At 44.8% G+C, this 64,263-nt stretch overlaps 1 protein-coding gene across 1 annotated transcript; it reads left to right on the top strand.

Annotated features, from left to right (window-relative positions):
• The first annotated feature begins 4,012 nt into the window (after positions 1–4,012).
• On the top strand, positions 4,013–42,566 carry LOC143338137 (zinc finger SWIM domain-containing protein 6-like). Its single transcript, XM_076758319.1, has 14 exons — positions 4,013–4,537; positions 25,546–25,902; positions 27,720–27,868; positions 27,954–28,104; positions 29,380–29,559; positions 30,480–30,656; positions 30,765–30,911; positions 31,828–31,974; positions 33,556–33,816; positions 35,762–35,897; positions 37,509–37,666; positions 38,392–38,555; positions 38,648–38,729; positions 40,010–42,566. Exons 1-14 carry the CDS (start codon positions 4,111–4,113, stop codon positions 40,870–40,872), a joined length of 3,399 nt encoding a protein of 1,132 aa, XP_076614434.1. The 5' UTR covers positions 4,013–4,110; the 3' UTR covers positions 40,873–42,566.
• Positions 42,567–64,263: the final 21,697 nt, after the last annotated feature.

Here is a 64,263-nt window from a genome sequence, read left to right as displayed (position 1 = left end):
TTATCACCAGCGCTAGCCATCTTAGCCGAGCAGAGCGAGTCCATCCATAGAAATCATGTTAATGGGACTCTCTTAGAGCATTCTTTATGTCTGAATACCTGAATAGTCTTTAACGTACGATGCTGTGTGTTGAAGAAATGCTGCATGGGCCTTATTCAACAATGCAATCAATCCAGGTACACATGCACGTCAAGTTCAAGTCATGTCAAGTCTACTGTTCATGTTATGTCTCCTTATTTATGTAAACATTCAGTCATATCGGTTACATGGGTGCAAATATCTTGTGCAACCAGGACGTAGTTCATTTCTTGTCGTTCGGTTTTGTTTCAGGCGTCTTGTTATGTGTTGCTGAAACTGATTTAATACATCAGTGGGCATCCAAGCAGGCAAAACCAACGGCGCTGGGAAAGGGTGGCCAGCAGGTGGCCACGGCCTCTCTGGTACGGTCATGCATGTCGTGTTAATTAGCAGTCAGAAAGCAAAGAACCACTGCTTTGTGTCACGCTCAGAATACTGCACTCTGAACTTCAGTACACAGTCTATCCAGCATAGTTGGCCTTATGATGGCGCTCGATGGAAAGTCAGGTAAGTTATTACGGTTCATCCTGAGGCGAACATGAACGCCTGAACCAGATTTCGAGACAATCCATCGGGCAGATTTTGAGAGTCAAAACCCAAATAGCGTCAGCCTCAAGGTGACACTGGAGGAGAGCTCAGGGAGCACCAGAGTCAGTGGGATTCATCCTCTGGGGAACATGAACAAAAGAGCATTTCATGGCAATTCATCCACACTGCTAACGTGGCTAAAACAATGAGGAGACAGAGCAGCGTGGTAGAAATAAACGAGGTGTCCTGATGAAACGTTTGTGCTCTCAGTGAAGAAAAGATAAGAACTGTCTTTACATATCGAGCATCTGAAATCTACATGTAATACTCTGAGCGTCATGTGTCTATACTGCCATCCTCCTCACTCAGCCCACCTACTGCTAACACCATGCTGAGTGAAGAGGCTCAGTCATTACTGCGCCTCAGCCACGCTGTCTGCAGAGCACAATGAGACAATGGTAAAGATTTTCAACCAGGGGGCCTAAATCATTTCCACAGCATGAAGCAAGTGTGCTGAAATGAGGCTGCTGATAACTCTGTCGTGCAGGAGCGGCAGGTGGTACTGTAACTGGAAAAAGAAGAAGGGAGGAAAAAGACCGATAAACTCATTACGGTGACGAACAGCGTGTTTATGCATGAATAAAACTGTTTAAAATCATGGCTGAAACGTTCCCCCGGCGCTGATCAAAAGGAGGTATCGAACATCTTTGGCTGAGGCTGCTGGGACTCCGAGTTGTTTTATCGCCGAGTGACAAAATACCACAAGTGATACCATTTGAAGTAAACAAAGTATTACTGTGTGGATGCGATGTGAGAGGAAATGAAGGAAATACCATCAAACTATTCAGGTCCTTTGCTGCAGTAAAAGTACTAACACCCCACTGCATTGGCAGTTTTTCTCATAAGAATATTGGCAATAGTATTTTTATTGCTAGTATTACTTTTCACGGAAATTAGTATTTTTATGATCTGTGCATAATGTTCATATACATGGTTAATTTTTTTATTCTGTATCCTTTATACTATTTATCTTTTCTGTGCCACTGATTTTGCTGTTTTTTGCTTTTTTAATACTAACCAGCTGTAACGACTTAATTTCCCTGGAGTCGGATCAATAAAGTCTTATCTTATCTTATCTTATCTTATCTTATCTGTAGAAACACTACATTACAAGTAAAAGTCCTGCACTGAAAATGTTACTTAAGAAAAGTAAGTATAATCAGGAAAACGTACTTCAAGATTCAAGTAATGGGAGACATTTTAGGCGACGTTTAGGCATTTTATTCTTGTTGTTTGATAGAACGGATCAATATTCTGGGAAATACATGTTTGTACGGCAAATATGAAGCTGCAGCGAGCAGCTGGTTAGCTTAGCTTAGCATAAACACTGGAAACAGAGGGAAACCGATAGCCTGGCTCTGTTTTCAGTCTTCGTCCTTCAGTATTTATTGATCCTCTCTTCAGAAAATCTGCAAAGAACTACTTCTTTGTGTCACATGCAACAGTTCAACCAGAAAAACGGTGCAAAATGTTTCCATACTGGACCCATTGTTTCAGCTGGAGGAATCACTTCCGGGACCAGTTTACACCTGGGACTCCAGGTGAATGCAGTTAACCAGCTGATAAAACAGAAATCCAGCAGTTGGGCCCTGAAGGCACCTGAAAAAAACACTTCATGCCTATTATCCATAGTGAGGCCCGTCCTGTTGGCCTGCAGTGACACTGTTCATGGAGAAGAAAGCAGGCTCAGACACAATGCAACGCCATTTTAGACCGTCTGTGTTGTAATCTATTACAAGTCACTGGGCTGAGTACTGTATTTAAGTACAATTATGAGGTATTTTACTTGTATATTTTCATTTTCTGCCACTTTATACATATAGTACAGTACTTTTCAGAGGGAATAATTGTGCTCTTCACTCTGCTTGAGTTATCTAACGGCTACACTCACCTTACACTTAAAAATCTTACATACAAACATACGATCAGTTAATATGTTGCATTATTATAGATGAAAGTACCCAACAGTACACAGAGTAGATCAATTTAGCTTCACCTCAACCTTCAGTATTAAAATGTTGCTTTGTATGATGAGTAATGATAATTTTATTGTATAATATAGAATAATATTACACCAATAGAATGATATTATACTACCAGGGGGCATTCTGCTGTATAATTTTACATCCGATACTTTGATAACATAGTATTTTGTACTTTTACTGATTGAATACGGGACTTTAAGAGAGTACCTCTACCTTTATCATTTTAAGGTGGGGGTGATGTGCATCGGACTACTTCTTGGGTCTCAGCAGTTGTCAGGGAATCAGGAAGTTACTCGAGTCAGTTACTATTCTTATAAGTACAACATCATCCACCATTGGGTATTATACTGCATTATTTTCCCAAGTACCTACAATATACAAGCTAGTTAGAGGAGACTGATACCATCCTGTAGATTAAATATGAATATATGCTAACAAAGCTAACAAAGCTAACCAACTAGTTTGATGATAAGCTTAGCTTGTAGAACAGCCTATTTCTGTGTAATGATAAATTTTGTTGAATTGGTACAAAAACCAAAGTCTAAGACTGGCGGTTCACCTTTTTACAGGAGGTAAGGAGGAGACTCCAGGAAGTCACCTGAGTTACTAATCTTTTTTTCCCTCCTGTACGTCATTGATCAGCAAGAAGGAGCAAGCAGTGAATATATATTACAACATAAAGCTGAACACTGCCCGGGGTGGAGCCATATGGACAAATAAAATGGTATTATTCCTTTAAGTAAAATAACTCCACTATTGTGTATCATACTGCATTTTTTTCCCTGAAACTTCAAAATCAAAGCTAGTGTTTCGGGTGTGAGCTACATTTAGCTCCACGCATAAAGTTTAAAGAAGTGAAGTAGTGAAGTAGTAAAGTAGTTCTTTTTCCATCCGGTACTGCGCTTCCCGTAATGAGCTGTGTTTTCTTCAAACGGACCCACATTCCAGCGGACCTTTAAACGTCACAGGGGGCGGTGCTGCGTTCACTGCCCCCTCCCCCCAAACCACGAGGCTCCTGTGTTGACAGGCCAATCACCGCCCATCCTCAGTCCGGCTGCTCTACCTCAACACCGAACAAAGCGGCTCCGTCTCTCCATCTGTGATATCTGTAAACGGCCACCGGCGAGACCACAGCCGAGAAGCGGAGATAGTCCTTGTTACATCTACCCCCTTTCCACTCTGGTCTCAAACGTGACTCACAAAGGATTAGAGGCCGAGTGGGAATTCCGCCCTCCGGTTTGTAGCGTTAGTTAGCGCGGAGCTAGCCGGACAGACCCCGCCTTGTCTTCATTTGTCAACAAAGGGGTTTGACAAGCCGGGAGAAGCCCTGCCCCATGTTTCCATAAAAGGATCATTTGGCCATACACGGCCAACAATCGAGCCGTGGGTAACCTTTTGCCTTCCCATCCCGTTCATATGGTACGTTGACTTCCTCCGTCGCCGTTAAAGCGGAGCTATCATGGCGGAGCGCGTACAGCAGCCCCCAGCCAAGCGGCTCTGCTGTAGACCGGGCTACAGCGCAACATGTAGGCAAGGCCAGCGGGCCGCGGGGACGCCGTGCGGCGGCTCGGCTTCCACCCAGGGCGAATCGAGCAAAACCCAGAACCCGGAATCTCTCCTGGACATCGCGGCGAGGAAAGTCGCGGAGAAGTGGCCGTTTCAAAGGGTAGAGGAGCGTTTCGAGCGGATCCCGGAGCCCGTTCAGAGACGGATCGTGTACTGGTCTTTCCCGAGGAGCGAGCGGGAGATCTGCATGTACTCGTCGTTCAACACCGGCGGGGAGGAGATCGGAAGTAGCGGGGAGAGCAGCGACGAGACGCGGCTGCCGTTCCGACGGGGCATCGCTCTGCTGGAGAGCGGCTGCGTGGACAACGTACTGCAAGTCGGTGAGTGCTGTGATGGGACCGGGGACACCGGGGACAAACACAGTCATATCTGTCCACGAATAACCCAGAAAACAACGACACGACCTGTTTTTAATGATTCCGTGAGTGTGCGGTGATGAAAGTGACAGGGTTCGACAACAAAAGGTGAAGCGGTCAGGCGACAGCAGCACCGAGAGCCGACAATGGGGCTTTAAACCTGCATGAATGGGAATGTGTGACTGGGGCATTTAAATCCTGTTTGGCTCGGGGCAGTTTGAGTGTGAAATGAAGGGTACAAAGCCTCAAAACCCACCAATTGCGTTTAAAATCAAGCTGTGGCTTTAACAAAGAGGAATTCCCACATTTCCACATCTCAGCGCCACCAGACCTCACGGAGAAACTTTGACAGAATCAGGATAAATCACCATTTCTGCTGCTGCGTTCAGCCGTAATACATTAAGCTAATGTGAAACTCAATTTCTTGTCACAGAAGATTTTTGGAGCTGCTTTGGGGTCAGGTCATGGCACTGGCAGACTACCGTAGCTCCACAAAGCGCCCTAAAGTGCTTCATATGTCTTTAATCCTCTTAGTATATCGAATTAATTGATCTGATGTGACGTAGAAAAGTATAAAACCTCATTTTTCCTGTTTAATGTCATAATTTCTTGCTACATTCCTCACACTTTTGCCATTGAGACGCCGCTGAAAACACAGCCGGGCCTTTTGAAATCAGTTTTAAACGATTGCATAAATCTATTGAGTAATAAGGGAAGTGCTCAGTGTTGGGCTGGGTCTCAACTGACACACATTGCATTTGAATGAGTTGTTCTCACAGTTGAGATGTGGTTGGATAATAATTTCATTGTGTCTTTGTCAGCTTAGATTGATCAGCAGAAATTTTAAGTGAGGAGAAGCTGATAAACCACCGAGCCACAAAACAGGCTCACATTATTATTGTTTTACAGAGAGAGAGAGGTGCATGGAGAGATATCGAGTGTACCGGCTGTGTGTTACTGAGTGCAGAATAATTACAGGAATTCATGTGCTCTCTTTCCAAATGGCAAAAATGAGAGTGCGGTGCTCGTTTCTAAGCCACTGAAAGGCGATGTGAAACAGGAACAGGCACATGTGCTGAGCTGACAGCTGTTTGTGCATCACCACTTTGAACCAGTGACCCAATAATGTTTGATTTACGTCACGCAGTCGTAATTTTCTTACCATTTTTACGTGCTCAGAGCGTGGCCCTCTTTGAGATTTTAATTACCCGGCACACATATCGAATGCCCGGCATTCCTATTGTGAGTTTGGCACTTTGTTCCCATTTTCATGTTCATTTGCGTCTTTCAAGCTTCCCGTCTCTTCCAAAGGAAGGCAAACAAAAGCATCTTTTCACTCCCTTGTTAAGTAGAAGAGATTTGGAAGGAGGAAGCGTATTGAGCGCAGCCATTCCTCTAAAAGGGCCGTGATTCACACCAGTCCACAGCCAATTGGTTCAGGTTTGTGTCTTTTTGTGCGTCCGATGGAAAAGAAGCCGGCAGAGCTCTCTGGCTGCGAGGGAAGCAGACGCGGCGTTGGGTTGAGGATGGCTCACTTTAATGAAGACGGTCTTCAGTTTACAGCCTTTATCACCGCGTGGTCAGCCCGGAGTCTTTGATTGCGTTGCAGCGTCTGTCACCCTGAGTTCACCACACTCGGGACACCTTCTCAGGGAGCACGGAGGGCCGTAATCCCATTACTCTGCATGGTTAATTTGAATTGTAATACAATCTGAACACTTGAGTTTCTGCATGACTCGTCCCTCTTCCCCCACTTTTAAGTGCAGGAGGTTCACGTGGGCTTTGTGAAGGGCCACAGGGAATACAGCCTCACAACACACACCAGCCTCTGTCCTGCCAAGACCAGAGGCCCAGATATTCCCAGATATTGGGAAATGTTTCTGCGGGGAAGAAACGGAATCTGGGCTGTTATGCCACAGAGCGAGGGGGCTCGATCTGCATGCTTACAAAGAGGAATAACAGTAGTGCTCTCACACACACACGCACACACACACACACAGGGAGGGTTTCTTTCTTGGCTGATTGCACCCCAGCTTGGAATTTGCTGGGAAAATAGAGCCAAGAAGTGATAAATAAAAGATGTAATCTCCCCATGTGTGGGCTGCACCAGAGGAGGGAGGTTTTCTCGCAGCAGACCTTGAGGAAATGAATTGGCACACATTTGCTGTGGACCCTCGTACTCCACAACAAACCCTCACTGTTAATCAGCGCAAAGATAAAGGAAGCCATTTTTTCTCACAAGAGCAAATACTGCAGCTTCTCGGGGGCTACTTTATTCCCCTGGTTGTAGCTAATATCATAGTTGATGGTGAGGTTTTGAGCTGTGAGGTGGACGACCGGGGCCAAAGAAACAAGTGAAGTGTACCGCTGCTCCAAATGCACTCTAGACCGGCCGTTCAATACCCAACAGTACTAAGAGCTGAAGTGATTAGTCGATAAGGCTGCTGTTTTGACAAGCGCTCAGTCATTCAGGCTGTTTCGGAAGCAGTAATTTGATGGTCCCACCCACTCAGATGTGAGAATTTCCCCTTTTCCTTCTCATACATTCTAATAAATTGCATATTTTTAAGTTCTGGGCCAAACAGCCGATCAAGAGGATAAACCTCAGATTAATTGATAGTGAAAATAAATAAATGAAATCCTGTTTGCATGCATCAACCCGAAAATCAACAATTAAAGATATGGAAAAAATGCAAATGCAGATTTTGCACTTTGACCACTTCCTGCAGTTCAGATTATTTCTTCAGAGCTGCTCATTAATTGTTGCTGTGCTTGTGTTCAGTGATCTAATTGCCTTAAAAACATTTAATTGAGTTTCTAATTGAAAGAGGAAAGTCAAAGTCACGGCCCCTGCACATTAAAGACCTTCACTGATTAATCTGCTGTTTTTTTTAATGTATTTGCAATCAATTTTAAGAGTGCAAGCAGTAAAATATTTTTAGTAATTACAACATGAGGCTGGGTGAAGTGCTGCTGGGTGCAGCATAAGCACACAAGTTGCATACGTTCAAAGTCACAATGTCAGTATTTTACAGGGTCCAAAACAAAGCAGAGGTTCAGTAAACGGAGCGCAGACAGACGGTCTCTTATTGACGATTCAACATCCTCCATTATCTTTTTAAGCTGACGGAGGAAGACGAGCTCCTCTGGTGTGAAGTCATTTCGCAGTGAGGTTCACGTCGAGAAGCAGCTGAGAACATGAAAGCCTTTTGTCTAATCCAGTTTGCACTCGGGGTCAGAAAGCAGAAATGCATCCTGTGTGCAGAAACATTAGCTTTCTGCAAAGATTTCTGGATGTATTACGAAGAAAAAAAAATCAAATAACAGTGAAGCAAAAAGGGAAAAGAGCTGCAAGCCACTAAAACAGAACATCTTAGACACAGTTTGTGAGGAAATGCCCAGCTTTGATCACCACAAACAAAGCAAGATTTTCCCAAAGTGATACCAACTATTTCAAGTAGATTTCCTCTGAAGCAGCTGAACAAAGCCTGAAGCTGAAACGTTCCTCAGTCTCAGCGGCTTCGTCGGCGCAAGGTGTCATTTATCACTTTTAATAACATCTGTTTGTGATTCAGAGCAGGTTTCAGGAACACACAAAAGCAGTTTGTCTACAGATGAAAAGATCATCGGTAATTGTGCTGCAATACAAGTTACACGAGTCTGCAGCAACACCAACATGCCGATCTAAAGCAGCTGAAACGTTTACAATGGCAGCCATCTTAGTTTAGCTTGTTAGCATGCTAACATTTACATTCTCAAAGCACTAAACACAAAGTGCAGCAGAGGCCGGTGGAAAGGTATGAAAAAGGTTAAAATGTATGTGTGCACGCAAACGTCCGAATCAGCTGGGCTTTACTCTGCCAGCGCCCTAAAACAAAGTCTGAAGGACCGTACGAGTCCACAGCAACACTAGAGGCTCCGTGTGTTCCTGATGGTGGCGCTAGAGAGAACAGTAAGGGGACCACCAACCCTTTTACAGCTCGTCCTGAGGGACACGTGGATGTCTGAACCAAACGTCACAGCAGTCCATCCAACAGCTGTTCACTCAAAACCACAAATGTCGACCTCATGGTGGCGCTGCAAGGAAAGTCAGAGGATCCCTGAAATCACTGGGGAACATGAACGTCTCGTGGCAATTCATGAAATAGATGTTGAGATATTTAACATAACATAGACCAAAGTGGTGAACCACTGACTGACAGATCACGTCCCAACAGCCTCGCTGCTGAAATGACTGAAAACACGTCATGATGGCACTTCCTGGATGCTCTCATTAGGACAAGATTCCAATATTGTGGTCAGTTTAAGAGGCCTAAAAAGGTGAAACAGGAAGTGAAAGCTGGTGGCTGCCTCTCAGACTCTGACGGCGTAAACACGGCGTGGACGTGAAGCAGCTCGCCTCAGTCGTGTTGAGGTGCAGCTCCGAGCTGAAGTATAGGCTTCACGCACACGTCAAAGTACGGGCTGCCGTGTTTATGTGTGTCATCTGCACGCGTCAAAACAGCTTCAACACGGGCGGGAAAATAATCGAACATGTAAAGTAACGTACGCCATAAGTGAGCAAACACATGGTTTCTATATGCGGTGGGAAAACATATGCTGTAATATGTTTGTCACCTGCGTCACCTGGTGGTTAGGTGACGTTGGAGTTCGTACCTGTGCACCCTTCAGAGGCCCTGCTCTCCTCCGGTGACCTCTTGTTGATGTGCTTCCACCTGCAGGATCAGGTGTATTCTCTCTTTCAGCAGATTGTTTTTGTCCCAAAAGTCCAAGCTGACATTCAGTTTGCTTTAGTCCGAACCAAACGTCCCAACTTTCCTTCTGTGGAGGACGAAGAAAACCATCACATACAGGTTACCTTAATGACTGACTGCTCAGTCAGCAGTGCTCTCAGTGATGGTGTTTGGTTTACCTGCTGTCTTTTATTCACCTGAAACAGGTTTTCAGTTGATAATTTGCATGAAAAGTCGTTCTGCTTCTCGGGGTCGTCACGTCCGATTTCCATCGTAACTAAAAGTCCGTAAATCTGCTGAGAAATCATTGAAAGACGACGAAGCAGACGTTTGCACAACCCGACCAATTAAAACTCGCGGTCATCGCTGAGTTTTCATCGACACTGCTGTCATTTTGTACACTGAAGTGCCGAATTTGAGACTGGGCTCTCAGGTCTGTCACAGGCCTGTTGCTTCAAAGCTGGAGGGCCGGCGGGGGGGCGGTCTGCCGTCGCTGCAGTCTGTGGATTCTTGCAGCTCGTCTGTCGAGTCTTGAGCATGTGTGGCTTTCCTCACATTTGGTCATGTGATAGAAGAGGCGGCCCCGTCTGTTTCTGCGCTGAGGGTTTGGGCCCCTCTAAAGGTCACCAGATAACCCGTAAGGGGTCATGAGATGATTAATGATGTATGAGAGAAGAAAAAACTATAAAATATTGGAAAATTTTACGTCTTTTGAAACCCTCTGAGACGTTTAGAGGAGAAATGTCTCGTTGGAAGATTCAGCATCGCAATTCTGTGAGAATTCAGAAGAACGATTTGAGTGTTTTATACTTAATCTGACATCACTTTTGAAGTTAATGTACTTATCTAACAGAGCAACACCACCATTCATTCGTCACCTGCTGAATTTCAGTCCAGTTTTCGCTCTCCTTTAGCTCTGGTTTTGGTCTCAAACAGTAAATATCTGGTCTCAGTCGTGTTTTTAGAGCTTTTCTCTGAAAACAGCTTCCTGCTGACAGCGACGCTCAGCTGAAAGTCACTGTGAAGCTCCATGAAGCCGAGCGGAGCTGCACACTCAGCTGTCGCATTATAATAAAAATATTCATTATAATTTCTTTAAGTAAATCTCTGATGTTGTGACGCAGTAGATCCTTACTGCTAAACTCAGCACACTGTATTTAATTAAGCTTGAGGAAAGCATATCAAATCACAGGCAGTGTTATCGCTCACGCACACGTGCTGATGCATCCGTGAAGCCTCAGGCCTCTTGTATACACTGATTACTGGCGGCGAGCTCCCTCATCTGCAATTTTATGAAGAATCAATGAATCGGCGCACACTTATTGAATGATGCAAAGCTTTGTAAGTATGCATGTACACACACACACACACACTCAGGCTTGCGGGTTGTTGATCAGCATTAATGGTGTATGCATCGCGCCTCAATATGCTTCTGCCATGCAAGATCAATTTTTATCGGAGCTACATCGGGCGCACGCTTTGAGACAAACGCTCAGCTGGATTTCACAGAAAAGCTGCCGTTTTGAAAAATGGTTTCACACAACAGTGACCACGCTCCAATGAAACGAGGAGGCGGGAGGTGTTAATGTGCTACAGCCGAGCCACTCTCAGCTCTTCTGTTGGTGCTGGTTGAAGTCTTGGAGTTCTGCCCAGGTATTTTCCAGGTCAGTGTCAAACACCACGAGGAATGTCGCTCAGTTTTTCATTTCTGCTTCCACAGGGAAGAAGAAACCAGCACACAGATGTACGAGCACGCGCACACACACACACACACACACACACACAGGGTCACGCTCTGGATTAACTCATGTTGTTTGAAACACATTTAATTTTTTAATCGGGGTGAAACCTTTAAAGGAAACGTTTTTTTTAATCAACAAATGCCACAAAAAGTGGCATCTTTCAAATGTTTGACTTCTACCTCACTGTGGCTCTCAGCTCAAAGTCCACAGCTTCAAACCTCCTGAATCAGCTCACTCTAAGGTTTATCAAGCGTGACTCAAACAGGAGGAAACGGTGCTTTTGTCAGGGACTACTTTCTGCGGCGGATTAATCCTCATTTGGTGTTCGGGAGTGATAATAAACTTCAGTGGGTGAGTTCATGGTGGTGAAGGAACAGGTTTCCAGCTGTTTTTGGCCCCGAGGAATCAATCATCGAAACCTCAGTAGGACGAATTTCTTGTCCTTTTTTGTCTTTTCGCTGGATCAGGTATAAAACTGAAGATCGCCGACCTCGTCCTTTAAGGCCTTGCTTGGTTAGCACTCTTCCCACATCCGACCACGTCTCCCTGATCTGTATTCCTCTGCCGTATTCCTTCATCATTAACCTTCAACTGGAGGGAGAGGAGAGGCGGCGGAGCAGAGAGGCAGATGGAGGAGGGGAGTAACTGGTTTACCTCCATCTGCCCTCAATCAGCTCCATTTATCCCATTTTGTCCTCGTCTCACTCGTCTTATTTCTCCTCAGACGCCACATAATGCTGATAGAAACAACTAGTGTGGAGGCACCTCGGGCTGCAACTCAGTATTGATCCCAGGTTTCATTAGTGTGACCGTCATTCTATTGATTAATTCCATAAAATGTTAGAAAATCTGCCGTAAACCTCCTGCTGCTGCTCAGTGTAACCCGGTTCAGGTTTACTGTCATGATGAAGAGTAAACAAAGCAAAGCCTCGTTATCTCTACCTCGTGTCGGGGAGTGATTTGATTAATGAGTTATGAAAACAGTTGCTGATTATTTTTTTTTATAGATCAACTAATTGATCAAGTGCCTCTAAAATGGTGAAGGGGTCTTTTCTTGGGGGCGTCTGGGGAGTTGTATTGAGCCACGCGCCGTCTCGGCTGGTCACAGCCTGCCGCTGCCCTCGTCTCGTGGGGCCCCTGGGCCTCGTGTGGGGGGCCTCCACACCTCGGCTGTCTCCTGCAGACGGGCCACTTTGGTCCATAGCAGGTGAATTACGTTGAGCGTTTCAAACATATTAGCGCCAAACTGCCTGTTCTTGATCTTCACATGGTCGTGAATTAAAGGCGGGAGCGTCAGTGTTTGTTGAGGGTTCAGAGCGAAGGAGAAGCCCGAGCTCGGTCTCTGCGGAGCAGGCGGCTTACCGCTTCGAGCCAGAGTGTAAATCAGACGCTGCTTATGAGCAATGCTTACCTTTTAATGGGAACTTAAAGGTGTCATCCATCAGGGGCCGTTACCTCAGCTCACAGCCGGAGCATGCTTAATGAAGACTGATGGCCCTCCTCTACTTTACTCTCCTCAGACAACGGAAACGCAGCAACTCAAATTAAACTTGAAATCCCTTTAAGAAATAATAACAATAGCAGCAGTTTTAACCTCCTTTGAAAAGTGGAAAGCGGTGCACAGCAGCAGTATTCAATCAAACAGATTTCATCCCATCAGAAACTCAAAGTTGACGTCAAACACCTCGGCCTCCTGCACGTGAACCTGCTCTGCCAGATAACACTGCTGCCATCTGCTCCCAGGATCTATGTGCCCGAGCTTGTTAAAGCCCAGGGAGGGAAATCATCATAGTGTTTGCTTAGCCAAATTCACCAGGAGCTCAGACTGTGTGCCGCGTAATGTGAACACATCGACCAAACCGACGCATGCAGATTTCCCCCTTTAATGTTGTCACGGGACCTGCATCCATTCACTTCCTGCCCTCTGCCTCAGCTCCTCGCGTGGGGATCTCCTGTCTGCTCTCAGTTTATCATTCTGCCTTTTTGCATGCTCCACCTTCGCTCTGGCGTCTGTATCTGTAAAAACAAGCAAATGATGTCGTTCTCCTGGTCCGGTTGTCCCCGGGGGCCTCTCCCCGACCCTCGCCGTGGCTCCCTGACTCATGAACTTGTGCCTTGAAGCTTCAACAGTGATGGCGTGTTAAAGTTTAGACAAGCAAAACCAGGTGTTCAGGTGCCTCCTCAATCTGTTTGATCATGATTTCATTGTCTCAACACTTCCAGGCAAACTGATGTCTTCGTTGGTCTTTGTTGCCACAAGCGAAACCGTCCTCAGTTTACTCACGACTTATAATTTCATCAGCGATAGAAAATTCTGAGATCAATCAGAGACTGTTTTGATAATCGATGAAGCGTTTACGTCACCTTTCAAGCTCATGTTGGTTGATCACCATCATGGTCGTATTAGTTTATGTGATGACCACAAGTTTTACTTGGTTGCAGGATGAAAAATCCAATTTTTTCGTCATTTTATCAGGCGGCTCTAAATACTACAATACCCATGAGCCTTGTCTGCTGTCGGTCACAGTGTGTAAACTCAAAAGGCCTCGCTGTTGAGCAGAATTCTAAGCTGTGATTGGATGTTTCTCACAGAAAAGTTAATGTCTTCTTCTTCTTCTTCTCTGCTGTCTTTACACGCACACGCTTGTGTCTTTAATACTCATCAAAAAAAAACAAAAAACTGGTGTTTTGTAACACAGCTGTTCGTCTTTTGAGGTGGTCCGCTGATCAAAGCGTCAGAGATGCTTCGGCTGAGCGTCAGGTAACATCCTCTGTGGGAAAATGACTTCCTGAACCAGCGACGTCCCGTGTGATTGCTTTCACTTTTAGACCTCGCTGCCCTTTAAATGCCCTCGTCCTCTAAACGTACGCCTGCTGTTGATAACACAGGCCTTCTATCGATACGTGAAGCCTCAGGTCTGACTTCAGATGACCCGCTGACGTCTTCAGGGGGTCTTTTCTCAGACTTTCCTCCCACCAGAGCCACAGAAGACTTGATAAAAGTGTTTTCACAGGTGGAAATTTTTCTCCAGGTGCAGCAAACTGACCTTTATGTATTTAAATCAGCGGACGGCCCCTTTAATGGAGAAAATAATCTGCAGAGGATTCTGTTAAATAGCACATAATCACGTATGATTCAGCTTGACTCTTTGTTGCTTTCGAAAACCAGTACGGTAACTCCACAAGACTCTCTCTCACACACACACACACACACACACACACACACACACACACCTCAGGGATGACACAAGCTACCACAAGCCCTGCGAACCCATCCGGTATGTTTCCGCACAAACGGGGTATGCCTGGCATGCAGCTACAGGTTGACTCATTGTTTTCATCTGTTCATTATGACTAAAGTCAGTCCGTGTGATTGAAACGGGATTTCCCTGAAAAGCATGTCGACGGGGCTTTAACGCAGTCTGGTGAACGTGATGCTGAGAGGACGGAGGCAGCTTCAACCCGTCATTCAAACCAGGAGTTATCAGTCAAATGTGCTTAAAGTCAAAGCACTTTGACTGACGAATGATATGTTAGAGCAGCATTTCACTGCTGGAGCTGCTGCAGGTGGAGCCCAGCGGGGGGTCGGGCCCCTCCGAAGGGTCACCTGATAAACCTGACGGGTGCTGATACACAAATTTGTGTAAATGCGAGAGGATTAATATCAGTAAGTTTGAGCTGCCTGCTGGTAGAATCACGATCATCCCTCTGCTTCGTACGTGTGAAGTGCTCAGCCGCTGCGAGGCGACACGGCCAATCACATGGCAGCTGAGCAGGAAGGCAGCTCCAGCTGGTGAATGAGATGCAGCGACGAGCGAGGCTGGTTGGCAGGGACAGACCGAAAACGTGAGGCAACAGAAGCCAGAATGAATGCGTGCAGAGCAGACTGATGAGCAGTCGAACCAGGATTGAGAAAGACTTCAGTCGTTTGTCTTCCGTCCATTTGTTGACTCACAGACTTTCTCTCCCCACAAACATTGAGCAACCTGAACAGACAGGAGGCTGAGGGCTTGTATCTCTGCTTTGATGCGCTGCTGTGATACGGTGTGACCTGCATCCTGTTTTGACAGCGACCCCCCCACCCCACCCCCACCCCCACCCCCCTGTGACGCTGTAGGAAAGTATTCCTTCCTCTTACAGGCACGCCGTTATGACGTTACGCTGACAGTTAAACGGCTGCTCTCAGTCGGCTGCAGACAAAGACAAGCCCTGATAATGTTGCTGGGCTAGTTGTTCCACACACACACACACACACACACACACACAGCAGAGACATGCACACTTGTTTTGATGGTGATTTGACAAAAGCCAAAACTTGTTGTAACCATACCTGAAGCTCGTCAGAGCAGCAAGTCCTTAAGCAGAGCAAACAGGCCTATTGACAGTAAGCTGGTCCTGATTCCAGCGATCAGACGATTAATCTGTGAGAGGATCAAAGGAAATTAGTCACTCGCTGTTTGATGAAGTCAGTTTTTAAGCACAGAAGCTGAATGTTTGATGGTTCCAGCCTGTCAGATGTAAGATTTGTCATGTTTCTTGGTTGGGTAAATGTGGTCTTTTCCTAAAACTGGACTGTTGTACTGATTTTTCCCTCAAGAGGTAGAACAACCAGAATGCACTGGGCCGCACCGGATCGCTAAACGCTCCGCTGGCGGGTGACGTCCTGGGAATTGGGCGTTTTTCGTTTTGGCTTGTCCGGTTTCAGGCAGCGACGGCCTGGTCACAAACTTTCTCATATTACAGTTAAACATTAGACTAAAGTTTCTGAAAACATTGGAGGCGAGAAAAAGGCGGATCAGACGTGTTCGAGGAGGCGACATTACAGAAATGCGGAAGTACAATCTGCAGTTCAGGAAACACGGAGGGAAGTTTAACATGAGAGATGGCTGCAGTGCGATGACCCAGAGCTGCTCGAAGCGTGTTCCTGCAGGGGTTTGGACTGTCAGTCAGACTAAACACGACCTTTATAAAGCCACCTTGCGCCCAGCGATCACGTCATTTCCTTTTCCCGGTGATAATTGGATGAGAATGAACAGAATCGTTTTAGCCTGGTAATAACACGAAGAACAAAACCAGATCTTAATAATTCAGCGAAATGCACCGAGCTTGAGGGAAGTGTAATCTTTTGGTTCTCGCTTTCTGACATCTCTGCTCTCACTTGTATTTATATATATGTATGTATGCAAACGCAGTGTGAGAACGTGAAGATATGAAAATACACTTACTGGAAAAGGTTGGCTCGGTCGTGTCTGTTTGGGTTTTAATACCACAGCTGCTGTTAAGTCATTTCCAGCGTTCAGACGTCGTGTGGAGCTTCAGCTGGAAGCTCACTGAGCTTCTTTGGGTTATGAAGCTACAGACGTTTCTCACATTTAAGAAACAGTGAAAACACACATCGAAGCGCTCGTTTTTGTCCTGGGTTTGAGTCAGAATTTGCAGGCTCTCATGTCACCCACACAGGCTGCTTTTCACCTCAAGGAAGCAACTGCTGTCGGTTCAGAGGTCAAAGGTCACACTGGTGCTCATAAAGAGGAGCTCTTGTTGTCTTGCGCTGCAGTCCGCAGCAGGTGTGTTTATGTGTGTGTGTGTTTGGACAGATGCAGAATCGCAGACTTTGCTCGTGCCCTGCAGGTTTTCCCTCTGACTCGTTTTGTGTTTTGGTCGTTTCGTGTCACAGTTCACATTTTATGGCCTGACGAGATGAAGCATACAACGCTCCTTTGTGGCGGACGCACATTTCAACCTGCAGTAATGAACATGTTAGCAAACAGCTGCTTATTTATTTACACGTCCGGCAGTTACGGAGCAACCTGATGAATTTAAGGATTAACCCTGTTTTATGTTCACCTGCTAGCTCGAACTTTGTCTGCTGTTTGCTGCTGAGCATGTAGTGTACTGAGGGGTTTTTTTAGAGAGCGACACGCTGAGAGTGAACCAAAACAGTGACGTTGTGGCCTTAAAGCTCCTCAGAGGGCTGAAACTGACTGCAGAGCTCTGCAAAGCCGAGGGCAGCCACAGACACCGTCCACATTATCATACAGACACTGCCATAATAAAAATACCTGTTACAGCGGCTTTAAGATCGTCGCCCACTCTGGACAGCGGATGCTAAACATTAGAGTGTTGAGGTCTCTTTCTGTTGTGTAGTTATCATAACAGTTGCAAGCAGAGACGAAATGTGCATTTATGGACGCTGATGTCTCAGATATGTGAGTCTCCTGCTGGTGAAAATGTGTGAACCCAAACCTGTCGGTGCAGAGAGGCTGCAGTCTCAGGAGACGGCCAGTGATCCAGTGGAGGGAAATGGCGACATTAAGGGCAAAACCAAATGCAGAAACAGCTGGAGTTGCACCACAACGACGTCTAGACCCGGCGTCTCCGAACGCCGTTTGTTCCCACAGAGTTCTGGCGCTCTGAACGTTCTCCTCCCAGCAGCGCCGATGTGCTGCCTGAGTTTTTCCTCTTTTCATTTTCGTTTCTTCCTTTAACTTTCTGGTTATTTTTGTCAGCATTTTCGCTGATGCGATCAAAGACGTGATGTAAATAATTTAAGAGGATTGAGCATACTTTCCGTTTTTTATTCAGCTTCCAGAGGTATCAAAAGCACCATTTAATCCTCAATTAATCCCTATTTTGTAGCTATTTAAAGGAATATTTTCAACATTCTGGACTTCCAAGAAAACAGTGCAGCAATAAAACGGTAACAGAGCAGGGCCAGGCTAGCTGTTTCCCCCTTTTTCCAGCCTTTAAGCTAAGCTAAGCTAACTGTCTTCCAGTTTCATCTTCATACAATGTAAACACAGCAGAGTGGTATCGATCCTTTCTTTGGACTACAGCCGTGATTCAGAGAATATTGTCATCAATAGCAAACGCCTCTCTCACGCTGGACAACAGCACTGAATAAACTCCAGTCAGATCAGCACGTAAGCGAACGGTAAAAGCTTTTATTTGATTTTATTTATGTCTTTGTGGGATTCCTGTGCTCATTAGCAGCAGCAGCAGCGCAGCGCCGCGAGGATCTCTGAGGACGCTGAGCCGAATCTCAGGAGTGGGAACAAATGCATTTGGTGAGGAGAGGCACTGGCTGGCCCGCTGATGGTCCTCAGAGGCTAAACAAATGACTTTGAGCGAGCACGTCAGGAGCAGACAGCACTCAAACAAATGCTTCTAAATGGGAAAAGACGGTGGAAAATCCTCTTCTGTCCCTTTAGAACGTGAACGTGAAACCTCCGATGGCCGTTATTTGTCTTAGCAAAGACGCGCTGACGTCAAAACGCTGGTGGGATCGCACGTTTGTCTGACCGTCATCCTCCGTGGAGGAGCAGCTTCTGTCAGGGGGCCGAATGTGAACCGTGTTTTTCTAAAACTAGAGTCACTCCGTCATCAACGTGCAGCGTTTACTCGAACACACACGAGGTCATTTTCAGCTTTAGAAGTACCTTCACTTTCTAACTTTAAGTACATTTCGCTGATCACAGTTACTTGTACTTGAGTAGTATTTTCCATGCAGGACTTTGTCTTGTAATGCAGTACTTTCACAGTGTGGTTTACTGAAGTACAGGCTCTGAATACTTCCTCCACCCCTGGCTGTGAGAACAAGACGGGGCCTGTGCCTGAGCTCTGCGGTGTGTTCGTCCGTGTGTCCACACAGCCAAGTCTCATGTATGTTCTGTATCTGTTTGTTTCGACAGTCCGTTAAAGCCTCGGCTGAATTATCGAGGGTAATTTCCCCAGGGGCCCCAGAACTCCAGGGGCCCCAGAACTCTACAGGCTCAACGTGTGTCAGCTGGTCTGTGCTCGTTTGTGCAGACTCATGATAAAAGTCTGTAGTATATATTGTGTACATGCAGGATGTGATGGCACACCGTCCTCGATAAACACAGGGCTGATAAAATAACGGCTGTCTGTGAGACGCAGTGCAGATTAAACAAAAACTGAACACTAAAACCTGCACGAAGGACGCAGGATTGTTATATTAGACTGCATTGGTTTATGTAGGTGTTCCTAATAAACTGTAAATCTTCCTGTTTTTGCGAATGTTAACACCTGACCTTCACCTGGAAGCTTTTTAAATACATCTTCTCCAGCAATTTGTAGAATTCGCCAACTTTAAACTGCTTCTCACATGCTCACAGCCGTCTTCAAGCAGCATTAAAGAGTCCTCACTAAATCAGCGATGGAATAAAGAACAATTTATTCACATTTAAAGCATTTTAATCCATGTTGAATGTACTTTTGATGCTACAAAGGGGACAGCTGCAGGAAGTTTCATTTACAGTACAAACATTGTTTTACAGACTTGCATGGAGCTTCAACGATTAATCGATCGGTCGGTTTCAGCTTTTCAAATGTGATTACTTTCCTGTGATGGTAAACTGATTATATTTGGGTTTTGGTCAGACAAAACATTTGAAGACGTCACATTGGGGCTATGAGACATTATGGGCATTTTTCACTATTTTTGGACATTTTATAGACCAAACAATTAATCGCATAAACCAGGAAATCAACAGCAGATCAACCAATAATAAAGTTCAGTGCTTAATAATTCAGTGAATGGCATCATGATTGTGATTTACAGCTCGCACAAACTCAGTTTCCACTTTGCCTCACGTGACGCTTGCCTTCACAATCCACAAATCACATTACATGCGAGCATTAGCGAGTGCAGCATCTCTGAGTGCTTTGATAGTTGTTTTAGTAATTGATTCGCGTGCGGCCATCACTGTCTGCTCTGATAAAAACCACTGAGAGGTCCTCGCTCGCTCGCTGGCAGCCATTCTTTTAGTGCAGTGGCTCTTTTCAAAGAGTTTCCAGTTTCCTCCCGGCGCTCTCCGCAGACCAGACAACCCTCATTGGAGCCAGAATGGCAGCAATTAGACACAAATTTCAGCTGAGGTCCCGTTTTTATTGGACGGTGAAATGGACACCATGAAACAGCAGCTTCGGCGGCGTTCGCTGGAGGAGTCGTTTTCTTGTCTGAGTGACGAGACCCTCTTGTTTTTCTGACAGAGTTGAGGAATTTCAGTGGGCTTGGTGGAGGGCGACTCCTTCCTCCTTGTAGTATTTCAGTGCAGTTTGCTATTTCTAGAGCTGCGTTTCAAAAGCAGAAGGAAGAAGCAGATAAGTGGCTGAATTATTAGTTCAGATGGTGACAGATTTATGGTCACCGGTGTGTGTCAGCGAAGAGGGCATCGATTAGCATGTTCATACCGTAATGAGCTGTTGGCGATTACTTAAGAGGGTCACAGATTGACCCAGTTAACTCAAATCCTCATTGACCTCATTTTGAGCTCGCATGGAGGTGCATCCTCCAGCTCTTACAACACACACACACACACACACACACACACACACACACACACACACACACTTCAACCCCACTTTCCCTCAACATGTTACCTTGTTAGCTTCTGGCTCTCGTACTCAGTTGACCTGGCGCTAAGCTCCGGCCCCCCCTCAGTTTACAGCATTAACGGTGCCAGATTTTCTACTCAAAAGTCAGTTTAATTTGAAAGCAAATTAAAACAGAAGTAAATAAAAGAAAGCTTCTCGTTTCTAGTCTACAGCCAATGATTTTTGCAGGCTGAAGCAGCAACTGTTACAGTGTTAGCTAGCTAGTTAGCTAACACCATGAGTTGTTTGAAAAAGGCCATCTTCAGTTAACTTTTTTATATTTCTAGCTGACTTTTTTTAAAAAAAAACAGGGAACCCCTTTGAAGTGTTTTTATAGTACTGTGTAGTTTAAACTTCCTCTTCTTTTAATAAAGATCAGAGCGGAGCTGCTAACGTTAGCCCTGATGACGCAGCATCTTGGCCTTGAACGTAAAGCAGGGTTAGGTGCTACTGCAGACAGTAAGCTAGTTAGCCTGGCTTGCTAATGTTTGCAGCTTCCATTAAAGCAGATAATCACACAGATACAGAATATTTCTCTTATTACAGCCTCGTGGATGAATCCAAAGCTTGACAGGCTTGCTGTTGGTTGCTAATTGTTAGCAGCTGGTTACCTGGCTATCCTCTTTACTGAGTCTTTACATAATCAGTATTAGCTGCCCTGGTGATGGAAGATCCAATCAGTGTTCAGAAATATGTTTCAGCCTGACTCGTGTCTCTTTTGATGGTGCCAATGTCAGGATCACAGGAAACCATTAGCATCAGCAGCTACACCATAAACCTGTGTAAGTGTGATGGGAAGCTGATCTGAAACCAGTCATTAAGGACAGATGGTAATCAACACATCGTGAGTATTGATTGGTTGTTTACTTCTCCTTCCTGCAGCCACAGAGGTGCATCTGCATCTCCACGGGGGAGAGATTAGGTTCCCCATTGTCATCAAAAGTACACACACAATACACACAGTACACCTTGGCTGAGAAGCTCTCACTTACGCCTGATTGGCCAGCTTTGGAGGCTGAGCTGCCTGAATGGCTGACTGGTGTGTATGCCTGTGGGTAATGGAGTGTGTGGGGGGGAATGGTTGGTCTATCTGGCCTTTGTGTGCTGTTAAATGAAGGATTTGGCCACATAGCTGAGAATGACCCCCTGCAGCCACAGTTTCGGTGGGCGATGCTGAGTACAGCCTCTGGCACGAAGGCCTCATAGGTGGAACTCTGTAGGGAGCTGAGCTACTGCTCTTTCACAGGCTAACGTCCCGGCCTTGTTTTCAACCACTAAATCCCCCCCCACCCCACCCCCCGAATCCTATAGAGACACCTTAAGTCGACGACCTCAGGCTTAATTGGGAGTGAAGTGTTAAACCTCAGTTTCCAGGCGGCAGTGTTCAGGTTATCTGCTGGTCTTCGATAAGTATGAAAACAAACTGCATACAGCAGCTTTAGACGGTGTTAAAAAGTCTTTCATTTGATTTACAAATATCTTAACGGTGGCATAGAGGCTGATTAATCCTTTTTTTTTTTTTTAGTTTAATCCACGTCCTGCCACAGATCTGAGAGTTACTCGAGAAGATCGATACAACTCAGCTGTTTAGCTTAGCTTAGCTTAGCTTAGCACAAAGATCGGATGCAGGTGGAACAGCTAGCCTGGTTCTGTCCAAAGGTAACAGAATCCACCTACCAGCACCTGTAAAGCTCACGAATTAACACATTATATCTAGTTTGTTGTTTCACGGTTGCTGTGTTCTGCACTACTTCCTGCCTGGTCAGCTGTTCGCCCCAGCTTCCTGTCTTTATGCTAAGCTAAGCTAACCGTCCCCTGGGTCCAGCCTCATATTAAACATGAGAGTGATATTCATCTTCTCTAACTCTTGTCAAGAAAGCAAATATTTCCCAAAATGTTCAACTAATTCTGTCATTATTAGAATTACTGTGAAACCGTCCCCGCTGGTTTCCCGTCATGCCTTCACGCTTTGGACGGTATGACTGATGCACAGGCCTGAAACTACTCTGCGTGGACTTTGCTTTAACTCCGAACTACAGGAACCCTGTTTTCACGCCGCGCTGGCAGTGAAGGAGTTAAGTTTGGTTGCCATGCGGCGCACAGAGCTGTATTATGCAAGCTGTGAAGCGCAGACACGGAGAGAGGAAGTGCATTACAGAATGCTGAGCTCAGGGCTTTGGCTCGCCGCCAAGCATACACTCCTGCATGTGCACACACACTCAGCTGAGGGCATACCGATTTTTCCAGCAGCGCAGCGGTCTCCTCCTCCTCCTCCTCCTCGAGTCACTCTCTCTCTTTCTGTTACGTCAGTGGTTCAGCTGTGGGCCAGGCATGACCGGGGCACGGCTGCGTAACGGAGAGCGCCACACTGCTGTGTGTTTGAACGGCAGGATGTGGACTCGGTGGTAAGTGTGATCCAGCGCGTTTGCGTGTCTGCTCAGCAGGAAAAGCAGCACCAAGACGTGACATGTTGTTTTCTTTGTCTCTGCACAAGTTTCGCTCTCTGATACTCTCTCGTCGTCCCACTGACTCTTTTGTTTTTGGTCAGCTCTGTATCACACGGGCCCACCACGCACCAGCAAACACCCACTCTGTTTGCAGTGTTCGGGAGTGATATGTGTCAGCTCTGCGGTGCGTGTCACATGCATGAGAGCGTCTGAGCAGAGTGGAAATCAAATCTCCCCGCTGATGCTCCGGGGTGGATGGCGCTGATATTATTTTGTGCACATATTGAGCTGTTAGTCAGACTTACATAACGTGAACAGATGAACACCACAGTCTGAGTTTGCAGCGTCTTTTCACCGTGCTCACGTGCAGGATTTAGACGCTCCATCTCTGATGTGGACGTGCGGCAGACGCGGCTGCAGATGCTGAAACCGGAGGCCCAGTTGAACCTCTGGTGTCACAAGCAATTAGATACAGGAAATGTTAGCAGCAGCCTTATTTTTGCTTGTGTTTGATAGTCGACAGCTATAGACAGGAAATAAGAGAGGAGGTATGACATTATCAGAGGTCTCCATGTTTGAACTGGGCTCAACTCTACACGTTTAAGCCAGACTTCGTCACTTTTAAAGAAGAAGCAGCTCCTTCATCTCACAAATAAAACGTGTTGTTTTTCTTGAATCCTAAAATTCTTGATTGAAAACACTTAATGGACCTTAATGTCAGCTGAAGTTAGCAGATGTTACCTCTGTGCTGATGATGTTTTAACACATTTGCTCGAGTGTCGGATGAAAGCTTGACGCCGCCCTCGTGTCTGTACGGTGAATATGTAGCTAGCAGCTGATTAGCTTAGCTTAGCATGAAGACTGCAAACAGCTCTTCTGACGGTCACATGAAGCATCTGCACTTCTGAGAAGACAGTTTGAATCTGCTCCCAGACAGGATTTGACTGCTGATGGACCGTTCTCCATTTTCTCCGGTTCTTCTGATAATGTTGTCTGTCGTCCGTCACCGTCTGCCTCACGGTCGGTCATGTGACACCTTTCTCAGTCTGCGTGACAACACGATGCAGGTAGTACTGCTGCTGAGGTCGTATCAGCATCTTTGAATCAGTTAATCTCAAATAAATTCTGATTTAGCCCTCTCACTAAGCGTACAGATACATGTTAAAGTGATGAACACATTAATGCATCAGTAATTAAAATCCAATGATACAATGTTAGTCTGAAATGCGTAATATATCTAAATACAGGACTTTTACTCAACACTTACTTGTTAGAGTATTTTTGCACTGTTACTGCGACTTATGCTGAAGTAAAAGCTGTTAAACTGAATCAGCACAGACACTGATGGAGCTAAATGTACAAACACACATGATAAACTCTGTTTGCATCAGTTCTGCTATTGCTGGAAACCACAAAGTCACATAATCGTCCTGCTTCTCGTCACTACAGAAGAATGTCAGTCATGAAGTGTTTGCTGCACAGTCATCTTCTGCCAACACGAGTCCGTCTGCTCCGCCTCATCTGGTTTGACACAGTATTTACACTCGCCGTGTTCACATGAGCAGCTGCTGCGTGTGTTCGTCATGGGTTTTTGTTCAGTGGAAAGCGTACTTGCCTGGTCATGGGTGGTACATATCCTCCTCTTCAAACCAGAAAGCGTGCAGTTTCCAGTCAGAGACTCCCATACGTAACCTTCAAGAGTTCAAGAGGTGACTTTAAAGTCACATCCACGTTGAAATCAGCTTCCCTGAACACACAGAGACGTTTAGGTTTTAGCCCGTCAGAGGTCGAAGGTTCACCGTTGAACAGCAGCTCTCTGCCTGCGGTGGAGTGACCCCGTCAGTCCGTCAAAGGGTGGAGGTGTTCAGGGTAAGGTAAGCACCGGAGGTGTTGTGGAAGGGAAATGAAAAGGAAATGAGAATATTCGGGTCTTTGCGCTCGCCTCCCTGTTCCTCCACTCATCTCTCACTCTTTCTTTTTCTCTCTCTCTTCTTTTCTTTTTCTTTCTTTCCCGACCACAAGTTAACTTGAACCACATTGCCATCGAGGATCTGACCTGATGTTTTTTAAAGAGGGAAACTTTTACAAAGAACCAGCCAGAAAAAAGATGCAAAGGCAGAAACGGTGTTTATATTCAAGGACCCTTTTTTAGTTTTTTGGCATTTAAAGAGACTATAATCAATATCTGGATATCATGGATCACCCATCGTGATGATCCTACGGAGATTTATCAGCTCTACGGAGCATTTTGGTGACTTTCAGCTCATTGTTTTCGTTTTGATTCACTCTTTCCGCTCTGACAGGGTCATTTTAGGCCTCAGCAAGCGGCTGTTTTCAGGGAAAAACCCCTAAAAACCCACCGAACACAACCTGCTCAGCACCACACAGCAGATGGACACAGTTAGAGACAAACTGGTGGGCGTGTGGGAGATTTTAGAAGCAGATATTTCCCTGAGGAGCTGGTGGAGACCCAAAGCAGAGCTAAAAGAGCCAATGTTCATGGGCAAACTATGACTCCACATTGATGCTAATATTGCTTTTATCTGCTATTTGTATGTATGTGATGACATGTCAGGTCAAAAGTCTGTTGTCGATTCAAATGAAGCCTTTTTAGTTCACGACTGACGGCGAATGTTTTCTGTGTTTTCCTGCAGGGTTCCACCTCAGCGGCACAGTCAGGGAACCCGCCACGACCTCTGAGCCCGAGCTGGTCTGCAACGTGAGCGTCAGCTTCGACCGCTGCAAAATCACAGCGGTAACATGCAGCTGCGGCAACAAGGACATCTTCTACTGCGCCCACGTGGTGGCGCTCTCACTGTACCGAGTACGGAAGCCCGAGCAGGTCAAACTGCGCCTGCCCATCTCAGAGACTCTATTCCAAATGAACAGAGATCAGCTGCAGAAGTTCGTCCAGTACCTGATCACCGTGCACCACACCGAGGTGCTGCCGACGGCGCAGAAGCTGGCCGACGAGATACTGTCCCAGAACTCTGAGATCAACCAGGTTCATGGTGAGTTCAAGGCCTCTGATCAGGGTCGTTACTTTGGATTTCAGTGGAAGAACAGGCTGAACTCCCTGTTTTAACATGCATGCAATACAGGCACCAACAAACAGACACACAGACACACAGACACACACACACACACACACACAGACACACACACACACACACGTCAAAGCAGGTACCTGTGCGAGATTTCCTCCTCTCGCACCGGTGCAGGTCCAGCTGGAAGCTGCCATCCTGGGAGACGACGCAGGAAAAACAAGCTGTTTAGGGAGAACAGGAGGGAAACACTGCAATCACACACATACACACACCTACAGTACGTGCACACACACACACACACACACACACACACACACACACACACACACACACACTCACACACATCCATCAGGCCGAGTTTGACAGCAGGAATATGCATGAAGTGAGGAAAAGTTTGTGAGGAGTTTGTTGTTTTGTGTGTTCATGAACAGAAACATGAAGTTTCACAATGTGAATATCCTGTAATATGAAGATTCAGTGGCCACTTTATTAGGAACACCTGCACAGTCTACTGCAGTCTGATACAACAGCTCAGCCATGAAGTCTTATGATGCCTGTAATTTAAAATTCACTGTACAGAATATTTAAGAAGTACTTAATGGGATTACTCTGGTGGTACTTTGATGTACCTTTTACCACTGCAGTACCAGATATTATACAGTAGTAGTATAATTGTGACATTTCGAGGTGTTTTGTGTCATTTCATCATGACATTAGTGGTACATGAAGGTGAATTCTGGTCGTTGTTGGCAGACTTATAAAATACTTTTTGTGGGTACATGTAGTACAGTAGGTTGTGCTCATTTGTAGTATTTTATGGCACATTCGGTTACTTTTGGATACTTGAATATATTGTAAATGGTAGTATTTTGGGATATGTTTTGTAGTAGCATATGTTCCACTTTGCTGTATCGTGGTAACCTGGAGCACTTTGTGTTACAGTACATGCAGTAATCCTCGTTCACTTTGTGTACATGTACACAGTTTTCTTGCAAAGACAAACAATTCAGCGCCTTAAATCTAATTGTGACTGTAGTTTAGTGAGTGTGTACATGTAAATATTGTGTCTGTCTGAGGGGGATTTGCTTTGCGAGGACCTGGTGTTTGTGTACTCTGCATCAGGTTGTACTTCGGTTGTTTCTCCTCAGTACTCTCATGTATCTCGTGGGTTTAATCCTCGTGTTCAGCGCTGACGTCTTCTTCACTGGTCTAGGCTGGTTATTGCTGCTGATTTTGCAGAGTTTGTGGTATTGATCAGTGTTTAAGCTTAAACCAGCACTGCAGTAATGTAATAATGTAAAAGGTGAACGTTATGCTGAGGTAAGCGCGTCCACGTCTGCTCCTCCCTGAAAACACCGATTTCTATTTAAGGGTCAGCCTGTACCTTTACTCAAGTACATTTCAGCAGGAATCTGCTGCATTTCTTCGATAACTTAAGTTACTTTGCAGATTAAGATTAGAAGAACTTTATTGATACTCTGGGAGGAATAAAAATACATTAAAATTAGCCTTTTTTTACCACCTGCAACATTAAAGCATCAATAGTTATGACCCTCATTTATAATATGCTGAATAATGACTTCAGTAAGATTTTAAATGCAATTAAACTTGTACTTGTAACAGAGTATTTGTACACTGTGCTATTGATACTTTTGCAGTAGTAAACGATCTGAGTACTTCTTCCTCTGCTGAATGTGAACTAATCACTGAAAATCAGCATCGGTTCAGTTCGATGAAGCTCTTGTAATCAGCTGCTGACTGATTTCTTTTGCTCGGCGCAGGAGCTCCGGATCCGACGGCGGGCGCCAGCGTGGACGATGAGAACTGCTGGCATCTGGACGAGGAGCAGGTTCAGGAACAGGTCAAGCTCTTCCTCTCCCAGGGCGGGTACCACGGCGCGGGGAAGCAGCTCAACTTACTGTTCAGCAAGGTAACCGAAGCGTTTCCCACAAACACCAAACACATCGCGCCACTGTACGGCCACGCTTACCCACAATGCACCGCGGTCTCTGCAGGTGAGAGAGATGCTGAAGATGAGGGACTCCAACGGAGCTCGCATGTTGACGCTGATCACAGAGCAGTTCATGGGCGACCCCCGACTGACGCTGTGGAGGCAACAGGGAACAACCATCACGGACAAATACAGGCAGCTGTGGGATGAGCTAGGTACCACACACACACACACACACACACACACACACACACAGATCTGCTTTAAAGGAGTGTGTAACTACACTTTACTACACCGCCGCCGCCGTTTTTTAAATGTTGCCATGGAAATTGTGATGGGCCATTTTCACCATTTTATAGACTTTGCGATTAATTGATTAATCGAGGACGTAATGGGACGATTAATTGATGCTGAAGTTGATTGATGATCGAACGACGACGCTGGCCGTCCCTTTCAGGAACAGAAGCCCGGACCTCTGAAATTCACCTGTTCTGTTTGCTGGTGTTTCACGGGTGCGATGGCGGCGGTGCAGAAGCGTCTTCGCTCTCAGATAAAGATCAAACGGCCGTCTGCGGCTGAAACGTGTTCAGTGAACACAACCCGTTTAAAATGCTTCACAACATGATGCAACATGTAAACAACAGCAGCCTGTAGGCTCCAGCTCTTCTTCTCCACCCTCTTCCTCCTCTGTTGTGTCTCGTGTCTTTGCCCGTAACCCCCCCGCCGCCCCCCGCCGTGCAGATTCTTGCTCTGCATTTCGTCACTCGTGTCTGACATCACTCTGCTCGGCGCTCTGTTTTCCCTCCACGCTGTTGTCCTTGAAGCAGCCCTAACAAAGAGACGGAGGATAAAGCCTCGCTCCTCCTGTCCCCTCCCCCATCCTCAGCCTCCCTCCCCCACTTCCCCCTTCCCTCCTCTCACCTCTCCTCCCTTTTTTTCTCACTTCACTTCCTTTCTTTTCTTCTCCTGCTTCATTTTGTCATCTGTCATCCCCCATTTATCCCTCATCACGCTCATTGTTCCTCCTTCTTTGCGTCCACAGTCGTCCGTTCAGGTGATTTCTGCTCACTTTCACCCGCTTCTTTAAAGAGCTGCAACATCTGCTTTTCTTTGTTTTCGAGCACTAACTGAATCTCTTTTGGTGTTGGACAGTCTGTCGGACAGAATAAGACAGTTGGAGACGTCTCCTTTGACTCCTGGACAACAATAAAGACAATACAGAACCGTCTCCTGTCAAACCTAATTAGAAATGGTGTTCAGACAGTTATTTATCTCATATTTATCCACCATTCAAAAGCTGTTTTGCATCGCTGAGACCAAGTTGGGATTGATAATTAGAGCGGGGCTCAGGGCTCACCTGTGTCACAAAGTCAATTAATTGATCAGCAGAAATTAGTCAAAACATTTTATTGTTCCAGCTTCTCAAACTTGCTGCAGGAGGACAGTGTGTGAGTGTCCTTATGTCTCTGGATGTGAACGTGTCTCTGCAGGGGCCCTGTGGATGTGCATTGTGCTGAACCCCCACTACAAACCCGAGCAGAAGGGCTTCTGGCTCCGACAGCTTCGCAGGTGGAACGGCGTGGACGTCTGCCCCTTGGAGGACGGTAACCATGGCAGCGAGCTGACCAATCTGACCAACGCTCTGCCCCAGGGTCCTCCTGGCAACCCAGGTGAGATGACACCCGGCCGAGGACACGTCTCCTCCCTTTTTTAATCCCAGAATCCTCTCCTACATCACATCTTTTCTCGTCAGGTTTCTTTTTCTTCTCTCCTGCAGCATCTCCTCCTCCTCCTCCTCCCACTCCTCCTCCTCCTCCTGCATTAACACTGTTAAGTCTTCCTTCTCCCCCCTCCCCCCTCTCTTTTAATCAACTCTCCCTCCTTCAATCTCTGTGCCTGCAAGCCTTATTACCTTTTTAGTGTGGCTAATAGAATGAGCCTAATAACACAGTTGAGGTCCTGCAGCTTTTTCCACTAAATCAGAGAAAATCCAGACACATGAATGTTTCTGTCAGGTGGTAATAAAACCGTTTCGAATGAGGAGACGGGGGCTGTTATTACTGCTGCTGTTTTGTCTGTAATGGCCCAGCGTTTGTTGTGTTATCGACATTTTTCAAACCTGCTACGGTGCAGGTTTTTGAAGTCGGACACCGCGGACCCCCCTCAGATAGTCGAGACAGCTGCCCCCAAAGAAAAGTGTCATTAGGAGCCGAATACTGATCCAGCAAGTTCATATTAATGCATTTTATCACTGGTATTATGCTTACTGTACAGCATGATGTCACGGAGGAGTCATGAGTTACACTTTGTGTTACAGCTTGAGCCCCTGTTTTAACCAGTATTTGGTCACTTTTTGGCAGATTGGCACCAGTGAACGTAAGCTGAATTAGCCGTTAGCAGCTCAAAGAGCGTGATGTGTGTGGAAGGTGTTAACTGAGTTTTGACTCTGAGAGACATTTTGATGCATTTTGATGCAAACTGCAGCAGTCTAAAGGTTTTAAAGTACTAGCCTCTGTGAGCTAACTTCCCAGCATGCACCTGTGTCTTCCACCTCACGCAGTATCTGACATTTTGCGTTCATCTCTCGCAGATTCGCTGACTCGGCCCCACCGGACGGTGTTCACGCGGGCGATCGAGGCCTGCGACCTGCACTGGCAGGACCCCCACCTGCAGCACATCATCACCGAGGACCACTACGCCAACTACTGTTACCATGACAACTACGACAGCTCCCTCTTCGACGGCCGGGGGTGGCCCCTGTGGCACGGTGAGGCAGCAGGAGCACACGGTTTGGAGGCGAGGCCTGATAACATCAGTAAGAAACAGAAGGTGGACATCAAAATGTCTTTTCTTCTTTCCGTCTGTCCTCATGCAGAACACGTCCCCACTGCATGCGCCCGAGTGGACGCCCTGAGGTCACATGGTTACCCCAAGGAAGCTCTCCGGCTGGCCATCGCTGTGGTCAACACGCTGCGGAGGCAACAGCAGAAGCAGCTCGAGTTCTTCCAAGCTCGCAGAAAAGGTCAGTTTGTCCTTCAGCCTTTTGTTTTCTGCTTTTATTTAGATTTTTTTTGTTATGTATTTAGGCTCATAAAATATTTGAAGGCCAGTTGAGAATGAAAAGCATGAATCTGGTGTCGCTTGTGTTTCCTTAGAAAACTGTTTTTCATTCAAAACTGCACAGAAATAACTGAGAACGAGCTGCCAGGAGCCACATTTCCCACCAAACGAGTCACAACATTGAATATTGGGCCATAAATGTCCACATTTTCGTGATTTCATCCTGGACACTTCTGTCAGCCACAGAAAATAAAGTTAGAGCTTATTTATAGTCGGAGCTTAAACTGGTCGTATTCTTCCCTGAATGTGCCTCTTCAGACGTTTTCAGGGAACAAAACAAAAAATGAAGGAAAATGGAAAATAAGTCTGTGCTAAGAGCTGCAAAACAGTAAAAAGAGACATAAAGAAAGACACAAACGGGGAAAACCACTCGCCCAGACTTCAGTACTGCAAATAATATTTTCCTTGTTTGGTGATTCGGTCGGCTGCTGGGAGACGTTAAACGTCTGTGAACTGAGATGGGATTGTTGTTCAGACGGCTCTTCAAACACCAGCACGACTGGGAATTTAGCTAAATCTTGCATTAATTCATTAGTTTTTAATTGAATTCATCCCTCAGTGTTCTGCCACCTATCTGGCTCCAGGTCAGGTGAACTGATCAATTATATTACTAAGAATTATTGTTGTGTAGCTGCTGGTTTTCCATCATTGTTTCACTGATGTGACCTTGAAAGAAGAAACAGATTGTATTCTCTGTGATGTTAAAAATATGTTAAACAGTCTTAAATGTAACTTTTAACCCTGCACCGTGTTCCTGCGTGTGTGTGTGTGTGTGTGTGTGTGTGTGTGTGTGTGTGTGTGTGTGTGTGTTACTGCAGATCCGCTCCATAAAGGCGTCACGTCAGTCACCAACCTGGAGGGTTGGGTGGGCCACCCTCTGGACCCCATCAGCACACTGTTCAGCACCCTCATGGAGGCGGGGCGGGGCAGCGAGGACGGGGCCGCGGCCCTGCTCGACTTCTCAGGTACGGGAACACTCATACTTAAGTGAAAGTACCAGTACAACACGGTAGAAATACTGCATTCGTCCTGCATTCAACCCCCTGTTGAAGTAAAAGTACTCGTTCTGCAGAAAATGGGCCCCTGAGCCTGATGGATGATCCTATACTGATGTATTGATGTGCGTCTGCTGCTCAGGGTGGAACCAGGTCAAACTGCTTTACATACAGTGAGCTAGTTTAGTCCAGTGCTTCCCAACATAGGGGTCGAGTCCCACCAGAGGGCCACCAGTTAAATCGTGAGAGCCAAAGAAAAGAAGAGTCTGATGCACAAACCTTTCTCTCTGCTGTTTGTTTGACACACTGGATGATTTCACCTCTTTGGGCTTTAAGCTGTATTCAAATCAAACTTCCTCTCTTTGGTTAAACTGAAATAAATCATCTCAAACACGCAGAAAACCCCAAACTCATGCTATTTTTATGTAAGGTTGCACAAGCCAAAAAGGTTTTATTTGAGGCAGATGCTGTGAGCAGCGACATGCCATCTGCACCCAGACTAAAACCGCTTCCTAACCTACCAAAGTGGCTCTTTTTTTTACCAAAGTGTGACTGAAAACTTAAAACAAAAAGGCTTAAAAAAAAGGAGCTTTTGGTTTCACACCAAAATCCTGTGTTTGACCCTTTCATCCACCACAGCGTCCTCAGCCTGCTCTTTTCACTGCATCACCTCGTGTAAATGATCGAATAGCTGCTGTGTTCAAATAGACTGTTTATTTTCTAAGTGTATCGATGGTTTTAACGTGAGATCTGAAGCATCTGGAGCGAAAACAGAGCAGTGTTTCCCTCTGAAATGTACTGAAGTAGAAGCAGAAAATGGGAATACTCAAGTAATAGTACTTTAAGTGTACTAGGTTACTTTCCACCAATGACAGTTAGTGCAGACAAACACAGATTTTGTGAGTGCGATCCAGACGTTCACACTGCAGTGATTGCGTCTTCCTGTCAGAGCTGCAGGCCCTCAGGTTGCAATCAGCAGTGATGACACAGACGTGCTGATTGGCCTCCAGTCATCCTCCAATAACAGCTCATGAATAAGAAATGCAGCAGGAAAAACACTCCAATTAAAATGCATTAATTATGCAGGGGGGCTCAGCGAGACGAATTTCAGCAGACTTCAGCCAGAAAAGATGGTCACGTCTGGTCTCGCTCACCGTTTGTTTCTGCTCGAAAGGAGGCGAACTGATGAAGCCTCAGCGTGGAAAAGTGGAGCGAAAGTTTTCAATTAAGACTCCGAGCACTCGGTTATTTGTGTGCGTGTGTGTGTGTGTGTGTGTGTGCGTGTGTGTGTGTGTGTGTGTGTGTGTGTGTATTCACGAGGGACTGTTAACCCCCCTGGGATGAGCTGTGAGTTCTGCCAAGACATCATTAAGCCATTAAAACACATGATTACCGTCCTCAGGAGAACACACTCTGAAAAAGAACACCAGAATGGACAAATAGATCAATAGATTTATCAATACTCGGCTCAATCCGCCGCCTAAAGGGAACATTTTCCTCCCGCAGTCATCCCTCACCCTGTCTCCCCCCGTCTCTCTGCGTCCCCCGCAGGCTCGCCGGGTTCAGGAAGGAGGACGGAGCATCCCGTTTTCCCGGCGCAGCGTTTCCTGAAGGAAGGAGAGTCGTTCGTGTCGCTGGCCGTGGAGACGGCTCTGATTGGTTTAGGGCAGCAGAGGGTGATGCCGGACGGCCTCTACGCCCAGGAGAAAGTGTGTCGCAGCGAAGACCAGCTCCTGACCAGGCTTCAAGAAGTCGACCTGGACGACACGCTGGTGAAGATCTTCCGGAAACAAGCCGTCTTCCTTCTGGAGGGTGAGTAAGACTCAAACGTCTGATTCCCAGATGTGAGGATTTCTTCATCTCGTATGATATTCATTTTAATACCGTCGGGGTTTGTGCTGTCGGTCAGACATTTTACATGAAACAGTTAATCGATATTGAAATTAATTATTAGATATTTTCCTTCTGAACTCATTCTGACATCACAGCATGTCAGCAGGCCTGAGAGTTTTCAGCCATGCTAGCAGCTGTACTCTTGTGCTAAATGCTAATGTTTTGCATGTGTAACGTTTATCATATTCATCATGTTAGTTTAGCGTGTTAGCATGCTAAAGTTGGTAATTAGCATCAAGCATTCAGTCATTAATTTGCAGGTATTTATTCATAAACCAAAGTATTTTTGGTGCTGCTAGGTGGATTCTGTGAGCTTTGGACACACCCAGGCTAGCTGTTTCCCCCCATTTCCAGTCTTTGTGCTAAGCTAAGCTAACATGTCCTGACTCCAGCTTCATATTCGACTATTTTCTTTCTCTATCTGACAAAATGTCAAACTTCTTTAAACATTTCTGTTGCCTAACCCCCACTGAACCCATGAACGACACATTATCCACACAGGAAGGTTCCCTTCACACCACAGCCGGCTCTTTGTGCTTTAACTATCTGTTACGCTAAGTGTGCGCTGTTGTGTTAGCTCTGTGTACTTTAGTGTGCGTTCTGTGCCGCTTGTGTACATTTACACTTTGAATGTTTGCACTTGTGCATTCACAGTTGTGTGAGTGTATTGTTTGCATTGTCAGTGTGTTTGCTGACGTTGTGTGAATGTGTGTGTGTAAGATGTGGCTCATCATGGTTCACTTCAAACCCACTAATGATAGAGCTGCTCCACCTCACATGTGTTTTCTGCCGCCTCTGTTTGGCGGTCGTCGTAAAGTGGAGGAAGTCGCTGCTCTTATCTTATCAAGGAAAAAGGTTCAGTTTAGTTTTTTATTGTCGACAAATCAGAAACATCCAGACCAGCACCACACTGATCCTGTCAGCCTCTGATGCTCGATTATAGACCACATTTGTAATGAAAAGCAACATTTGTGATTTAAAAAAAAATCTACTTTCTCTCAGTGTAATGCACCAAAAACTCAAACCCCACACACACACACACACACACACACACACACACACACACACACACACACACATCCCTACTTCATTCTTAAGTATTGTAATCTGTCTGCTGTATGTACAATACTCTGCATGTGCCCTACATTTGAGAAGAAGAAAGCTGCCAGAAATACTCACCAGAGCACCAAATAATTAATCCGCTGCTGAAAATAGTCCCCAGCAGATTCACTGTTTCCTCCTAACGGCTCATTTTCCTCATGTTTAAACAACAAAACGCAAAATTGAGCAAAGTGTAATCTTTATAAGACCCAGAGTGTATTTTTAATGCCACTCTGCTCCCCTCATGCACCATGAACGCTTCAGATTTCCCTGGAATCTAAATGTTTGCATTAATAAATAATAATAATATGTTTTTCTGCTGAATGTTTCTGGTGCAGTCTAGTGAGTCTACTGTTTGTTAAAAATCTACAGCTGTTTGAGGAAGTTTGGTCTATTTGAAACAACATAATGGATTTCAGGGGGAACCAATGAGCTTTGAGCTGAGACCTGAAGGATGGTCTTGCTGATTGTTTGCTGGTCGACTCTTCCTCTCGTGGTGTTTTCCGGACGTTCTGTGATGACAAAGTGCGTTTTCGGCGGCTGACTAACAAAGCGATCATCGCTCTGAGTCAAACTGTTCAGACCAGCCTGTGTTTAAGCAGCGATATCAAACAGGCTGGGAAATAATCTCACGCACAAGGTCGCCGTCCAGTCACATGTGAGCAAACAAACTGGGCGCCGCTCGCTGAAATCTGTGCTTTTACAGTAAAGCCCTTCAGGCTGACGTTGCAGAGCCTGAACCTGGTTTCTGTCTTTCTTCCAGCTGGTCCTTACAGCGGTCTGGGGGAGCTGGTCTACAGAGAGAGCGTCCCCATGCACACCTTCGCCAAGTATCTCTTCACCTCTCTGCTACCTCATGATGCCGAACTGGCGTACAAAATTGCACTGAGGGCCATGCGGTGAGTCGAGCCCCGCCTCATTTAAATCTGTGATGTGTCCCACCACACCTTTACTACTGTGGTGTATATGTAGTATTTAGTATTTAGTAGTATTTATACTGCATATTTATACTGCATTATTCTACTACTACTACGACTGCTAGTATTATTCTTATTACATGTTACTATATACTATTATTACTGTAGCCTTAATATCACTGTTGTTATTATTATAGTTTTAGTATTCTAGTATTGAACACTAGTACTACACAACAGATGTATTTCTAAGTAGACAGTAAATATTTATTGTAGCATATTAGACATAGTTTACACATTTTGTATTGTTTATTATTTATGTTTGGTTTATATTGTAGTACAGTGTACATATTTCTACATTTCTTTTACATATTGTTACATATTCTCAAAGATATTTCTTATCTTCTGTTTCTGTTTTATTCACCTCGTTCTGCGATGGGATAGAAGTATCCTGGTGCTGATTCTGATTCCGACAACTCATTATGTTAATGTGACGGCAGCCAAACGCGTTGGTCTGTCTGATTAACGTAAAGAGGCTCAAGCCTTCGTACAGCCACAGTGGTAATCTCTGTGTTTTTAATGTGCATTCATGCCGTCAGTGTGGATGAACACATGAATGAACTCTTTCCATGAAGCGTGTGAGCAGACAGGAATTAAACTTTTGTCTTCAGATGCTGTAAAACAGGCAGCAGCGTTTCTCTCTCATAACGTTAAATGATGAAATCGGTGGATTCCTGCGAGCGGCTCGAGGCCAAACTGAAACAAACAGAATCAGACAGAACCAGCATGAATACGAGTCGATGACAACAGGAAGTTTGCTCCGAGAGAAAAACCTTGTTAACTTTGCTGCCACACAGATTTGTCAAAGCTCCTTTAAGATTTACTCGCTCTGTCAGTGATGAGAGGACGAGGAGAAATAAAGAGCGACAGGAAGTTACTGCCCTGCTTTGGTCTGGACGTAAGCGCTCCTCTGCTTTCTTTAAGTCTCATTTGGTTTGTGTGTGATGGGTCCTGAGACAGAGAAGGAAAGGAGAGGCAGATTTAGGAGCTATCTGGGGCACTGTTTAATGACAAAACCTCCTTTTGCTGGAATATTCACTAAATAATTCAACGCTGCTGAAAACGAGTTTTATAAAATGTGTGAATAATAAATACGTGCTGTTGGTTTCCTCCCTGACCGCCACGGGTGTTACGAAACTTTATTTCCTCTCGCCCAAATTAAACCCTTTTGATTTTTATGATATGTAAATCTTTATATCTTTTTAATACCAGACTGGAATCACAAAGCAGGAATATTAGAGTGCAGAAACGTGGAATCAGAGCAGCCATAACAGGATATAACAGGAGAGCGTTTGGGGGAAAAGGGATCGAGCTGTTATTTTTAAACTCATCCTTATTCTCGGCGCTCGTGGCCTGAGGCGAAGATCCACCTGAGCTGAGGTGTGGATGAAAACTATTGATTGATGCTATAAAAGGAAGGCTGCACCTCCATAACTTCTTTACCTTCATGAAACGTTCATCTGAGTCGACGGACCAGCTGCTCTGTGTTTACGTCCAGTAAAGAACTAATAAAGTTTTTGTTTTCTCTGCGCTCAGGTTGCCGGTCCTGGAGTCCACCGCCCCCTCCGGTGACTTGTCTCGGCCTCACCATATAGTGTCCGTGGTGCCCAACCGCCTCCCCCGCTGGTTCACTCTCAGCCACATAGAGACCCAACAGTGTGAACTGGCCTCCACCATGCTCACTGCTGCTAAAGGTACTCACACATTCTCCGGCAAAAGTGTTTATAGCTGTTCAAACACTCGAAGGACGATTAAAATCCAGCTCCTGTTTTTGGGTAGCGGTTAGCTGAGCTGAGCCGTGAGCAACCACAACCCTTCAGGCCACGCCAGAGTTTCTGCAGCGTTCACCAAATTCACTCTGAGGCCTTTTTAAAACCACATGGAATACAATTAATTACCTTTTTCACCATTGAAGCAGCCAAAGAACGATGGAAAACCAGTGGCAACAATAAGGCCTGTAATTATTTATAAAGCACATTTTCAGTAAGAAGAATTTAGACTTTCATAAATGACATGAAAGACTTTTTAATACCCTCTAAGGCTGAATTGGATGCTTTTTAAGAGCAGCCCATTTGACCAGTTTTTATTGAAGAGTAACTTTGCTAATAAAGTTCCTTGAACTCCAGTGATGAAAGCAGCTTACAAACAGCTGCTTCACAATAAAAGCATGGAAAGTTTTCATTGTGAAGGAGCAGAAGCAGGAAGTGGAAGCTCTGATCCGACTGATAGGTGAAATTATGAAAGTTATGAAGATGAACGAAAACTACAGAGATTCAGAAGAAGCTACAAAAGTCCTGAGAGCTAAATACGGAGATTTAACGATCCTGTTAAATATCAGATAAAGTCAGTCATGTAGAGAAAAAGCTGAGCTTGCACTGGGAGATGAGAATGACTGTCTGATTGTCTGTTGTGTTACCAGGCGATGCTCGCAGGCTAGAAACAGTGTTAGAGTCCATCCAGAAGAACATCCACTCTGCATCCCACATCTTCAAACTGGCCCAGGATGCCTTCAAAATCGCCACCCTCATGGACAGCCTGCCGGACATCACGCTGCTCAAAGTGTCCCTGGAGCTGGGTCTTCAGGTACACAACACGCACACACACAGAAGCACACACACAGAAACACACATCTCACATCGTGAGGATTCAGAGCCAGCGTCGTGTTTTTCTTACAGGTGATGAGAATGACGCTGTCTACCTTGAACTGGCGGAGGAGAGAGATGGTGCGATGGCTGGTCACTTGTGCGACTGAGGCTGGTGAGTTCACTTTTCCCACGAAAAGAAAATGAACCTCGCATGACATGTGTGCAGCTAACAGCGCTAACGGTGGCAGATTTACCACTTTGGTCCTTGATTTCATACAGAAAAAAAACAAAAGCAAGCAGCCAAGCTAACATGCCCTTGATGCCTTGAGACATCATATAAACTGTGACAAATGTAGTCTAGTATTAAGTACAATATTTCCCAATATTCCAATGTAGTGAAGTAGAAGTATAAAGTAGCATAAATTGAAAATTGTCATGATAAATAGAAGTACCTAGAAATGTCCGTCAGTACAGTACTCAAGTAAATGTAATTAGTTACTTACTGAGACACTGAACATCTCTCTAAGATATGATTGGTCGTCTCCTGTTCAGGGGCGGGGTTTAATGAACTTCACAAGACCTTAAAAGTGGATTTTGGAGAGCTCTCGGCAGGCAGGGGGAAGGAATGACTGGCAGGGCACTAATTATGGAAGATTGTGGGCTCCTGACTGATTAAGTGGGCCTCATGTTTGGTTTGAATACTGAACCCCAGCGGCTGATTTCCCTGAAGTAGACAGGAAGCGGTGTCCAGAGGGACGGCGCTCATAGGGGGAAACCTCCTCCCAGATGATTTCTTGTGAATGTGGGGGAGTGACAAGGAGTCCCTGTTTCTGTGAGCTCAGTTTGAATGGACGCATTGAGAGGACGCCAGTGGGTGATGTAGTGTGAGGCCAGGCCGTAGAATATCAGAGAATTAGAAACAGGCTCTCCAATTAGACGGTAAAAGGCCAGAGACCAGTGATGCACTTTGTTTGTTGAACTTCGTCTGAATGACTTTGAGTTCAACAGTTCAGGATTGAAGTTAATGTTGAAAATAAAGGTCTCTTCAGAGTCTAAAAGGAGTCTTTTTATTCAGCATGTTCAGTTATTTCATTTATCTATTTATTAAAGGATAAGGCTTGTGACATTTTCCTATTTTCCCAGTTTTTCCCAACCTGTCCAGACACTCACTCACATTCAAACAGTTGTTAGGAGGAAATTGTCCAATTGTTGGAGGCTATTTTCAGGTGTATGTTGATACACATTTGGTGCTTTAGTGTAGTTTATTATTTATATTGCTACCAGACTTATTGTTTATGGATTCAGCGATGGTGTTTCATCAGGGTTCATATAACGTAAGGCCACGTCAAGAATCAGAGGACCTAAGACTGAACCCTGAGGAACACCAAGACAGAAGACTTTCCGTCATGAGATCTAAACCTGACACTAACCTTCCTGTTCCTCTCTGTCCAGGTGTGTTTGCGCTGGACAGCATCATGCAGAGCTGGTTCACCCTCTTCACCCCCACCGAAGCCACCAGCGTCGTGGCGAGCACCGTCATGTCCAACAGCACCATCGTCCGCCTGCATCTGGACTGCCATCAGCAGGAGAACCTGGCCAACTCGGCCCGCACCCTGGCCCTGCAGTGTGCCATGAAGGACCCCCAAAACTGTGCCCTCTCAGCTCTGACGCTCTGCGAGAAGGACCACATTGCCTTTGAGACAGCCTATCAGATTGTACTGGACTCAGCCGCCACGGGAATGAACTACACGCAGCTGTTTACAATCGCACGCTACATGGAGCACCGCGGTTACCCTATGAGGGCGTACAAACTAGCAACATTAGCCATGACTCACCTGAACCTCAGCTACAACCAAGACACACACCCGGCGATCAACGACGTGCTCTGGGCGTGCGCTCTCAGCCACTCGCTGGGGAAAAACGAACTGGCGTCTGTCATCCCCCTGGTGGTGAAGAGCGTGAAATGTGCCACCGTCTTGTCGGACATTTTGCGGCGGTGCACGTTAACGACGCCGGGCATGGTGGCGCTGCACAGTCGCAGGAACTCTGGGAAGCTGATGCCTCTGGACAAGGCTCCGCTCAGGCAGCTGCTGGACGCCACGATCGGGGCCTACATCAACACCACGCACTCCCGGCTGACGCACATCAGCCCACGCCACTACAGCGAGTTCATCGAGTTCCTCAGTAAAGCCAGAGAGACGTTTCTGATGGCGCACGACGGACACATCCAGTTCACGCAGTTCATAGACAACCTGAAACAGATATACAAGGGCAAGAAGAAACTCATGATGCTCGTTCGAGAGAGGTTTGGTTGAAAGAGGATCAAATGACCAAATCGACCTTTTTTTTTTTTTTTGAGTCTCCTTTTTTTATCCTCTCTGACTTGAAGTGAAAATCCTCCCAAAACAACGCTCATGCAAATCTTATTCTATAATTTGGCACCGCGGGGTCGAACGTGATGAACACAATTGACCGAAGGCAAATAATTGGACTGTGATGCGGAAAAAGTCGTATACATTCACAGTGAATATGTCTTTTCATTGTGGCCGAGCATGAGCGCAGATGGACAAGTTTGAAACTGAAGAAGAAGAAAAAAAAACACTGTAAACCATAAAAGCAACAGCTGGTGTTGATGTGTATAAAACCATTAAGTTCAGAGGAGAGAACTGTCGAGTCCTGGAAGTTTCCCTTTATGTATGAAAGCGAGAGTAAGAGTTTTACACTGAGTATAAACTGTACTGTCCAGTGGCAAAATGTCCACCTTGCACTCCTCCTACTTCCCTCAGCTAACGTTCACAGCCTCAAAGAGAAGACAAATGGCTTTAAACCAAAAGGAGCAACTCCATCTGAAGTGACAAGTACCTCTTTTTAAGGATCCAGCTTTACTCTTTCCCCTCCAGGTCCTCACCCGTCTGCTCGGTGAAGTGAAAGAAAAACTCCAAATTCACAATCAGAATTCATTTCCTGGGTCCATATTTCTTGCTGCCACCTTCAGGCTGATTGTTTCGGCTTTGCAGTGTTGTCTCAAACATCCAGTATGCTTATTTTACGGACACGTTTGTCTCAGAAACACAAACTGTCACAGTGCTTGCTCTTGTGGGAACTGTCAACATACATTCTCAGGGATTTCTCTTAAAAAAGCTGACAAAAAAAGAGAACAAAAGCATTTTATTGTCCTGTATATATGAAAGTATATGTCTGAATATTGAAAAAAAAAATGTATATGTTAACTAATTTATGACAGAATATTCTATGTAAGGCACAATACTTGAAGCTGCAGTACAAGAAAAAAACATATCAGAAGGACTTCAAAACGTTCGCCTTGCATTGCATCAGGGGCCAGTTCAGACTGTGGTGCACGCCGGCTGGTTTGGCTCTGCAGACATGTAATGAACTGCAAAAAACCGGCCAGTGGTGAGACGGGAAGCGGACATGCAAAGTGTGCATTCTCCTGAACACAGAGGCGTATTGAGGATTGTAGGAGTCGGAGAAAGAGACGACTGTGGAGGCAGAGCGGCAACAACATAACCGCTGGCAACCGCTGCCGTGTTTCACCCAGTAAAATCTGCCCTCGTGTCTCTTCTGCGGCGATTCGGTCACAAAACAAAGCTCTGTTTGACGCCCGGTGTTGTCCACGCCTCCTCCTCTGACATCTCGACTTTGTGCAGGACAGAAAGTTGCTCTATACTGTAGGTCTCGACTGTTCCACTTTTTTTTTTTTTTAATGCTTTTTGTGTTTTTTTAATTTTATTTTTCCTCTTCAGTTTACTTTCTCTCTCGAATTCCTCACACAAGAACAGCCTTCTTTCTTGCCTTGTCTTAATGCTTTAAAATAACCAAATGGGAGTTCTAACTACCAAACTTTGTTCTTACGCCAACCGACTTTGGTTACGACCTTGTAGTGTCTTTAAGTTCCAGCTGAACCGGCTCTGTATTCTGTGCTTTAAAAGCTTGTTTCATCTCAGTGTTGTCTGTTTGTTCCCTCGTTAGAGGTCTGTTCGTAGCTCCTTTTTGTTTAGAAGCAGCGTTTGCTCCCTTTTATTTATTACATTAGGTAAATGATTGTACAACCATGTCAACATGTTCATGAAGTTGAAACTAAGATTTGATACACTGATCGATTTATTTATGTAACTAAATCACTGTTTTATAAACTTGTTAATGAATCAACGTTTTGTTTTGATTAAATTCGTTTTTTGAGAGGATTAAGTCTTCGTGTTGTTGATTATTAAAGCTTTTACTCTCTTTGCTGTGAATGACAATAACAGAAATTAAAGGTTGAGTGTGAAAGTTGATTCTTCACCTTCGAAATTAAGCAGTTTTGTCAAAATAATCTTAATATAAATCCACAGCACTTACTTGATTTCAGTTTGACAACTTTACTACCTCTTGTTTCCTTGATTCAATACTTTTGTGTAAATCCTCGACAAAAGACTGAATTCTAACGTTCCCATCGTGTTGACTCCAGTTGTATTCCAGTAGATTTGTCCAGCAGCAGGATGTTGACACAGATGTTTATCCAAAGTTTTAATGTTGAATTTGGTCCACAGACGACTCGCAGTCCTCGAGGGGGAGGTCATAATTTCTCTTAGTGCTCATTTAGCTTCCTGCAAAGATAAATTTGGAATTTTAAGCTTTCCTTATCCCACTTCCTGTCTGTTGTCAGGGGCCTGAATAGGAAGGAAGCTCTCACAAAAAGGAGGTTTTGTTATGGAAACAAAGGACCTTTAAAAGATGGAAATATGGCCAAACTGAAGCTAAATACAGACTTTATTTGACTAAAATAGTGTCACGTTAACTGCGTCTTTGTCAAATTTACAGCCATGTTTGCTCACAAGTAGAGGGTGCATTTAATGATCTGTAATACCCTGACTGACATCAGTTATTTTGAATTTAATCTAAACATGGTTTGATTTGATCATTTTATAGTTCATGGTTATAAATACACAGATTCTGTGATGGTAAAAATGCAATTTTTTTTGTTAAGATACACTTTCTAAAGGGATTTCATGGTTCACAAAGTCCATAAAGAGATAAGAAACAATTGGTGTTGACGTTTGAGTATTAATAACCTGGAAGGGCTTGATTTCCTGTTGACCTCTGACCTCTGTGTTGTACGTTTTTTCGCGGTAGTGGAGAGAGGGAAAACTAGCGTGAAGCAGGGAGCTCCGCCCGTGGGGGTTGATGCAGACCCTGTTGTGTTAATGTGTATTTTTGTACATGGACTGTTTGCAGACCAAAGCGCTGTTGAGTTTGTGAGCTTGGGACTGTTAACTGTCGTCGCGGTGCGTTTCTTCCGACGTGAACCGAGTTCAGCTGAGGAGGCTAGCTTAGGACAGGCTAGCTTAGGCAGGGCTAGCTTAGGCAGGGCTAGCCGCGCGTGGTCATCATTGCGGGAGAAGAGCTTCAGTGGTCGACGCGGTGGTTTCTTCAGTTGAGGACGTTTTCTGGTGAGGAGCTGCGGTCCGGTATTCGTCAGACACGGAGCTGCCGCCGTTCTTTTCCCCACACTTGGAAGCCTTGCTGTCCCGTTCACGTCAGACGCTCCTGCTCTGCTTTCGTCATACGGAGGTAACGTTGTTCAGTTTCTTCACGAGCCTCAACGTTAAGCGCGCCAGCGAAAATTAAATGCAAGCTTGCTTAGAGGACGAAAGTGCACGAAAAGAGGGGTCAACAACGGACAAATTAATTAAAATACCACGGCTTTTTCTTTCCCTTTATTACTTTTCCATCTTGTGGGTTCATGTGAATTGTTGACTGTTCAATGTATATCTTAAACTGAAGTACTGTGACACAGTAAAGACTGCTTAACTAATATGACTGAAATAGAGGGTCTCCATACCTGCATTAACCAGCTAGCCTCTCATTGAAATTTAAAGTGAGACAGATCAGACATGACCCTAGACAAGTGTTTTTATGAGGTGTCTCTTTCACAATTTTCCCTTCAGGTGTTGAAAGGGTTGATGCTTTAAAGATCCTTTCATAAAGTGTAAGTCCAATCACCAGCCGATGGTGAAAAGGGTTACGCAATATTAAGATTACTGAATTGTTTCCAGATGCCAGAGGTGATTTCTTTTGTGACGTTCAAACATTTAATCAATGACAAAAGCATGACTGAGTCAGTTAATAGAATGTTTCTGAGCTTTGAGTCTGTTATTTCTAGCTTTTAGATGCCACTGCTGTTGTTTGCTGTTAGTTTTATTTGGTGGGATAAGAGGAACCAGGAAGGCAGTCCAAACGGGCAAACAAATACAGAGAGGCAAGGCAGGCAGGCAGGTGATAAATAGGCAGCAGGTGAAAATCCAGGTAAATCCAGGTAACAGGAAAAACCAGATCAGATAAATGGCTGGAACTCAAAGGCATGACTTACATTGCAGCTCAGACGAACAGGCAGAGGAACAATGGATCTGGGCTGGGATACATACATATTATGAGTGACTGATGAGGGAGTGAGGTGCAGGTGGAGAAATGGGCAGGCAAGTTCAGGTGAGGGGAATGAGGTGATTGCAGGGCAGATGAGTGAAATGAGAAAAGTCACCTGGTGGACAGGTAAGGAATAGCTCTGAAGAGGGACAGGGAGGCAGAATGAGTGTCGACAGCTGAGAGAATAACAGCACTGCGGTGTGGAAACAGGCTGCTACAAGTAAAAACTCAGATTTTTACTGAAGTAAACTTTAAAAGTTTTAACACCAAATTATGCCTGAAGTACCAAAAGTACTCATTATGCAGAATGGCTCATTTCAGAATAATATATACTACTAATTGTAATTATTGATTATAATGAGTTCATCACTTTAATGCTGCAGCATGTAGAGATGGGGCTCTTTTTAATTATGCCGCTGGGTAGTTTGTGAATTTTTTCCCAGGGATCAATAAAGTTTGTCTTATCTATGATAATACATCATAATTATTGGTTGATTATATTTTGTAGAATTAATCTGGATCTGCGAAGTAACCTAAGTTATCAAATAAATGTAATGAAGCAAAACAAGTATAATACAAGCTGCAATAAAAGCTTAACATAAACATGTTTCAGGGCAGAGCTGATCTATTTTAGAAGCTTATAAGGGGCCGTCCAGAAATTATTAGCAGGAGGGGGGAGGTCGGAAAAAAAGGAGGGTTAAATATTTGTAGTCTGTGCAGTCTGAGGTTTTTGGGAGAGCAGGGGGGTCATTTCATTTTGCACTCATATTAATGATTAAATTCACATCTGAAATGACCACCTCCAACTGTCCACACCTGCACACACACACTAACACACATGTATATCATGTTGTATAGACCTCGATGCCATTGCTACCTCAGGCCATTTTTTGGACCACACACACACCAAAATGGTGTCTGCGTCAGTCAGAGCATATCCTGTAACCAGGCAGCAGCTTATTTTTGTAACTCCATCTGTGTAACCAGGACCACAGATAAATCTTATCACCCTTAATCACACGTATCCTATGTGGACGGGCCTGTTATTCCACTCCTGCTGCCATATTCGTCGTCTGTATTATCTATTGGTGATGGGAACTGCAAAAACTGCTTATCTCACGATATCAGATGTCAGAATTACCTATAATCTCTATTAGAAAATATATCAGGTCTAACAGGCATTTGAACTAAAATGTTTTATTTTTTATTCTATCACCATCTGAGCTGGAAATAGATAAAGATAATCAAAGATATAAAGCAGAAGCAGAATAAAACCCCCCTCACCTTCATTTGATGAACAAATTTTAGAAATGGAAAGAATGTCCTATTGTCTGTCTCTGTTTCAGCAACAAGGAAGTGCACCTTTAAAAAATATATATATATCTGGCTAGTTTTATATAATAACTCGTATTTTAATATTCTTAAAATCAGCTTCCAGACCATCACAGCAAAAAGCAGCAGGATTAGTGATTAAATAATGTTCGTAAGTTCATTTACGAGCAATAACTTCTGTCATCAAGTTAAATTCATCTGTTCAAACATCAAGCTAATGTACTGCTACAACACAAAGTAAGATAGCTGAGCTAGTTGTGGGCTAGTTGTAAGATAACACTGTAATGCACACAGTAAGTTAGTTGAGACAGAAACTAGTTGTTAGTTCGCGTAGTTGTAAGATAGATGTAAGCTATGTCCAGGCTAGCTGTAAGATGTGTGTAGGCTAATTGTAAGCTTGTTAGGTTAAGAGCGTAAATCTATATTATGCACACTTGCAATAAATTTTTTATATAATTTGGGCATCTTTTTTGAGAAACTTTGGCATTTGTGTGTAGAAATCAGTGAATTTAAAAAAATGTAATCAAATATTTTTCTCTTTTATTCAGGAAATGTTGATTTTACACCCACATATTCACACCTTTTTTCCAGAAACAACCAGTATGACCACGACTACAAACATAAAAAGCAATGTAGACTGTAAAATAATTAAATTAAAATGAGTGCATGATATTTTAGATATCAGCTGATGGCGGATTGAGCCGTGGGCTGAGAGTCTGACCCTGGAGCTGCAGAGCGGTAGATCACCGCTATTCAGTTTCAAGGCAGAAATATGAGGTTGGACAAAGCACCTTGGTGAAGATTACTAGACTGCACCAATCATCCATCACACTCAGACTTGTCCTTGGAATACATAATGTAATGATAATCTGATCCAGTATGCAAATGAAGGCACAGTGGGGTGACTGCAGGGAGAACAGCCCACCTGCCCCACAGTACAAGTAGCCCCTAACTACAGATCTGCTGTCAGATTACAGCCCTCAGTGGCTTTAAAGCAGACAGGAATGTAAACAAGAACAAGTCAATCTGAAAGGCATTTGCTTACTCTGTTCCTATTAGTTGGCCAACAGCATGATCTGCAGTTAGGTAACGTGATGTAGCTTCTTTATGAGATTAACAGTAGTTTAACCAGCATGGGTTTGCACCAGTGTTTGTTTTCAGTGAGAGATGTGATGGTTTCTATGTCTAATCCATACCAGAGCTGGTGTATGCACAGTCCCATTGATTTAATGCGCCATGACGGTCACGCCAACTCAGCTAATTAGACTTGGTGTCTGGCGACGGTAAACTCATTTCAACACACACATGCACACATGCAGAGATGCTGATATTGTGATGGGGACTCATGAGGGCGATGTTTAGAAGCCATTTTGTGTGTTGCCCCCATTGACAACAGGCATAAATTTGCATTGGACACTGTTAGAATTATTCGATGAAGTTTTACATGAGACTTTGATCAGACTTTGGCTTCTGGGAGACTACAATAAGGCTAAAGCCAGTAGTGATTTAGCTTATCTTAGCATAAAGACTGAATGAGAAAAATGGGAGACAAGAGCACATTTGATTTAAATTGCAATAATTTGTTTTTACATAGTGCATATAGATTCTATAAAGAACAAAACACAGATTTTTATGGGATTAAGACCGCAACATGTTAACTGAGCTTGTCTGGAAAGCCACCAAATTTTGAAATGTGTTTTCTAAACGTTGGTTTTGTTGGCAAAAGGAAAATGTTCACACTTCTTAATGTCAAACAGCCCAATAAAATCACATGGTGACACCATGAGGAGGTGACTGGGACTCATCCACTGGGGACCATGAATGTCAATTTAATGGTACTCCATCCAATATACTGATGAATATATCTCTCTAATCTGAAAATGTTGGCATTATAGGAAAGGTCAGGGTATCACCAGAGTCAGTGGGCTTCATCCTCTGGAGACCATGAACATCTGTATCACACCAGCTCTATGACTTACATGTCATTGCTGGCTTAAGTTCTTGATCTGGACTTGGCTCGTCCCTGACCAATCATAGCTTGCTGTTGACAACAAGAATGTAATCAAACAATGGCGTCCAAAGCGGTGTGAGTGATACTGGTTGTGTTGTGTTTTTATAGTTTCGTAGTTCCGCCTCGTAGCACCGACAGCATCGATCATCTCACATGTTTACAGTTGTAGAGCGCCCTGTGCTCCTATTGGTCAACGCCACTGAACACATGGTGGAATTTGTCATACTTGGCGATAGAAGGTAGAAACATCCTGACACTTTAGAGTAGTACAGGACGGCCATTTTTGTTTCTGATGTGTGTCAGTCGGGCTGTCATTTTTGTACAAACAATAAGCTAAAGTGGTGGAGTATCCTCAAACACAGACCAACCAGCACTGTTACTGTCGACGGAGGCTCTTCATCCTCTGCTCTTGAGAAATATTTGATTATCTTGTTGGAGTGTAACCGTCCTGCTTCGCTCTGCCAATAAATTCTGAGACTGAAATTGGAGCCAGCGCACCGGAACTGATGTCTTTTCACACATTCACATCAAACATAAGCCAAGTGGTGTCACACTTCACCGCAGCCGGAGCGTCTTCGCCGGGGTTGGAACATCCGTTTATTATTTCATCATTTCAATTACAGCACAATCGTCTCCGTGAGGATGCGTCATGTTTCTAACCTTTTCTTACAGGATGAAAACAGTCTCTCTCGTTTCCCTCTTCGCTCTTTCATCTGTGCCAACCAGACTCACCATGGGAGCTGTTGTTTCCGCTCTGAGTCTCGTGGCCCCGTAAGGTAGAAAACCTTCATATTCACAGCTTTAAAGGGAATCCAAAATGTCACAAGCCGGAGCGATTGCTGTCCATAAAGTTTTCATAAATGTCACAGCGAAGGAAACAGCCAATAGCAATTAGGTGTTTCCTGAAAGGCCACCTCTAAATCAAAATCCTCTCAGCTGAAGCGCAGGAAGCGAGAATCTGGTGAAACAGCAACCTAATTCATCCCATTATTGATAGGTTTCAATGGGTTGTGTGATTATGTGAACATCTGCTTTTGTTTGATTGGTCTTATTTTGTTGTTTGATGTTTAATGGAGCACAGGGGAGCTTTGTCTATGAGCTCTGTGATGTTCCTCCATCACCACGCCAAGTCCAGCAGGTCAATCTTACAGGATGCGCTTGATTCACATACAGTTACTCTCCGGATTAAACCTGAGGTCACGGTCAGTTACACCACCAGCCAGTAATGACAGACAATCAGTGTCTCTATGGACCAATTGAAAATATCCTCTCTGGTCTCCTAGCAACAGAGTAGGGCCTCTCCGCCTGTTGATTGGCATTAACAAGTGCTGCTGATGGTGGTAAGAATCATCTCTTCACCGGGAGCCTTTTCACATGTGAACGGTGATTTCAGAAATATCCCAACGATCGTGCGGTCAAAGAAATTCCTCGTTAAGACCTAAATTTGTTCAGTTTGTTCAATCTGAGAGGACAGAAGCAGAATATAAACACGTAATAAAGGGTTTAGAAAACACTCAGATGTATTTGTAATTTATAATATTTGTGAACAAATTAATTTCTCATATGAAGACATATTTATATATAAAAAAAGACAGAATGGAGATGAAAAGAGGGCCAGAAAATGAATGCAGAATAATAATGAAACTGTCTTGATGATAATAAAAATAAGGATGAAAATAGAAGCATTAAAGGTCTCCAAACTCTCCTGTTCCTTTAATACGATGGCGGCCATCAGTCTGGTCAGATGATCGTAACCGGGTTCTTTTGGTTTGAGGTTCCTCTACAGTCTGTCCCCAAGTGAAAATATGTGGAAGCTTTTATTGATATTTATGACCGGCGTTTCTAATTAAGCACTAATTAATACCTCCAGAGCCAACGCCTGAGCGCTGTCAGATGATTAATATTTATTCTCTTACCTAACAGGCCAGCTGATCGCCCCGCTCAAACTCATCACCACCTGACAGGAAACAGCCTGAGTCTCAGATCAGAACTGCCCCCCTCGATGGCGTCGACCTTCCTGCAATAATTCCTCGCCACACGATGGAACTGTGTAATGTAATCCCCCCTGTGAGATTTACGATGAGACAATTAAAGGGAATTAATACATTAAAGTTAATTTATATGCCTTTGTTAAATTTCACCTGAGGGCATCTATTACCTTTATATTGTATTAAAGTGTGAGGAGCAGTTAATTAATGTGTTTTACCAGATTAAATCTGCTATCTCAAACTTAGTGGGCTGTTCAAAGATTGGTGCTAATGTTTGACTGTGTAATTACCTGTTGAGGTGGGTTTCCTCTTCAGTGCACAGGACCTGGTATCAGCCCGGCAAAATTCACCTTTATGGGTGTTTTTTCTGTCCGGTCTATTTACAGCCGGCGGTGCAGTCTGACCTTTGCTTCTGCTCTTTGAACAAATCACGCCTGAAGAGGCGGGTTTGCATCCACCTGTTGCTCAAAATATCACAAAAAAAGAAGAAAGACGTCAGATCTGCTGAAGAGACGTTAACCTTCCTCCAATTAAAAGATGAAACAAACAGAATATTCCATATTTCCACCATGTTTTCTGCATTTATCTAAGGTTTAACTGGAGCTCTTTTAACCACGTCATCTTGTTGCGCCCTCTTCTTCTACATTGGCATAACAGCACCAGACTTGAGCATTATCGCCATCTACTGCTTATCTCGATGAACCACCTCCTAATAACAACTAATTTAAGCACAAGTGCATAAAATTCATACTTCATGTACTTACTTCATTCCACCACTGCTGGAGGAGAGTCGGGATGTTTCTTGAACCTTGCGACTACCCATCTTGCTCCGTCTCTCTCCACCCATCTCCGCCTCAGGATGACATGTCTCGTATATTCTGGCTCCCTCTGTTCATCAGTGGTAATCTGTCACTCACCGCATGTTTCTCCACCTGAATGAAGTGTCATCCGCGGCTTGAGGAGCAGCGATAAAACAAGGCTTTGGTGTCAGCTTGTCAGATGTGGAGAAGCGAGGCAGAGACAAAGGCAAAGGTGACAGCGGGAAGAGAGAAAAGACGGGACTCTGCCTCATGAGTGATTCAAACCCCCTCAGAGCGCCTCAGAATCGGACACTCAGCGTGAACCCGAGGGCTCGAGCAGTGACATGAAAGAGAAGTGTGGTGGGTGGGAGCAAAGATGTGCCACACATGTGATGAGTTCTTTAAGACCCTCTGCAGGTTCACTCTGGTTCATTGAACCCCCCCCCCCCCGTCTGTTGTGGGTCCGTTTTACTGCAGGGCATGGCTGGTCCTGCCTCCTGCCCCTTCCTCTCCTGAGCACATCCACCCTCAATTCGTTGAATCATCCGTTCATCTTTGTGGTCTTGACTGAGACTCTGCATCAAACCTATTTTGAGTATTTTTGCTGCTGCTTTCCTGCTATTTCAAAGGTAGCCTCTCCGTCATTACTCTAAATTAGTCCTGACCCTAAACCTTATCTCTGCTCCACAGGCAAACCTCCAAAGAGCAGCCCGAGACCCGCCGAGGTCCAAACCGTCCTGAATGTCTCAGAGAGCACACAAACAGAACACGAGGGCGAAGGATGCGCCGGGGGGGAAGGAGATGAAGGCGAGAGCGGATGAAAGGCTGTGGGGCTGAAAAAGGCTGTGCTGCAGGTGGAGGCACGAGGCTGAGAAAGGTCTGCTGGTCGTGTGGTGGCAGCAAGAGGGCAGAGCAGCTGGAATGAGGCCACGCAGACTGATAATAAACTAAGAATGAAGAGGAGGGTGAGTCCATCAGATTAGAGATACCGAGATCACCGCAGGAACACATGAGAGTGAGGCAGGTGCAGAGGCTACAGCCATGCTAACGGCTTTGTGAGCTACATGCTAAGCACTTCCTGTTTACAGAAATCCATTCTGATTAACTTTTCGGCCTCAGATTTTGAAAATAATGTCCTGACTGCCTCCTTAACATAACTGGGAAACATCTCCTCATCCTTGACACCCCCACCCCCCCAATCCCATTCCTATCCTGCTGTGCCAGATTTAGGGTTGTGGTCGTCGGCGCCTCTTAGAGGAGTTAGTGATCTGTAAAGTGACAAATGAACTTTGAAGCCTCAGTGGGGGCAGATTTCTTTATGAAATGCTGCTCTGCATCACACAGCGCTGCTCTCTGCTTCATTTACATCCGCTCATTATGAAGCTGGTGCGTTTCATTGTTTGGTGACTGCAGTGAGCATCATATGGATCCTCTACGTGACATTACCCAGCTGCCATACCAGCACATGAGAGAAGAGTGAGCTGTGGAGGAAATGAGCTTGCTGAAGCTTTGTGCAGGTGAGTAATAAAGGTTCTTTATGAAGCTGTAAAGAAGCTGCAGACTGGTGGTGAAATATTTTGGTTTCCTTTCTGGTTGAATGTTGACAAAGTAAACACTTCTTGTCTTTCAGTTTCAGTATTTAAGCGAGGAAACCATCGTTCACTCTGTAAAAAACGTTATCCACGCTTCAGATAATGTAAGGAAAGCAATTAAAATGTGTTTTAATGAACACGTTCTGCTGCAGCTCAACAGAGGCATTAATTAGGGCCACGGGGCAAGCCACGAGCACTACTGCCTACAGCAAAGCTGTAGACAGTAGTGCTCGGGGCGAAGCCCCGAGCACTATTGTTATCCTGCGTGTTTTTTCTTCTTCTTCTTATTATTAGGGCCACGGGGCAAGCCACGAGCACTACTGCCTACAGCAAAGCTGTAGACAGTAGTGCTCGGGGCGAAGCCCCGAGCACTATTGTTATCCTGCGTGTTTTTTCTTCTTCTTCTTATTAGGGCCACGGGGCAAGCCACGAGCACTACTGCCTACAGCAAAGCTGTAGACAGTAGTGCTCGGGGCGAAGCCCCGAGCACTATTGTTATCCTGCGGGTTTTTTCTTATTATTATTATTATTATTCTTCCTCTTCCGTGCTTTTTTCGATTCGCTACTCCTCCTACAGTTTTGGGAGCACCCACGCAAATGTTATATCAAAACGTGCGTCTTGATCGGGATCGCTATGCTATTATTTTTCTTAAATTTATCGCAGTTTTTCGCGACGTAAGTCGCGAAAAACTGCGATAAATTTCCCATAAGAAATGAATGGGAGGTGGTAAAAATTGTCGCACTTTTTCTACTGGCTACTGCTCCGGCATACTTTCACCTAGAGACTCCATTTAAACTTTAAATTGTAGACACAAGTCTTGTCTATCGCTGTATTAAGCCACGTTTTGATAACTCATGTAGTTTTTGAATAATCCCTCATCAATGACCATGAGCGTTTTTGGAGAAATTCTCAGATTTCAATGGGTGTGTATTGCGCGGACAGTTAGAGGCTAGAGTGGGTGACATCATCGCTAGAGTGGGAGAGAGCCGATTAAAAACGACTAGGTTTTTGCTCTTTCCACGCTCCTCCCGGCCACAGTTTACACTCTACAGGCATGATTTTTTCCACAGTTGTAGACAAACTTGTCCTCTCTCTCACAATGTGCTCGAAAAATCTGTGAGACAAACAGAATTTGAATTAGCAGCCTCTAAGCGCGGCCACGTCTGTCTCTGCTCCCCATGCACTCCAATACAAAGATTTTCGGAGAGAGCAGAAAGGAGCCCTGTTTTCAACTCGCGACTGTGTCCACAAAATAATCTGTAGAAACACAAAATTACACCAAATCGTTCAGGAAGTCCTCAAGGCGCTCACGGTGTCTTTGTTTTTCTGATAGGAGCTACCGTTCTCTCAGGAGAAGCCCAAATGTGAGAGGAGTGCAGAGGCAGAAAATCGCTCGTTTTCTCCGCTTTTCTGTCGCCCCTCTCTGTCTGCCCCTATCGTCATGGGCAACCAAGCCAAATTGCCGTGACAACCACTGAGCCTCAGTGGCAGAGAGCCTAAAAAAACCTCCAGATTTTCTGTCTTTCCACGCTCCTCCCGGCCACAGTTTACACACTACAGGCATGATTTTTTCCACAGTTGCAGACAAACTTGTCCTCTCTCTCACAATGTGCTGGAAAAATGTGTGAGACTTACAGAATTTGAATTAGAGGCCTCTAAGCCCGGCCATGTCTGTCTCTGTCTCTTTTTCTCTCTCTGAGTGCATGTGTGCCTGAGTGCTGAGAGGGGGCGTGTGTGTGCGTGCGCAGCTGTGTCTCATAGAGCATGATTGGGAGGGGCTCTGAAGTTGCTGTGGCAACCTCTGAGGCTCAGTACCTCTGTGAGCACTTCTCTCTCATGCTCCCTTACACAAATAAACAGACATATGGGCATATAATGTAATGTATATGTACGCGGTCGGGCAGTAGACCCCGTGGCCCTTTCAAAATTTCCCGCAGGGAAATTGTCTAGTTATTATTCTTCCTCTTCCGTGTCAAATTTCGGACCGCTACTCCTCCTACAGTTTTGGGAGCACCCACGCAAATGTTATATCAAAACGTGCGTCTCGATCGGGATCGGCGTGCTATTATTTTTCTCTACAGAATACGCGTTTTTCGCGACGTAAGTCGCGAAAAACGCGTTTTCGTTTCCCATAAGAAATGAATGGGAGGAGCTCGAAAAACAAAATTTTTTTTTCCCTTTTTCTAATGGCTACTGCTCCGGCATACTTTCACCTAGAGACTCCATTTAAACTTTAAATTGTAGACACAAGTCTTGTCTATTGCTGTATTAAGCCACGTTTTGATAACTCATGTAGTTTTTGAATAATCCCTCATCAATGACCATGAGCGTTTTTGGAGAAATTCTCAGATTTCAATGGGTGTGTATTGCGCGGACAGTTAGAGGCTAGAGTGGGTGACATCATCGCTAGAGTGGGAGAGAGCCGATTAAAAACGTCTGGATTTTTGCTCTTTCCACGCTCCTCCCGGCCACAGTTTACACTCTACAGGCATGATTTTTTCCACAGTTGTAGACAAACTTGTCCTCTCTCTCACAATGTGCTCGAAAAATCTGTGAGACAAACAGAATTTGAATTAGCAGCCTCTAAGCGCGGCCACGTCTGTCTCTGCTCTCCATGCACTCCAATACAAAGATTTTCGGAGAGAAGCAGAAAGGAGCCCTGTTTTCAACTCGCGACTGTGTCCACAAAATATTCTGTAGAAACACAAAATTACACCAAAACGTTCAGGAAGTCCTCAAGGCGCTCACGGTGTTTTTGTTTTTCTGATAGGAGCTTCCGTTCTCTCAGGAGAAGCCCAAATGTGAGAGGAGTGCAGAGGCAGAAAATCGCTCGTTTTCTCCGCTTTTCTGTCGCCCCTCTCTGTCTGCCCCTATCGTCATGGGCAACCAAGTCAAATTGCCGTGACAACCACTGAGCCTCAGTGGCAGAGAGCCTTTTTTTAACTCCAGATTTTCTGTCTTTCCAGGCTCCTCCCGGCCACAGTTTACACACTACAGGCATGATTTTTTCCACAGTTGTAGACAAACTTGTCCTCTCTCTCACAATGTGCTCTAAAAATGTGTGAGACTTACAGAATTTGAATTAGCAGCCTCTAAGCCCGGCCACTTCTGTCTCTGTCTCTTTTTCTCTCTCTGAGTGCATGTGTGCCTGAGTGCTGAGAGGGGGCGTGCGCAGCTGTGTCTCATAGAGCATGATTGGGAGGGGCTCTGGAGTTGCTGTGGCAACCTCTGAGGCTCAGTACCTCTGTGAGCACTTCTCTCTCATGCTCCCTCATACACAGAGAGGCATAATGGGCATATAATGTAATGTATATGTACGCGGTCGGGCAGTAGACCCCGTGGCCCTTTCAAAATTTCCCGCAGGGAAATTGTCTAGTTATTCTTCCTCTTCCGTGTCAAATTTCGGACCGCTACTCCTCCTACAGTTTTGGGAGCACCCACGCAAATGTTATATCAAAACGTGCGTCTCGATCGGGATCGGCGTGCTATTATTTTTCTCTACAGAATACGCGTTTTTCGCGACGTAAGTCGCGAAAAACGCGTTTTCGTTTCCCATAAGAAATGAATGGGAGGAGCTCGAAAAACAAAATTTTTTTTTCCCTTTTTCTAATGGCTACTGCTCCGGCATACTTTCACCTAGAGACTCCATTTAAACTTTAAATTGTAGACACAAGTCTTGTCTATTGCTGTATTAAGCCACGTTTTGATAACTCATGTAGTTTTTGAATAATCCCTCATCAATGACCATGAGCGTTTTTGGAGAAATTCTCAGATTTCAATGGGTGTGTATTGCGCGGACAGTTAGAGGCTAGAGTGGGTGACATCATCGCTAGAGTGGGAGAGAGCCGATTAAAAACGTCTGGATTTTTGCTCTTTCCACGCTCCTCCCGGCCACAGTTTACACTCTACAGGCATGATTTTTTCCACAGTTGTAGACAAACTTGTCCTCTCTCTCACAATGTGCTCGAAAAATCTGTGAGACAAACAGAATTTGAATTAGCAGCCTCTAAGCGCGGCCACGTCTGTCTCTGCTCTCCATGCACTCCAATACAAAGATTTTCGGAGAGAAGCAGAAAGGAGCCCTGTTTTCAACTCGCGACTGTGTCCACAAAATATTCTGTAGAAACACAAAATTACACCAAAACGTTCAGGAAGTCCTCAAGGCGCTCACGGTGTTTTTGTTTTTCTGATAGGAGCTTCCGTTCTCTCAGGAGAAGCCCAAATGTGAGAGGAGTGCAGAGGCAGAAAATCGCTCGTTTTCTCCGCTTTTCTGTCGCCCCTCTCTGTCTGCCCCTATCGTCATGGGCAACCAAGTCAAATTGCCGTGACAACCACTGAGCCTCAGTGGCAGAGAGCCTTTTTTTAACTCCAGATTTTCTGTCTTTCCAGGCTCCTCCCGGCCACAGTTTACACACTACAGGCATGATTTTTTCCACAGTTGTAGACAAACTTGTCCTCTCTCTCACAATGTGCTCTAAAAATGTGTGAGACTTACAGAATTTGAATTAGCAGCCTCTAAGCCCGGCCACTTCTGTCTCTGTCTCTTTTTCTCTCTCTGAGTGCATGTGTGCCTGAGTGCTGAGAGGGGGCGTGCGCAGCTGTGTCTCATAGAGCATGATTGGGAGGGGCTCTGGAGTTGCTGTGGCAACCTCTGAGGCTCAGTACCTCTGTGAGCACTTCTCTCTCATGCTCCCTCATACACAGAGAGGCATAATGGGCATATAATGTAATGTATATGTACGCGGTCGGGCAGTAGACCCCGTGGCCCTTTCAAAATTTCCCGCAGGGAAATTGTCTAGTTTAATATATAGTTGACATTCATTTTCTGTCTTTATTTATGTGATAACTTGGTGCATGTGATTTCTTTGTTGCTTTGCGCTAAATTTTTCCCAAAATGCATTTGCTGTTGCAAGTAAGTAGAAGCATTTTTAGGAGACAGCTGATATGAATTCATGAGTTGAATAATGTGAACATATGTGCTGAAATGTGTCTGTATCAGAGTGTTAAGTAATGAAAGGTCAGGTCTGGTCAGAAATGAACAGATCTCCTCGGAGGACCAAAGCCACGAGGATTCATCGTCCAGAGAACGTGTGTGTCTGTGTACATAGCTGAGATCTGTGTGGGATCCAGTCCTGGTGACCACAAACGTAAAAATCTGGCAGGACACCAACCAGCACATTGTTAAATTTGTCATCTGTGTGTGTGCGTGCATGCAAGTCTGCATCTGTGCATGTATATGATAATGGCCTTGTGTGTTTGGGGGTATTTGTGCATACTCTGCATAATGTGTGTGCACCCAGTGTGTGTGTGTGTGTGTGTGTGTGTGTGTGTGTGTGTGTGTGTGTGTGTGTGTGTGTCTAAACGCAGGAGAACAATGGCAACCATGTGGCTGTGGCGGTGGTAATTGATGAATGGGATGTTTAAAGAGCAGAATATGAATGAAGAAGAGAGGACCCTGAGGGAATACTCCACACCATTGTAATCAAAGCCTTGATAGTGTCCCCGCCTTTGACTAATGGTCCCAAAAAGAAGCCTCTTACAGGCTGCCTATTCAATTCCCTCACCTCAGTGTGGCCCAGACCTCCAGGGAGAGGCCGGCGGGGCAGGAGGGCGACTCATGCCGGATCTTTAACATCAGCCCAACCTCGCTGTCACTCAAGTACAGGTGAGATACCTGCGTGTGATCACTTCAGGAATGATATTTTCTGTCCTCTTACATCCATTTCTCTTCATGGCTCTGTACATCTTTCTCATTTTGGAGGTGTGTTCCTGCTCGGCGGCTGTTGATTTATGTAGTTCACATGAAGCCATTCTTCACACGCAGCTGAAGGAGGAGGTGGAGAGCAAGGCCGGGATGAAGGATGGAGGGCAGGAAAAGTGCTAATACAAAGAAAATAATCCACAAACACAGAGACGCATTAATTAATGACACTGTACAAAACCAAATGACTCCCATTCATACAGTGTTACAGCAGCTTTTACAAGGACATTCACAGCGACCTCCAGAGAGCTTCATGCTTCAGAACAACAAGGTATGAAAACTGCATTATTCAGATCCTTTACTTCAATATAAGTACTAATACCACACTGTGAGTACAAGTCCTGCGTTTTCTCCTCTAGCTGCTGTTTGCATTCATGAGTTTGCTGCATTTTACTGCTGTAGATGTTTCAGCTTGAGCTCATTGAACTCCTTTATATCCTGTTGGCTGCTTTAATCTACATCAATGCATCAGATTCTAGAAGATCATGATCTGTGTGCAGCGTGGCCGTCCTGTGAGAAGCACGTATCTCCAAAAAGTCTGACAAGCTCAGAAAAACAGGCTGTTTTCAGCTTTGTGACGATGCATTTTCAGCTGATCCAAGAGGCTTTTTAAAGAGTTTATTGAGCTTGTGTTTCTTTATGTTTCCTACTCCATTGTGTCTCCTGTTCCTCTCCCAGCTCCTGGACTCCTGCTGATGAGGCACACCTGCTGAACCTGCTCACCTGCTGCCCATCAGCTCATCAGCTCACCTTCGTCAGTACTTCTGTGTCTTTGTTCTTTGTCTGGATCCGCCATCAACCTCACTGCTGCTAATCATGACACTAAGAGGGAATGCAGTAGAGGTAAGAAGTTATAAAATGGAAATATTCAAGTGAAGTACAGCTACCTTGAACATATACTTGAATACAGTACTTGAGTAGGTATACTTGGTTACATTTCAGAACTGGAAAAAAGCAGCTCTGACCATAGAAAACAGATTTTTTTGCAAAACAAGCTGTAAACCAAACGCTGACATCTCATGAAGCTGAAAATAGTTGTTTATTTACACGTCTAAACCCTCCACTATGCTCATCAGCTCGTCTCTACCTGCTGTTTGCAGGTAGTGTACACTGGGTCTTTACAGCTTTTCTTTTCTGCCTCTGTGTTTGGAAATGACGAGGGCGGTGAGAGCGAACCAGAACAACACAGCTGAGGGCTGTAATACAAAAAAAAAAAAATAAATAAAAAACAGAAAGATGTTAAAAAGCTGCAGAGGATTGAGAGGAACTGAACAGGAAGGCAATAACTTGTCACTAGGAAGCAATTCAGAAAAAAACTCAGTGGAAACCTAAATCATGAAGCAGCAGCAAACAAAAACAGCCATGTTTGGAGCGATGAGGAGGATGTCACCTTCCTCAAGCCAGTGTATGAATCAAACTTAAAGGCCATATTTCCATTGTGTTTTCTACACTGTTTAAGAGCCAATATTCACATCACAGAACAAACCAAAAGTTCTCAGTAAAATCTGTGCTACGTTTGGATGGATGGCGGGCTACAATGAGCGACTCCTGTTAGATTACACATCGTCATTTGACCTTTTTTGAGCATAAAATATTGATTGGAGCAGCTTTAAATGAATATAATATCATCACTAATTGATAGAATCCACCAGCTGAAATGATAATTGCTCTATTGACACAATTCCCTGGTGACAAAATGCTAATTCTTGTTTTTCTGATGCATTCAGGGGCCCCAAACTGAGCAGTTGATGCTGTCGTTTTAAGCCCAGGGCCACAATATAAACACAAGTCCGAACACACAGAAGCTTGGTTACCTTTTTCTCTTAAATGTCACCGCGGTGCAGGCCAGAATATACAATCCAACACACACACTCGCATTACTACAAATGTATGGTATTACTCCTGCACAGTGTGTTCGTGTGGCCTTTGCCGGCGTCCTCAGAGACGTGGCATTGACAGACCTACAAACAGTAATTGGGCCATTATGACTCCCTGCGATGGTATTGATTCCGCTGTTTTAGGTGCAGACGGGTAATGGGTGTCTAGACAGAAGGGTTCATATTGCAGGCAGTAGGACCAGTATTAGATACAGTAATCTTGATGTTGTTCATGACTCAGGTGTGCCGTTCGCTGTATCTCAGCCTACTGGAAATTATGTCATTTAGCAGCACATTTGAGCAGTGATTGCTCAATATTTCTGTGTTGAGAGCAGTTTTCTTGTGCTGTGAGCTGCTATTTCAGCATGGAGAGATATTTGGGACAAACTTACAGACTAAGAAGAACTCCATATGGAAAAGGGAGGCAGAAAACATGGAGTCCTCCTTTCCCCGGTCCAATTATCACCAGAGTTAAAACTAATCCCAGCAGCCTCAAGAGCTGAATGACTGCAATCTGTTCCAGGTTGCTTCCCAACTTTGAAAATGCAGTCACCTGGAGAGAAGAAAGCAGGTGAGAGGGATCTCATCGGAGCCTCGCTGCTGATCAAAATCAAATATTACTGAGGCTGGGTTTCCATGGCAATAATGTGCCGCCCCCCTCCATGACATTTGGGGGTTCAGCCGTTCAGGAGGTGCCCCCCTCCCCTCCCCTCCTCGTCCGTCTGCCTTCTCGGTCCGGGCGTGAGCAGAATAGATGAGTAAGCAGCGTCTTGACCACGTTTTCACCTTGTGTGAATCTACAGAGTTGTGTGCACAGCGTTCCCATGAGCAGCACGGGCGCAGCATCCGGCCATGTGTGGCAAACACACTCCCCGCGCTGCACAATGCTGCCGGTCCACAGAGAAATGCTGAGGCCATCGATTGCTTTCTCCACAGGGGCACAGTGTGCGACCTGTGAGCCCATAAAATGTCAATGGATATGAATTGTGTAAAGGACTCTTGATCCCCTAATTCAGTATTGTAAAGCTTCACAAAAGGTCGTACTGTAAAATAAAATAACAACAACAGCTCGCAGTCGTTTCGGCTTTCAGACATCTTTTCAGCAGTGTTAGAATTTTCAGTTATTCCTGATTTTATATTATTTTAATGTGTTGCAGTATTACATGAGCCAGAACTGCAAAGACAGCAGAGAAAACACATTTCAAAGATGTGCCGAAAATAAAGAGAACGAAAACACAAACACAAAAATCAGCTGCAAATACAAACAACCAAAACAACAAAATAGAGAAAACAAATAAAATACAAAGAATTACTTCAAACACAGAAACAAGCAAATATGAAAATGTGTCCCAATCTGTCGGCTCCTTACCTGCTGCCACCTGCTCAGCCATCACTCTTCACCGTTCAGCCACGCCCACCTGCCCAATCACCTGGCGCACACCTGAGACTGTCAGTGCAGTACTTACACTCAGCGTTCCCAGGTTGTTCTTCACAAGACTTCAAGACTCTCCAGCATTATTCTTCGGATTTCTTTCCCAGTATCAACCTCATCTGTCTCTGACCTCGTCTGTTCTCCGTATCCCTGGAATCTACCTCCGCCTCGTGTCTCTGACTACGTCCCTCGTCCCTTTTGGATTCAGGATTCAGTGGGACTGTTTGTTGTTTGGTTCACCAGATATTTCCTGGAGCTGTTGTTCGCTCTGAATGGAGCATCAGGCCTGCCGCAGAGACCTCTGGGTTCAGGTAACGCTGCTCTTGGGTCCTAAAAATGTGCAGCAAATACAGAAAATACGTTGCAAAAATGCCAAAAAAGCACAACCAAATACAACAAACAAAACCAAATACATAAATTAGCAGCAAATACCAACCAAAACAATCTTGAAAACACAGCCAAGAAACCAGAAGCTCACTGTGTCGCTGATGTTGGAAAAACGGTTTAGGTTTATTTTAGTTTTGGCTTTCTGGTCATATGATTCAGATGTTATCGCTGATGTTTGCAGCACACGCTCGCCTTAGAAGATGTCCAGTTCAAATAAACTGATGAAACACATCTAATGTTTGTTCTGCAGTCTCTGGGTTGTTTTCTGTTTGCAGTGCACGCCATCACGCTGAATACCCTCTGCTGTTGTTTGTTAGCTGCCGTAGATTGAGTTCTCAGGGCCACCGTCCAGAACAGAACCAGAACTTTCCTCTGCTGTTTCTAACACTGAATCCTGCTGCCTTCCCACCTTCTGCCTGAAATATTCATCTGGGACTGCCGTCATGATGAAACACACATTTTAATGCTTACAACAAGGCTGCCCCGGGCTCTTTCACAGCATCAGTCACCTTCCATCAAATCAAAGCTGCTTCAGAGGGGTGAAAGAACCAACAGGGCCCGTATGCACAGTACACCACAGCGAGAACAACAGGGCTGTCGGAGTGCAGCAAACCTTCGGAGGCAGCAAACATGTGGCTGTTGGCTCTTTGGACACTCGGCTCTCTGGTCCTTTGTTTGGTCTATCGCAGATGTTTCTGTGCGCATGTGTGTGAGGAGGGAGCGAGGGAATGATTTTCACCGTGGTCGACTGATCTCCTCGCTACATTAGTCCAGGTCATTCCAGCGACTGCTGCCAAAGCTGCCAGAAGACCAAATGAATGTCTGAGGGGGCGACGGAGCCACCGCATGCATATATTTACAGGCCACGAGCGGCACAACACAGAGCGAGACTCCAGCTTTTCAAAGCATCGCGCAGCTAAAGTTTACTGTGCAGGACGTGAACGTTTTCTGAGCTTTCAATGTGCACAACAAAACGTCCAGCTGCAGCTGAGCCTGAATATCCATAACTGATTATACACAGAGCAACAGTAAATGTGACACCTCATCTGCATCTAACAGTAGAAGCTTGTAAAATTGATATTTCTACAATATTATGCAGATAAATGTGCAGACCTTTGTTAATATCCAGCTCAACACAAGTCGCTCTGCTTCAGTTCATATCTACTGTTTTTAGCCAAACTGGCAGTAGTCGGTTTGAAATATCTATTCGTACTTATAATTTAATGAATTGACATTAAATTAGCTGCAGACAATCATGTCCCCCAGAAGTTGAACCGTATTAACTTTGCTCTCACTTATCAGTCTTTCCATCATTAGATCACAATATATGTAATATTAAATACGTTTGTTTAGAACCAAATACCTGCAGAGTTCTCTTCGACCAGCTGTACTTTGTGTTAAGTGCTATTTAGCAAATGTTAACATGCTAAGCTAAGATGCAGAACCTGGTGAATGTTAATGCGAAACATTAGCTCTGTTGAAATAGCACTAAATTGTTTTCCCATTTCGTTGAATTTTAGTTAAATTTAGGCAACAAAAGAACTTTTAATGCTCAGTAAGATTCTTTTTGTTTTCAGTTCACTGCAAACTTTTCTGTATTAAACCAAACCACCATCTTTGTGGTGGTGCTTTGAGTGCATATAACCATAAAAATTTTAATAAAGCTAAACTCACTACGGGCAGATATTGTGTCGCAAGATCAGATATTTTGGAAGGGAACAAACAAAATAAACTTGTGCTTAAAAGAAAAAAAAAAACTAGATAAGGCAGATGAAATGAGGAAAAAGGCAGAGGGCAAACAATAGAATAAAATCAGCATGTACTTACTGATACATTCAACAGATAAAATAGAATAAACAACACTGATAACTAAAGTCACACAAACAGCAAACACTGAGAGCAGCTGAAGATCTATCCAATAACAGTGTCTGGTAATATTCTGTACATGTTCAGTGCAGGTCCAGCAGATATATTCATATCTTGAATCTAGATATACTGAAACTTATGTAAAATACAGGCAGGCATGAAGAGCTCTGTAGTGAGGAGAGGCCTCACGGAGCCACTCTTCTATTTACATTTACATTTCTGATTGATTTAAATTG

Source organism: Chaetodon auriga, chromosome 19 (genome assembly GCF_051107435.1).
Source record: "Chaetodon auriga isolate fChaAug3 chromosome 19, fChaAug3.hap1, whole genome shotgun sequence".
Classification (NCBI taxonomy): Eukaryota; Metazoa; Chordata; class Actinopteri; order Chaetodontiformes; family Chaetodontidae; genus Chaetodon; species Chaetodon auriga.
This window is presented reverse-complemented; position numbering and strand designations above follow the sequence as displayed.

What these genes read in the sequence shown, in the direction of transcription:
- LOC143338137 (XM_076758319.1), top strand. Translation starts at nt 4,111, where the DNA reads ATGGCGGAGCGCGTACAGCAGCCCCCAGCCAAGCGGCTCTGCTGTAGA. An exon ending in TCAACTTACTGTTCAGCAAG is followed by an intron (nt 27,869 to 27,953) that starts GTAACCGAAGCG and finishes CGGTCTCTGCAG; the next exon opens with GTGAGAGAGATGCTGAAGAT. An exon ending in AGCCGTCTTCCTTCTGGAGG is followed by an intron (nt 33,817 to 35,761) that starts GTGAGTAAGACT and finishes TCTTTCTTCCAG; the next exon opens with CTGGTCCTTACAGCGGTCTG.